General features: G+C 41.1%; 1 protein-coding gene and 1 pseudogene across 1 annotated transcript; both read right to left on the bottom strand.

Moving 5' to 3' along the window:
- Window positions 1-19,707: 19,707 nt before the first annotated feature.
- LOC136153854 (RNA-binding protein with serine-rich domain 1-like) lies at window positions 19,708-20,547 on the bottom strand. Its single transcript, XM_065916005.1, has one exon. The coding sequence runs from the start codon at window positions 20,545-20,547 to the stop codon at window positions 19,708-19,710; it is 840 nt and encodes a 279-aa protein (XP_065772077.1).
- A 3,629-nt stretch (window positions 20,548-24,176) lies between these two features.
- LOC136153780 (vomeronasal type-2 receptor 116-like) lies at window positions 24,177-53,671 on the bottom strand (annotated as a pseudogene).
- Between the last annotated feature and the right edge of the window lie 18,418 nt (window positions 53,672-72,089).

The following is a 72,089-nucleotide window of genomic DNA, read 5'->3' as shown; positions in this document are numbered from 1 at the left end:
CCCAGCCTGGAAAGTGTTAAAGGGAGATGCAATCAGGTTATAGACATGATTCATAATCAGAAGGGTCAGCTGGTTATACACTGTGGCCTATGCCAATGGGTGCCATCAAGATTACAGAGGTGACTGAATACATAGGGGATCATTACATTCTTTTTGGCAACAGGAAATCTTGGTGTGGAATCTGGTGTTTATCAGTCTGGGAGGCCAGTTCGTCCGTAGGTATGTTATCCCCATGGCTACCAGGCACATGGTCCAAAGCTCACTGAAAGTGCAAGATGGAGTTTCCTTCTTTTTCAGGATGGATTCAGCTCGGTCTGTTCCTTTCCTCCTTCAGCAGAGAGTCAGACACAACTGAGTTACTAAGCACATAGGGGTGTTTTTGAAAATAGGACTGATTAAACCTTGCAGGTCCCCATACAGCACCCCTATCATCCTGGTCAAAAAGCCGAACTTAACAGAGTATCACTTTGTCCAAGACTTGAGAACTATTAATGAAATAGTCCAAGATTTGCACCCAGTGCTACCTGATCCATGTACTCTGCTTACAACTATTTCGGGAGAATACGGCTGGTTCTGTTTTGGACTTGAAAAATGCCTTTTTCTGCATTCCTATTGCAGAAGAACCACAGCAACTTTTTGCTTTTGAATGGCAGGATCCAGAAACACAAGTAATCTAACAGTATTGTTGGACAGTCCTGCCTCAAGGATTTAAGAAGTCTCCTACCTTATTTGGGGACATGCTGGCAATGGATCTTAGAAACTTAATATAGGCTGAAGGACTCATACTCCAATATGGGGATAACTTGCTCATAGTAAGCCGTATTTATGATGTGTCTACTAAATACCATCAGAACCCTGAACTATTTGGCCAGTTGTGGATATAAGGTTTCCCAGAAAAAGGCCCACATACGTAAACAACAAGTCAAGTATCTAGGTTTTGCCATTTCCAAAGGACAATGGGGTCTTCTACCTGACAGAAAATGGGCAGTTGGAGGCCTGACAACACCCAAGCCTTGTAGATAACTGAGAGGGTTTTTGGGAACGGCAGGCTTCTGTTGGATCTGAATCTCCAACTATGAACTCATAGTAAAGCCCCTCTATGAGGCTTTAAAGGGATATGATTTTGAGCCCCTTACTTGGACTAGCAGATGCCAAACAGCCTTTGAAACCATAAAGACAGAGTTAGTTTCAACTCCTGCTTTAGTACTGCCAGACTTAAAGAAACCTTTCAATTTGTATGTTCATGAGAGACAAGGCAGAAGCCTGGGAGTGTTCATGCAAACTTTGGGAAACATCCCCCGACATGTTGCCTACTCTTGAAAACAACTGGAACAGGCCGTTAAGGGATGGCCACTTTGGCTTCTAGTTGTAGCAGCTACTTGTGACATACTTCAGGAAGCAGAGACGTTTCCCCCAAGGCAACCCACCACTGTGTGTGTCCCTCACCGTATCCTTTCTTTGCTGGAACAAAGAGGTGGCTGTGGGCTGACTTCTGGGAGAATGGGAAAATACCAAGCCGTTCTTCTGGACCATCTTAAAGTGAGACTTCAATGCTCCTCAGGCCTAAATCCAGCCACATTGCTGCCAATGGATGGTGCATGACCCCGGAGCATGCCTGCCCACACATCAGGGAGCTAGTGTGCTCCGGCAGACTGGACTTCACACATCGACCTTTGGCTAAGCCAGATGAGGACGTGCTCGCCAATGGAAGCAGCTTTGTGGACTGAGGTGGGCGATGCGCTGGGTGCGTGGTAATAACCCTTACAGAGATCATGGAAGCAAAGGCCCCCAGGAGCTCAGCTCAGAAGGCAGAGACTACTGCTCTGGCAGGAGCCCGACTGTTCAGTGAAGGCACGCGGGTGAGTATATACATAGACTCTCACCATGCGTAATGTATGCTTAAGGGGCAATGGGGAGAGAAAGGAGATCCTCACTTCAAACAACAAAAGCATCAACCATGCTTCCAAGATCCTGTTGCTGCTAGAAGCAGTCTATAAGCCCTCACAAGTCGCTGTAATGCACTGCCCAGGCCACCAACCTGGTGACTCAGAGGTAAAGAATCTGCCTATAATGCAGAAGCCCTGGGTTTGATCCCTGGGTTGGGAAGATCCCCTGGAGAAGGGAATGGCACCCCACTCCAGTATTCTTGCCTGGAGAATCCTATGGACAGAGGAGCCTGTGGGCTACAGTCCATGGGGTCACAAACAGTTGGACACGACTGAGTGACTAACACTTGATATAAAATAAAAGGCAACCAGCCAGCTGACCAATCTGCAAAGAAAGCAGCAAACGAAGGGAATTATTAAGCCACGAAAGGGTCACTACTCCCATAGATCAGCTTGCCAAGATACCAGCCAGGATATTCGGAAAAGGGCGAAGAGAGAGCCAAGGAGTGGGGATTCACTCTTGAACACACTCCACCTTGTTGGAAATGTAATGCACAAGGGAGTGTTTTGATTCCTGAGGCCTCCAGCACATTCATAATAGTACCCATTATGGGAGAGATGCTACCTTACAAAGGATTCAGAAATGTATAATGGGTCCTAGAAAAGACCCAGTGCTGGGAAAGACTGAAGGCAGGAGGACAATAGAGGATGCGCTGGTAGGATGGCATCACAGATTCAATGGACATGAGTTTGAGCAAGCCCTGGGAGATGGTGAAGGACAAGGAAGCTTGGCATGCTGCAGTCATGTATGCAGACCTCTTTGCATGGAGTTGCAAAGAGTTGGACATGACTGAGCAATGGAAAAACCACCACCACCACCTATGGAGGGCCATCCACTGAGTCACTCACAGTCATCTGATTTGTGCAAAAAAAGGTAACCCAAAGACTGAGGGACTGAACAAGACCCCAGTTAAGCAAAGATATTCTTATCAGACAGGACTTTCCAAGGACTTAGAGATTCCCTCCCAGGAACCAAATGAGGCCTGACCTGTTTTGGAGTGTGCAGGTTCTGAACATCCCAGACCTGCTGAGTCAACCTTTAACTGCACAAGTGTTTATTGTTCGGGCATAGAAACCCCAGGGGTTGAAACTTTGACTGTGTGGATCACAACAAACTGTGGAAAATTCTTCAGGAGATGGGCATACCAGACCACCTTACCTGCCTCCTGAGAAACCTGTATGCAGCTCAAGAAGCAACATTTAGACTGAACATGGAACAACAGACTAGTACAAAATTGGGAAAGGAGTATGTCAAGACTGTATATTGTCACTGCTTATTTAACTTATGTGCAGAGTACATCATGAGAAACGCTGGGGTGGATGAAGCACAGGCTGGAATCAAGATTGCCAGGAGAAGTATCAATAACCTCAGAATCACAGATGACACCACCCTTATGGCAGAAAATTAAGAGGAACTAAAGAGCCTCTTGATGAATGTGAAAGAGGAGAGTGAAAATGCTGACTTAAAATTCAACATTCAAAAAATGAAGATCATGGCATCCGGTCCCATCACTTCATGGTAAATAGATGGGAAAACAGTGACAGACTGTTTTCTCGGGCTCCAATATCACTGCAGATGGTGACTGCAGCCATGAAATGAAAAGATGTTTGCTCTTGGAAGAAAAGCTATGACAAACCTAAACAGTGTATTAAAAAGCAGAGACATCACTTTGCTGGCAAAGGTCCACGTAATCAAAACTATGGTTTTTCCAGTAGTCATGTACAGACATGAGAGTTGGAGGATACAGAAGGCTGAGCCCCAAAGACTTGATGCTTTTGAACTGTGGTGTTGGAGAAGATTCTTGAGAATCCCTTGGACTGCAAGGAGATCCAACCAATCAATCCTAAACGAAATCAACCTTCATTGGAAAGACCAATGCTGATGCAGAAGCTCCAATACTTTGACCACCTGATGCGAAGAGCCGACTCATTGGAAAAGACCCTGAAGCTGGAAAGATTGAGGGCAGGAGGAGAAGGGGAAGACAGAAGATGAGATGCCTGGATGGCATCACTGACTATCAATGAATCTGAGCAAACTCCACGAAATAGTGAAGGACGGGGAAGCCTGGTGTGCTGCAGTCCACGGGCTCACAAAGAGTAGGACACGATTGAAGAACAACAGCATATTTTTAATTTATTTATCTTTGGCTGTGCTGGGTCTTCACTGCTGCTCGGGCTTCTCTCCAGTTGTGGAGAGTGGGGTTCACGCTCTAACTGCAGTGCACCGGCTGCTTTTTGTGGTGGCTTCTCTTGTTGCAGAATGCAATCTCTGGGGCATGCGGGCTTTAGTAATCGTGGCTCCTTGTCTAGAGCACAGGCCCAGTAGTTGTGGCTCACAGGCTTAGTCGCTCTACAGCGTGTGGGATCTTCATGTATCAGGGTCAAATCTGTGTCTCTTGCATTGGCAGATGGACTCTTCACCTATTTGGGAGTGTGAAGGTTCTGAATATCCCAGATCTTTACCACTGAGCCACCCAGGAAACCGTGAATGCATTTTAAAAGACTTAAGCAAATGGAAAGATATCCCCAGTTCACGCTTTGGAACACGTAATATTGCTAAGATGACAGTACTATCCAAAGTAATACACAGATTCAATGCCATTCTATCAAAATCGCAGTGTTTTTTCTTTGTTGTTGTTGTTGTCGTTAGAAAATACCCAACATAAAATATAGAGTTTGAAGGGATCCCAAAGAACCAAAACAGCCTGGAACAAGAAGCATAATTAGAGGACTCACATTTCCAGATTTTAAAACTTAACTTCTAGGCTACAGTAATCAGAACAGCGTGCTACTGACATAAAGATAGACACACAGACAAGTGGATAGAATATGGGGACCAGAAATAAAACCCTCAGGTATACGATCAATTCATTTTCAACATGGATATCAAGACTATTCAGTGACACTATTCATTCTTGTCTAGAAATTAAGGTGGGCAAACTGGACATCCACATGAAAAAATACAATTAACTCATAAAGGAACAAGACTTAAATATAAGAGCTAAAACTATAAAAATCTTGGGAAAAAACATAGAGGGAAAATCTTCATGATCTTGGATTTGACAGTGATAAATTAGACATCATGAAAATTAAAAACTTTTATGCCTCCCTTATGTCATTTAAAAGGGATTAATATCTAACATATACCAAGATCATAACTCAACAACAAGAAGACAAAAATATCTAATTTCATAATAGGCAAATAGTTTATTTATTGAAGTATTTAATCTCCCCAACGAAAAAATCACTTGCCTTTCTGTGTGTTGCCTTTTCACTCTCTTGATAGTGTCCTTTGATACATAAAAGATTAAAATTTTTATGATGTCTAATTTATTTTTTTATTTCATCATGCCTGTGCTTTTGGTCTTTTTTTTTTTTTTTTGCAGATTTTATTTTTATTTATTTTATTTTGTTTATTTTTTTGCTTTCTACTTTTCTTTTTTTAATTAATTAATTATTTTTTTTGGAGGCTAATTACTTTACAATATTGTATTGGTTTTGCCATACGTTGACATGAATCCGCCACGGGTGTACATGTGTTCCCCATCCTGAACCCCCCCTCCCACCTCCCTCCCCAACCCATCCCTCTTGGTCATCCCAGTGCACCAGCCCCGAGCTCCCTGTATCATGCATCAAACCTGAACTGGTGATCCATTTCACATATGATAATATGCATGTTTCAATGCCATTCTCCCAAATCATCCCACCCTCATCCTCTCCTACAGAGTCCAAAAGTCTGTTCTGTACTTCTGTGTCTCTTTTGCTGTCTTGCATACAGGATCATTGTTACCATCTTTCTAAATTCCATATATATGTGTTAGTATACTGTAACGGTCTTTATCTTTCTGGCTTACTTCACTCTGTATAATAGGCTCCAGTTTCATCCACCTCATTAGAAATGATTCAAATGAATTCTTTTTAATGGCTGAGTAATATTCCACGGTGTATATGTACCACAGCTTTCTTATCCATTCGTCTGCTGATGGGCATCTAGGTTGCTTCCATGTCCTGGCTATTATAAACAGTGCTGCGATGAATATTGGGGTGCACGTGTCTCTTTCAGATCTGGTTTCCTCGGTGTGTATGCCCAGAAGTGGTATTGCTGGGTCATATGGCAGTTCTATTTCCAGTTTTTTAAGAAATCTCCACACTGTTTTCCATAGTGGCTGTACTAGTTTGCATTCCCACCAACAGTGTAAGAGGGTTCCCTTTTCTCCACACCCTCTCCAGCATTTATTGCTTGTAGACTTTTGGATAGCAGCCATCCTGACTGGCGTGTAATGGTACCTCATTGTGGTTTTGATTTGCATTTCTCTGATAATGAGTGATGTTGAGCATCTTTTCATGTGTTTGTTAGCCATCTGTATGTGTTCTTTGGAGAAATGTCTGTTTAGTTCTTTGGCCCATTTTTTGATTGGGTCATTTATTTTTCTGGAATTGAGCTTCAGGAGTTGCTTGTATATTTTTGAGATTAATCTTTTGCTGCTTCATTTGCTATTATTTTCTCCCAATCTGAGGGCTGTCTTTCCACCTTGCTTATAGTTTCCTTTGTTGTGCAAAAGCTTTTAAGTTTAATTAGGTCCCATTTATTTTTGCTTTTATTTCCAATATTCTGGGAGGTGGGTCATAGAGGATCCTGCTGTGATTTATGTTGGAGAATGTTTTGCCTATGTTCTCCTCTAGGAGTTTTATAGTTTCTGGTCTTACATTTAGATCTTTAATCCATTTTGAGTCCATTTCAATATATCATAATATTTTTTCTATTTTTTTGTTATTTCTCATTTTCCCATAATCCTTTCTGTGCATTTTAAATTTGCACAATTTCTTTATCTTCCTGCCTGCCATTTGTATGTTTCCCTCCCCCGACCTCATTCTGTTCAGCTGATTATCTGACTTGGATGGAACTGCGTTCATCCTCCTGTTCCATTTCCAGTTTCACTTATGCCTTCATATTTGTTGTCACTCTCTTTACTTTCTACTATGATTCAATGTTGTCTCCTGATTTTAATTCCCTTTCTCATTTATTTTTCTTTTGCCTCTTCAACTTGTTTTCTCATTTATTTTAAATATTTTCTCCACATGCTGCCTTGTTTTTCCTATTTCCTGGTCTTTCTCACTCCCCTTATCTAACAAATAAAAGTTTGGAAAAAAACTTGTCAGTTTCAATGTAACAAAAGGGTTTAGATTTTGTGTAAATTACATAAATATTGATGAGAATTGGCCCTTTATGATATTGAACATTCTGGCTCTACCTATTTATGTCCTTCTTAACACCTTTCAATTTCAGTTGTTCTATAATATTTTATCCAGAAGATTCTTAAAAAAATTTGAGGTTATCTCATAGTATGTGTTATTGTACATCCTATGTTTTATAAAATTACATTGTCAAAGGAAAAAACTTAAAAAAATAGTGAATTGTGTTACCTGTTATAATACTTTGCTAAAGAGTTTTAAAGTTATTTTCAATATAGAACATCTATTATTGGTGAATAATGACAATCATGTTTTCGTTTTTTGGAATGCTTCTTTTTTTGTTTTTACTCTTTACCATGTATGTTGGGAACTAAAATACATTAAAAGATATCATGATGGTTGATGGACTTCTTGTGCTCAGTTGTGCCTGACTCTTTGTGGTACCATGGGCTATAGCCCACCAGGCTCTTTTGTCCATGGAATTCTCAAGGCAAGAATACTGGAGTGCGTGCAACTTCCTTCTCCTGAGGATCTTCCTGACCCAGGGATCGAACCCACATCTTTTGCATCTCTTCCATTGGAAAGTGGATTTTTTTTTTAACCACTAGTGCCACCTGGGAAACTCCAGTACACTCCTTAAATGTCTGATTTGTAAGAGAATTATATTGGGTTTCATAATTTATTTTTTAATTCTATATTTATATTTGCTGCCTTGGATGAAATAGCAAGGAGAGATAAGAAAGCCTTCCTCAGTGATCAATGCAAAGAAATAGAGGAAAACAATAGAATGGGAAAGACTAGAGATCTCTTCAAAAAACTAGAGATACCAAGGGAACATCTCATGCAAAGATGGGGTCAATAAAGGACATAAACGGTATGGACCTGAGAGAAGCAGAAGATATTAAGAAGAGGTGGCAAGAATACATAGAAGAACTATACAAAAAAGATCTTCATGACCCAGGTAACCACGATGGTGGTATCAGTAACCTAGAGCCAGACATCCTGGAATGTGAAGTCAAGTGGGCCTTAGGATGCATCACTATGAACAAAGCTAGTGGAGGTGATAGAATTCCAGTTGAGCTATTTCAAATCCTAAAAGATGATGCTGTGAAAGTGCTGCACTCAATATGCTAGCAAATTGGGAAAACTCAGCAGTAGCCACAGGACTGGAAAAGGTCAGTTTTCATTTCAATCCCAAAGAAAGGCAATGCCAAAGAAAGTTCAAACTACTGCACAATTGACTCATCTCATCTCACACGCTAGCAAATTAATGCTCAGAATTCTCCAAGCCAGGCTTCAACAGTATGTGTACATGAACCATGAACTTCCAGATGTTCAAGCTGGATTTAGAAAAGGCAGAGGAACCAGAAATCAAATTGTCAACATCCATTGGATCATCGAAAAAGCAAGAGAGTTCCGGAAAGACATCTCAGTTCAGTTCAGTTTAGTTGCTCAGTTGTGCCCAACTCTTGGCGACCCCATGGACTGCAGCACGCCAGGCTTCCCTGTTCATCATCAACTCCTGGAGCTTATTCAAACTCATAGAGTCGGTGATGTCATCCAACCATCTCATCCTCTGTCATCCCCTTCACCTTCTGCCTTCAATCTTTCCCAGCAACAGGGTCTTTTCCAATGAGTCAGTTCGTTGCATCAGGTGGCCAAGCATCAGTTCTTCCAATGAATATTCAGGACTGATTCCTTTTAGGATTGACTGGCTTGATCGCCTTGCAGTTCAAGGGACTCTCAAGAGTCTTCTCCAACCCCATAGTTCAAAAGCATCATCTAGTAGAAAGACATCTACTTCTGCTTTAATGACTACGCCAAAGCCTTTGACTGTGTGGATCACAACAAACTGAAAAATTCTTCAAGAGATGGAAATACCAGACCACCTTACCTGCTTCCTGAGAAATCTGTATGCAGGTCAAGAAGAAACAGTTGGAGCTGGACATGGAACAACAGACTGATTCCAGATAGGGAGAGGAGTACGTCAAGGCTATATATTGTCACCCTGCTTATTTAACTTATATGCAGAGTACATCATGTGAAACACCGGGCTGGATGAAGTGCAAGCTGAAATCAAGATTGCTGGGAGAAATATCAATAACCTCAGATATGCAGATGACACCACCCTTATGGCAGAAAGCAAAGAAGAGCTAAAGAGCCTCTTGATGAAAGTGAAAGAGAGTGAAAAATCTGGCTTAAAGCTCAACATTCAGAAAACTAAGATCATGGCATCCAGTCCCATCACTTCATGGCAAATAGATGGGGAAACAAAGGAAACAGTGAGAACCTTTATTTTTTTGTGCTCCAAAATCACCGCAGATTGTGACTGCAGCCATGAAATTAAAAGGCGCTTGCTTCTTGGAAAAAAAGCTATGACCAACCTAAACAGCGTATTTAAAAGCAGAGACATTACTTTGCCAAGAAAGGTCCATCTAGTCAAGGCTATGGTTTTTCCAGTAGTCATGTATGGGTGTGAGAGTTGCATCATAAAGAAAACTGAGCACTGAAGAATTGATGCTTTTGAACTGTGGTGTTGGAGAAGATTCTTGAGAGTCCCTTGGACTGCAAGGAGATCGAACCAGTCAATCCTAAAAGAAATCAGTCCTGAATGTTCATTGGAAGAACTGATGCTGAAGCTGAAACTCCAATACTTTGGCCACCTGATGTGAAGAACTGACTCATTGGAAAAGATCCTGTTGCTGGGAAAGATTGAAGGCAGGAGGAGAAGGGGGTGACAGGATGAGATTGTTGGATGGCATCACTGACTTGATGGACATGAGTTTGAGCAAGTTCTGGGAGCTAGTGATGGGCAGGGAAGCCTGGCATGCTGCAGTTCATGGTGTCGCAAAGAGTCAGACACGACTGAGCCACTGAACTGAACTGAACTGAAACCCACAGTTATAGTATAATAAGGGTTTTTAAAAATTATAAATGAATGTTAAATGTATGTGAATGTACCTTTCTATTTCTTTTCTTAAAATAGTCTTTTCCATTATGGTTTATCCCAGGAGACTGGATATAGTTTCCTGTGCTATATGTAGCATCTTGCTTATCCATTCTAAATGTAATAGTTTGCTTCTACTAACCCCCAACTCCCAGTCCATTCCTCCCCGCCACGCTTTGGCAACCATAAATCTGTTCTCTATGTCTGTGAGCCCGTGTCTGTTTTACAGATAGGTTCATTTGTCATATTTTCGACTCCACATATAAGTGATATCATATGGTATTTGTCTTTCTCTTTCTGACTTACTTCTCTTAGTATGATCATCTCTAGGTCTATCCATGTTGCTTCAAATGGCAGTATTTCAGTCTTTTTTTTTATGACTGAGTAGTATGGAATACTACCGCTTATCCATGTATCTGTTGATAAACATTTAGGTTGTTTCCACGTTTTGCCTGTTGTGAATAGTGCTGTTATAAATATAGGGATGTGTGTATTTTTTTGCATTATAGTTTTGCCCAGGTATATGCCTAGGAGTGGAATCACTGGATTATATGGTATTTCTATTTTTAGTTTTCTGAGGAATCTCCATATTTTTTTCCATAGTGGCTATACCAACTTACATTCCCACCAACAGTGTAGGAGTGTTCCTTTTTCTCCACATCCTCTCCAGCATTTGTTGTTTGTCGATTTAAAATAAAAATAGTTATTTATTTGACTGTGCTGGGTCTTAGTTGTGGCATGTGGGCTCTTAATTGTGGCATGTGGGATCTTATTCCCTGACCAGGGATCAAACCTGGTCCCTCTGCATTGGGAGCCTGAACCTTTGGCCACCAGGGAAGTCCTTGTAACATTTTAATGATGTCCCTTCTGACTGGTGTGAGGTGGTACTTCGCTGTAATTTTGATTTGCATCTTTCTAATAATTAGTGATGTTGAGCATCTTTTCATGTGTCTACTGGCCATGTGAATGTTTTCTTTGGAGAAATTTTGTTTAGGTCTTCTTCTCATTTTTGGATTGAGGTTGTTTAGATATTGAGCTGCATGAGCTGTGTCATATGTTTTTTATTCTTCAGTTTTTAATGTGGTGTATCACATTTTAATGTGGTGTATCACATATGTGGATATTGAAAAAATTTCTCATATCCTTGGAATAAATCCCACTTGATCATGGTGTGTGACCCTTTAATGTATTTTTGGATTTGGCTTGCTAATATTTTGTTGAGGTTTTTAAATTTTTTTTTTGCATCTATGTTCATCAGTGATATTAGCTTGTAATTTTCTTTTTTGTGATATCTTTCATTTTGGTATCAGAGGGATGGTGGCCTCATACAATGAGCTTGGTAGTGTTTCTTATTCCTGTGTAATTTTTTCGAATAGCTTCTGAAGGAAACTAAATGTTTGTTAGAATTTACCAGTGAAGCTGTCTGGTCCTGGGCTTTTCCTTGTTGGGAGTTTGAAGCCCTTGTCAGTTGTATCATTTGCAAATATTTTCACCCATTCAGTAGGCTGTCTTCTTTTATTAAAAAATGGTATCCATTGCTAAACAAAAGTTTGTGAGCTTGATTATGTCCCATTGGTTTATTTTTGTTTTTGTTTCTATTGCCTTGGGAGACTGACCTAAGAAAACATTGGTATGATTTATGTCAGAGAATGTTTCCCCTATGTTTTCCTCTCAGAGTTTTGTGGTTTAAGACTTAAATATGCCCTGATGCTGGGAAAGATTGAAGGCGGGAGGAGAAAGGGATGACAGAGGATGAGATGGTTGGATGGCATCATCGACTCAATGGACATGAGTTTGAGCAAGCTCTGGGAGTTGGTGCTGGACAGGGAAGCCTGGCATGCTGCAGTCCATGAGGTCACAAAGAGTCGAACACTACTGAGTGACTGAACTGAACTGAAGTGACTTTCTAATCACTAATGCCGAAGAAGCTGAAGTTGAATGGTTCTATGAAGACCTACAAGACCTTCTAGAATGAACTCCTTTTCATCATAGGGGACTGGAATGCAAAAGTAGGAAGTCAAGTGATACCTGGAGTAACAGGCAAGTTGGGTCTTGGAGTACTTTGCTCTGCACTTGGAGTACAGAGCAAAAACTAACAGAGTTTTGCCAAGAGAATGCACTGGTCATAGAAAACAGCAAAGGACTACACATGGACATTATGAGATAGTCAGTACCAAAATCAGATTGATTACACTTTTTGCAGCTGAAGATGGAGAAACCCTATGCAGTCAGCAAAAACAAGACCTGGAGCTGACTGTGGCTCAGATCATGAGCTTTTTATTGCAAAATTCAGGCTTAAATTGAGCAGAGTAGGGAAAGCCCCTGGGCCACTGAGATGTGGTCTAAATCAAATTCCTTATTGTTATACAGTGGAGGTGATGAGTAGGTTCCATGGATTAGATCTGACTGAAAGAGTGCCTGAAGAACTATGGACGGAGGTTCATAACCCTGTATAGGAGGCAGTGACCAAAACCATCCCAAAGAAAAAGAAATGTAAGAATGCAAGGTGGTTGTCTGAGGAGACCTACAAGTAGCTGAGAAAAAAAGGGAAGCTAATCACAGAGGCAAGGGAGAAAGGGAAAGATATACCCAACTGAATGCAGAGTTCCAGAGAATAGCAAGGAGAGATATGAAGGACTTCTTCAATGAACAATGCAAAGAAATAGAGAAAATAGTAGAATGGGAAAGACTAGAGATCTCATCAAGGAAATTGGAGATATCAAGGGAACATTTCAGGCAAGGATGTCCATGATGAATCACAGAAATGGTAAGGACCTAACAGAAGCAGAAGAGATTAAGAAGATGTGGCAAGAATGCACAGAAAATCCATACAAAAAAGGTCTTGATGACCCGGATAACCATGATGGTGTGGTCACTCACATGAGTCAGACATCCTGGAGTGTGAAGTCAAGTGGGCCTTAGGAAGTATTACTACGAACAAAGCTAGAGGAGGTGATGGAATTCCAGCTGAACTGTTCCTATTCCCCAAAGATGATGCTGTAAAAGTGCTGCACTCAGTATGTCAGCAAATTTGGAAAACTCAGCAGTGGCCACAGGACTGGAAAATGTCAGTTTTCATTCCAATCCCAAAGAAAGGCAATGCCAAAGAAACTTCATACTATAGTACAATTGCGCTAATTTCACATCCTATGTTTTCCAGGCCATGCAGCTTTCAGCATCTTATTTCCTGGATCAGGGATTGAACCTAGGTCACCACAGTGGAAGCACTGAGTTCTATCCACTGGAACACCATGGAATAGTCTCATTTCTTATTTTAATAGTTGAGTCTTCTTTTTTCTTAGTCAATGTAATTAAACCTTTTTCAGTGTTGTTGATATTTTCCTAGAACCAACATTTGTTGACGTGTACATAGATTTTGTCTCTTTAATTGTTTATTCTAATCTCTAGTGTTTCAATGTGTTTGATAGATTTCAGTTTAGTTTTCCCTAGTCTTCCTAGTTCTTTAAGATGTAAAGTTCAGTTTTTGATAAGGTAGATTTGAAACAATTTTCTCTTTGAGTTAAGTAAACTGGCTTCTTGGTAACATATGCCATTATCAATAACTGATGTTTACCTTAACCTACGTGCTGAAGTATAAGTTGAAATTACTCTAAGAAGCCCTAAGCTGATTTGAAAGAAGCTTATCCTAATCCTGCCATGTCGCTCAGAGTGGTGGTGACACAACAACCATGAGCTCCTGACAGGGACATCGGTGATGGACACAGGATGGCAGAGCTCTCAGTGTCAGGATGGGAGATGTCCCACATCTTGCTCTCTGCCCCAAGCCCTGAGGACAGACTATGATGAAATCACAGAGGCAAGGGAAAAAGCATGTTTTTCCTCATTGTTTTTCACCAGGATGGAGGGAGGTAGGTGCAGAGCCTCAGGAAAAGTCCTCCATGGGACTGATCTGGAGCAGTAAAAAGGAGTGGATAAGGAAGTTGTGGTACACATATACACAATGGACTATTACTCAACTGTAAAAAAGAATGCATTTGAGTCAGTTCTAATGTGGCAGATGAAACTGGAGCCTATTATACAGAGTGAAGGAAGTCAGAAAGAGAAACACCAATACACTATATTCAGTTCTGTTCAGTTGGTCAGTCATGTCCGACTCTTTGTGACCCCATAGACTGCAGCATGCCATGCACCCCTGTCCATCACCAACTCCTGGAGTTTACTCAAACTCATGTCCACTGAGTTGGTGATGCCACCCAACAATCTCATCCTCTGTTGTCCCCTTCTCCTGCCTTCAATCTTTCCTAGCACCAGGGTCTTTTCCAATGAGTCAGTTCTTTGCATCAGGTGGCCAAAGGATTGGAGTTTCAGGTTCAACACCAGTCCTTCCAACGAATATTCAGGACTGATTTCCTTTAGAATTGACTGATTTGATCTCCAAGGGACTCTCAAGAGTCTTCTCCAACACCACAGTTCAAAAACCTCAGTTCTTCAGTGCTCAGCTTTCTTTATAGTCCAACTCTCACATCCATACATGGCTACTGGAAAACCATAGCTTTGACTGATGGACCTGTGTTGGCAAAGTAATGTCTCTGCTTTTTAATATGCTGTCTAGGTTGGTCATAACTTTTCTTTCAAGGAGCAAGCATCTTCTAATTTTATGACTGCAATCACCATCCACAGTGATTTTGGAGCCCAAGAAAATAAAGTCTGTCACTGTTTCCATTATTTCCATTGTTTCCATCTATTTGCCATGAAGTGATGGGACTGGATACCATGTTCTTAGTTTTTTGAATGCTTAAGTTTAAGCCAACTTTTTCTCTCTCCTCTTTCACTTTCATCAAGAGGCTCTTTAGTTCTTCTTCGCTTCTGCATAAGGGTGGTGTCATCTGTGTATCTGAGGTTATTGATATTTCTTCCAGCAATCTTGATTCCAGCTTGTGCTTCATCCAGCCCAGAATTTTGCATGATCTACTCTTCATATAAGTTAAATAAACAAGTTGACAATATACAACCTTGATGTATTCCTTTCCCAATTTGGAACCAGTCTGTTGTCCCACGTCTACTCATTAAGAATATCTGAAGCCAAGGAAACAGATGGTATTGCCTGGAGGAATGTGTTGAATAAATGTGAAAGCATGACTGACGTAAGAAGCATCAATCATTAAGTGAGATAAGAGAGAGGGATAGGAGGAGGGGAAGAAGGGAGAAAAATAGCTGTTTACACTGGAAAAAAGGAAACTTATGAAGGGAACATGGCTTTTCCAAGTTATGGCATAAGCAGGAGAATATTTGAGGGAAGATGGGACTTGGTTTGAAAGCAAAGTATCTGAGGGTTGAGAGGCACATGATCACACTGGAGATGAGGTACTACAGGATGGTGAAAACTAGGTGATTGTATGTTTTAAAGGAAAGTAAAAAAGGAGATATCAAAAAGATATTAATGTCTTGGTATTCAAAGAACTGTGTGACTTCTTCGTCCGGGTGATGTTGGATGCAGGGGACCAGCATGTGTATTGTTGACAGTGACAGGGATGGGAAGATATCCTCAAAGTAGAATGATGTAGGGGAAAGCCTGGAATTGCTTCTGGGCAATGACCTGGAGCTTTCTTTTTTGACTAACATCTGCTTGATGCCCCAGGATTCAGTTCTCAATGTGTGGTGCCTATATTAGCGGTGTCACCATCCAAGAAATGCTTGGAAATGCAATCTCTTGTCTCCACCCCTGACTACTGGCATTGAGGGCCAGAAATCTGAGTTCTGTCAATCCTTTGAATAAATGTGATGCACTCCACTCTCTCACTAGGGAGAGTGGAGTGTGGTTATCCAAATGTGCTGAAAACATTCTCCATGACTGGCAGTGGTTTCATCCCCTATTTTGTTCACATTTTACATTTCATTTTGCTTTCAAAGGGGAGACTCAAAAGAAATATAATGCCCAAAAAACTGGAGAAGAAAAGACAAGAGCTTTTCACCAAGGCCAAGCACAGACATCATGACAGATCTGTACTTCCTCTGAGGTTGACCGGATGCACTTTCCAGAAGCCAGTCACAAAGATAACCTCCCATCCTGATGATGTGGTCAGGCACCGCTGATGTGAGGGGACCCTGGGAGAAGCTGCAGCAAGTCTGTGCATTCAGGAGGCTGCAGGAGCTCCAGGCCTACAACCCTGAAGGAGAGCCTTTCAGGACCTTGGACAGCACAAAGGTTTCAGGGGTTATTGCCCTGGTGCTTGCTGCAGGTGAGTTCCTGGGTCGTGCTGGTTCTAGATCTCTGCACACCAGCCCTGAGCCCATCACTCTTAGTCTACAGATAAGGCAGAGATGGACCCAGGATTGGGGCTTTTCCTCCCACAGGCTGTCTGCAGATGGCCAGAAACAGATGCAGATGTTTGCTGACAATCTCAGATAGTGAAGACAGCAAGGGAGGGATTGGCTATGACCTTGAGGGCAGACAGGCTTGCCAAGGATGCAGAGAGAGTCAGGAGCCAGAAAGAATGTTCCTGAGAACTAGAGGAAAAATAGAAGACTGTCCTGTAGAAGCCAAGTGGTCCCTGGGGAGTGGTTCACAGGGAGTGGGGGTGGGGACAGTCCTCTGTTCCACTGGCCTCTTTCACTGTCAGCCCTGTTTCTGAACTAAGATTCTTTGTTATATTAACTTTGTACTCTATTAAATGCTTAGTAGACAAAAACAAGGGCATAAATGTTTTTTTTGTGGATAAGAGATTGGATTTCATATGACAAGAGAAAAGATTTTTTGTATATCTTTGTACACCTCAGTTTCTGCTTGCCAGAATTTCTATATTGGATTCTACAAAGGTAATCTAGCCTGGGGAATTATTTAGGTCCTTAGTTATAATATTTTCTTACCTTACTTACACTTAAACAAGAAACAATCTATTCTACAGAGATTATTTTTAATATTTAGTGAATGCTATAAAATCTTATTTTGTTAAGCTTGCTTTTAAGCTTATTTTTATTAAGCTTGCATTTTTAACACAAGTTGCCTCCTTTTTCTTTCTTTTTTTTTTTTTAACATTCTTGTGCCAAACGCTAAATCGGACAGAAGACATTTTACTGTAAGTCAATTAGCACTTATGCTATATGTTACGTCTTTATCTGGTATCTAAAAATTAAGTGTGTATTGTTTCTGAAGAATGTCACTTTGTGAAATGTTATTTATTTGTTTGTTTCAGTTTTGGGTGCACCGAGTCTTCCGTCACTGCCCACCAGCTTTCTTTAGCTGCAGAGAGCCGGGCTAGTCTCTAGCTGTCATGCCCAGGCGTCTCGTGTGGTGCCTTCTCTTGTTGCAGAGCGCGGGCTCTAGGTGCTCGGTTTCACTGTTTATATCACATGGACTTAGTTACTCCAGGGCATGTGAAATCAGGGATCAAACCCTCCTCTCCTGCATTGGCAGGCAGACTTTTAACCACTGAACCACCAGGGAAGTCCTACATGGGTATTCTTAAAAATTAGATTTGAATTTTGATTCTTAAGAAGGAACATGTTTTTTGGAAACAATTTCTGCTGAAAATGACTTGCCAGCAAGTTTGTTGCCCTGATCAAAAATAGGTCTGAGTCACTGAAACTTGTCCACCTCACAGTGTTGGGCCCATCATAATCGGTCATTATTCAAGAAGCACATCATTGCTTATTAAATAAACAATTCACTTCACTTATAAACACTCCATTTAGTAAACATCATAATTATTTTCACTGAACACACAGAACACATAGAAGGTGGAATAAAGGTGTCATGCTACAGAAGTCCCCGGGGGACAGTATCAGGAAGGAAAAGAATGACATTTTCTGGAACTCTTTGTACAGTTTTGATGAAATTGTTTTATCAATAGTGGAGAGAGAAGCTGACCCCAGAGGGCCAAAGAGTGACGAGAAACAGGACAGAGGGTAAGTAGGTGGGCAGCTGTTCCTTCTGTCAACAGGCTCTGCATTTAACTCTGTGCTAAGTCTGGTAAGTTCTCCCCACTGAGGTAGTACTTCCTCAGTGAAGTACTGTGATTTCAAAGGTCAAGCCACAATAAAGAATTAATAAATTCATTTGGGTTCTCAAGTTTTCTCCATCATGGACTTGGTTACTTCATCCCGATTCCCCATAGCCGAGGGAGATGAGAGAGATTTCAGGGATGGATGTGGACTGGACCTGTCCTGGCTCTGTGGTGAGAGCCTGTGCTGCTCCAGAAAACACTTCTAGGAGAACCTCCAGGGGGACCCAGCATTGCTGCTATGGCCTCTGGGCGCCTGCCACCATTGAACCAGTCCTGGGCACCTTTCTGTCTTCCTGCAAGACATCGTTTGAACAGGATGACCATTCCAGACCCAGTCATCAAAATTAAGATCGCATTTTCTCTATTAGTTTTCTAATTTTGAATTGTATGTGTATTAACATCTCTTCATTTTATGTTGATTTTCTCACTAAGTTGAATACCCTATGAAGAGAAGTGTAATATGAGTTTTAATGGTTTACATTGACAGACTCACTCACTTTGCCCTTCTAAAGAGCTCAGATATTTTGTTGAAAGAAAACATTCAAACTCCAAAAATATTTTCTAAAGTTTTCTCAGAAAGCCACTCAAGTTACACAAAGATACCACCTGTTTGGCGGTAGACTGCAATCAATTGTCAGTCACTATGATTTCACATCCTTTCTCTCTTAATTCATTTAACACTAATCACAATAATCTACTTCAAATGTAAACCTAATCAGTATGCTCTTTGTTTTAAATCAATCATTGCTGTCTTCAGAGATGTTTTTGAGTGAAAAACTAAAACTACCATTTTATTCCTGTTGTCCTGCCATAGTTATTAACACTATCCCTTTCAACACTCATTATTTCCTGGTTTTGAAGGAAAATCAATTGATCCTCCCGTTTACAGAGCACTTATTACATGCCAAGGTGTGGACTAAAATCTATGATTCAGAAATTCATTGAACAAATGCCCCAGTTTATTTGAATGTTGATGAGAGAAAAGGTGTTTTTTTCCATTTTAATCCTAGATTTATTCAACAGTTATTTTTACTGTACACAACAAAGTATAGACACATTATCTAAAATGCTACAAAGCAACAAAACAGAAATTTTATAGTACTGATTATACAATAAAAGCCGAAAAAGCAAGGACGTGTTGCCAGGGTAACCTGCCCGCCCACCATGAGCATCCGCATAATCCGCAGGGTAGCGGTGGTTCTATGGGGACCTTGTGGAGCTGGCTTTCAACTTACTCACCAGTTTCAGAGAGAAAGGGAGCTGAGTGTGTGTGTATGCATGTACACATGTGGGAAGAACCATTCTGGGCCGATCACAGGAGGTATTTGACTCTAGAGGTCAGAAAAGGACCCTAGCAGGAGAGCAGGCTAACAGGAATGGCATCACTGCTGGACTCAGGCGGACAGGTTAGGGCCGGACCAGGCCACCGGCCCGGGCCTCAGGTCATCTGTGAAATGGGAAAACGTGTTCCCGGGCTAGGGCTGTAGCACCACCTGGCCCGCGCTGCTGCTCCCTGCTGGCTTTGTCGTTAAACAGATTCTCAGGAGCTAGAACCAGAGTTTTCTAGCCAGAACAGTGGAGGGCATCTTTACAAGCACGACCCCACACCACCGCAGCGGGGACTCTGCTGCCCTGGGACAGGCCTCAGTTGCTGCCCTCACCTTCGGGAGGAGCTGGAGCTGGAGCTGGAGCGGCTCCGGGGGAGGCGGTGGCGGGGGCAGCGGGGTCGCCTGCGCTCCCGGGACCGGAGCCTGAGCCGAGCCGAAGGCGACCGTCTCCTCCTCCAGGAGGGTGACCTGCGCCACCTGGCGGGCGGTGACCGCATTCTCCTGCGAGGGCCGAGGTGCCGGGGCGGCGGCACGGCGGTGGCCCTGATCTCCTGGCCGTCGATTTGTCCTCCGTCCATGTGCTTCATCGCCATCTCAGCCTCGTCTGGAGTCTCGAACTCCACGTAAGCATCAGACAGATCGGAGTGCATCCTCTCTGCAGGCATGTCAATCACTCTGACTTTCCCGAAGGTGGAGAATATCTCCCTGATGTGGTCCTTGGTCACGTTCCTGGTGAGTCTTGCGATGTACACCTTGGTGGGTTTAGGGGAGAGGCTGTGCCTTCTCCTTTCCTTTTCGTCTCTTTCGGGTTGTTTGGAGTGAGGCCGCTGTCTCTTGCCTCTTCTATGCCGAGAAGGCCCCAAAGAGCCAGTGGAGCTGCTGGAGCTGGAGCTGGAGCTGGAGCTGGATCTGGAGCTGCTGGACGGGCTGGAACGACCCGAGCGGCTGGATGCTGAAGACGAGCTGGAGCCGCTGCTGGAGCCCGAGCCGGTGCTACAGCTGGACCGAGATCTGGAGCTGCTCCCACCACTGGAAGCGCTGCTCCACTTTCGAGTTCTGGCCCTGCCACGGTACTTCTCGCGTGACTCCTTGGGGCCGGCTTTATCTCCAGAGCCGTCCTTGGACTGCTCATCAGAGCTCCCTTTGCGTCCGCTGGGAGAAGGTGCCATCTTCTCTCTGTCGTGCTCCTCAGTATCTGGAGAGAAAGAGTTGATGGAGTGAAAAATGCTTACTAGTGTTTGGTACAATAAAGCACTATAATAATCAATAAGGCCATCACAGAGACAGAAGAGAGAAAGAGGGAGATATGAAGGAAGAGAAGTAAGGGGAAAGAAAAACGTTAATAACAACTGATGAAGACATTGGGGAAGGCCAGACTGATGACATATGGAGCAGAGAACTGAATCTTTAAAAAGAAAGAAAGAAAAACAAACAAACCAACCAAGCACTTTGTGAGTAAAACATTTTCCAGAGAGAACTATTCAAACAGCCTGAGCAAATACTGCTTCTCCTTCAGAGTGATTTTATAAAAAAAAATCTGACTTATTATCCCAAGAAAGGTTCATACACAGAACTGTACAAAATGTGGAATATTTCTTAATACTAACGTCAAAGAAATAACTTTTAATAAGGAAATTTCTTATTTTAAGGGCCACTACCTGCTAAATTAAAGAGACTGCACAAAAGGAAAAAGCATATAAATGAACACTCTCTTGCCATCCATGTGGTTTCCACACTCACCAGAAGAGGCTGCCTTGGAAATCTGGTCTATGCAGGTTCCCCCAGTTCCAAGAGCTGTCCTCTGACCACTCCTGAGATACAGACAGCTTGTGACTTGCTGAAAAGTCTACTGACTTCTGCCTCTGATTCTCCTTTTATAGGAAAAGAGACTGGACAATCCAATCAGGGAACAACCCAATCCAGAGGACACACCCTCTGTCAGATCAAAGGCATTGGAGAGGTTCCTGAATCTTTATCCACAAACACAGACATTAGGAGTTTTAAACTCATGAGCCACCCACCTCCTTGCATGGCCCTGCAGTAAATTCTCTCTGCTCCAAACTCTGATGCTGTGATATTTTTTGACTTCACAGTGTGTGAGGCACCAGAACTTACTTTCTGGTTATATTCTTTCAGGGAAAGGAAGATATATGAAGTTGCTAAGACATCTAGTGACTTGTAAAACATACCTGTAGCCTTGGTCCTTCTATACTTTGAATATATATATATATATTTATGAGAGCTATATATATTTCATGAGAGCTTCCCTGGTGGCTCAGTGATAAAGAACCCACCTGCAATGCAGGAGACCTGGGTTCGATCCCAGGGTTGGGAAGATCCCCTGGAGAAGGAAATGGCAACCCATTCCAGTATTCTTGCCTGGGAAATCCCATGGACAGAGGAGCCTGGTTGACTAGAGTCCACGCGATTGGAAAGAGTCAGAGTCAGACACGACGGAGTTACTAACACACACATATATTTCATAAAAGTTACAGGAAAAGAATTTGGGGCACTGTGTTCTTTCCTTGAAAGGAAATAGCAGTGAGTTGTATTGCTGACTTTCACCACAACTGCTTCTAAGGTTTCACTGAAGCTGGGAAAACTAGTCTTTCAAACAGGATATATTCACAACAGCCAATTTGTGCAGACAACACAAATGTCCATCAAAAGACGAATGGCCTCCTCTGTTTGCTACCCCGGGGTAGGTGGGTGGGTGGTGCCACTAACCTCACTGGGTAGGGTGCCAGGGGAAGTAAGGTGAGGCAGAGGTGAGCCCTGGGGTCTTGCCTGTTGGCATAGATGAAGCTGACGCTTTTACCCGTGTTGGAGGCAGCTGGAGGATGGAGTGCTTCATGCATATGAGCCCCCACTACCCACTACAGGCACTTTTCCCACCTGATCAGATCCCAGGTGATCTAGGCTGAGTTTTTCAGTGCAACCATATGGTTCTGGACACTTTTGGCATGACTCAGCTCCTGTGCTGGGTCACTTTCCACATATAGCTAGATCCTTCCTAGTGGATGGGTGAAGAATTAGGTAGCTTTCCTGATGAGGAAGACTGAAAATGTAGATTTGACTGTTTGCAACTGGGAGTCAGGTGAGAATCTCAAGAAATTATGGACATCATATTACAAAAGATATAAACTAAAGTGTTTTGGTCAGGGATAAGGAAGAGAGATGAATGGGTAAAGAGAATGCGGTATCTACCTAGAATGGATGAATATCTTTTAGAGGTCTCTTGTGTAGTTAACAATACTGTACTGTGGACTTCAAATACATTAAGAGGATAGATCTCATGTTAAGTGTTATTACCAGGAACATACACACACAGAACATAGAGAAAATTTTGATGGTGATGGTTATATGTAGTACCTTGGTTGTATAGGTAGTATTATGGGTGTATTATATGTCTAATCTAATCAAGATGCATATATTAAAAGTGTGCAATTAAAAAAGTTATGTCTCTATAAAACTAAACATTATGGAGAGGGAGGTGGGATGGGAGACCGGGATGGGGAATTCGTGTAACTCTATGGCTGATTCACATCAATGTATGACAAAACCCACTGAAAAAAAAAAAACAAAAAAAACTAAACATTAAACAAATATAAATAAATATACCAATTAAAAAATAGAACTTGGTGAAGTCACTAAAAGACCATGATCTAAGTTTATTCTTTATATGAGAGCTCACTTTAAAGAAATTAGAAGAGCAAATTAAACTCAAAGTAAGCAGAGGGAACAAAAAACAAAATAAAAATCATGGAGTTTAAACAAATACATAGAGAAAATAAAAATGATAAAGCAATATGAAATAAGATCTTTGATTAGATAGGGAAATGTCAAATTTATTGGTGATTACCATATTGTGACTTTTACCCAAACTATTTGATTCAGTTCAGTAAAGTTAGAACTATATTTTTTAAAAAATGGAAAGGTTGATTGTCAAATTCACACGAAATAGACATTTTTAAGGAAGAAAGAAGAACTTTTTTTTAAAAAAAAGAACCATGGTAGGAAATATGAAAAAGGTGATATGCAGCGACATTATGTAAATTTTGTTATTGAAGGAAAGAGAATTAAAAAAAATCAACCAACTGAATGACCGATACAGAGGGTGCAGAAACACTTCCTTGTATACAAGGGAGCTTACTATGTGATGAAATTAGAATTTCAATAAGTTAGAAAAATCAATGACTTAAGGAAAATACACTATCGATTTAATATACATTAACTCAAAATTTATTCTAAAAATAAAATTGAAAATTTAAAGCACTAAAAGAGTCAGAAGAAAGCACAAAGACACTACGTATGACCTATATATTTAACTCAGTACGAATCTTTACACTGTCAGTTGACTCAAACAAACAAACAAGCAAAATACCCAGGGGAGATACAACTAAGTGTGCTTTGAGAAGTTCTTAGTTATAAAATACGGCTACTAAGATGGTGGAGAGGCTGAAAAAATAGATGCTGTGCTTACTGCATATTTAATGATGGAAGAAATGATTGGATTCAATAGCAAAAGCTTTGAGGTGTGCCATTAGCCTAAAACAGAAAACCTATGAGTGAGTCTTGAGGACTGAGTGTAGTTATATACCGATAATTTTAAAAAGAGAGAGTAGGTTACCCATAAACAGAGGTACAGCAATTTTGGTTGTTTTAAAATATCTGAATGAACATATGATGTAATAGTGAATTTGACGTAATGCACTCAGGTGTTACAAATCATATATAGTATTTAAATGTTCTATTTTTCAAAATCCTAAAAATGAGATAGAGACTCATGAGGTAAAACCTAAGACTGTCTATTTCCCTGGGAACTTAAATTCTTTAAAGCGTTCAGAGAGCTCTTCTCGGGTCTCAGGAGGATACTGTAGCAGTCTGGGGCAAAGATGCAGCCTAGGAGCCCAGCCCTGGAGGCCAGCATGGAGCGGATCTCTATGGCCACCATGCCCTTGCCCTTGGTGCGTGGCAGACAGGGAGGACGGTGACCCAGCCCCTGCAGAACACCAGCATGCTGAAGGTCAGGAACTAGCTTCACTGACCGTGTCAGGCAGGTTCCTGGCCGGGAGAGCCAGGGAACATGTTCCCAGGGCTAAGGAGCCCAGGTATCCCAGGACAGAGTAGAAGGCAGTGACTGAGCCCTTGTTGTACGCGATAATAGCTCCTTGGGCTCAGAATGAGTGTCCATCTCAAGGAAAGGGGGCGAGGTTCCCGGCCAGACTTCACAGAGAGTCACTTGGATCAGGGAGCACAAGGGAGTGAATGACACAGTTAGAAGCTTCTGTTTCCAGTAACCGCCTCACGGTTCTTCCCGCTTTCCTCGACTTGAATGCCAGGATCACAGCCAGGGTTTTGGCCAAAACAGGGGCAACAGCCACAGTGAACACAGCTCCAAATGTGATTTGTCGGAGGGTGCAGGTGGCTGTGCTGGGACGACCAATGAAGAGTAAGGAGCAGAGGAAACACAGGAGGAGAAGATGAGCAGGACATGGCTGAGAGCCCGGTTATTTGCCTTGACTATGGGGTTGTCTCAGTGCTTCACAAAGACCCACAAAACCTCAGTTGTGAAGACAGATAAACAGAGAGCCATGCAGGCCAGAGACACCCCCAAAGGGTCATCAAAGCCCAGGAAGCTCAAGTCCGTAGGGAGGCAGTGATTTCTCTCACTATTTGGGTGCTCTTGAGCTGGGCACTGGATACAGTTCTCTGCATCTGGGGAAAAAGCAAAGACTCAGCATTTCATTTTCAGAAATTCTCCATATTTGGCCTGTTTTTTTCTTTTTTTAAATATGGTCACCTTTCCTCTCATTGTGCATACAAACTGCCCCTGATGTCACACTCAGGTACAAGATTCAGAGTCTACATTCATACCCTGGGAAGAATGCTTTCAGTTACAGGTAAGACAGAACCCAGGCAGTCTGGATCTTCAGCACACTGTGGGTCAATGTTGGCTCAGCGATCCCAACAAGGATATGGATTTTCCCCAAATTTTATCTCTACTGTCCCAGTGTCTTCTTCATCCTAAGATTTGTCCTGCCACAGTTTCTGCAATTTTCCTGGTGAAGTCAAAGTCAAAGATTCCTTATTCATACGTATACTAAGAAGGAAAGTGTACCTAGCCCTCCCGGTCATCCTCTTTTGTCATTACCCTGATTCCTATGGGCTGCTTTTTGTATATAACTTGATATCTGGTAGAACAAATGTCTCCACATTCTACTTTTTCATTTTTCTATGACCAGTCTTGTATAATTCTTTTATACAAAATTTGAAAATAATTTGATTGAGTAGAAATAACTTGGTGTCTGAGAGGATTTCTATTGTCTTATATATTTGTGAAGGTGATATCTTAATTATTGAGGAATTAAAAAAAATTTCCATTCAGGTACACCTCCCTTAATCAGGCTTATTTTTTTTTCTTTGTAAAATAGGAGGTAGTAAATAACTTCAGTGTTGCAGGCTATGTGGTCTTTGTGGCATTTATTCCCCTCTGCTGTTATGAAACAAGATCAGTCATAAATATGTAAATTAATGAACATGGCTCTGTTTCAATTGTATTTATTCAAATAAGCAATAGTCTGCCTACTCCTCCCCAAAAGTTCCTATTATTTTTTATGGCTGACTCTCATGCAACAGTACAAAGTCCTAACACAAGCAAGGTAATGCTCATTCACATCTCTTTTCCCCAGCTACCCGGTCTCACTTCATAGAGCCGACACCTCTCCTGGCCTCTCTCTCTGTCCTTTTGGAGAAATGCGTGGCACCCACTAACACGTGTCTGTTTATTCTAGATCTCTAGTCCCGTGTTCCTCTACATGTCTCTTGTTTTAAACACTTATTTGATGTTACAATTTCTTCAGTAAGTCCATGAACAACAGAATTATTTTTATAAATATCTTGTTCATACTTGAGAATATTTATTTGACAAGTGATAAAAACGCAATGAATTCTGCTCTTAAGGTGACTGGAATTACCCAGTATTGATGAAAGAATTCAGATCAATACAATAGACTTAATATTTTAGAAGATTGAAGCACTGTAACCCTTCTCCATTTAATATTTTATAGTAACGTGTTTTGTTTCAGTACATAAGTTTATAAATCTCTATTTCAAGCAATAGCTGCATTTAGGGTCTATAGGTTGTGATTTAAATTAGAATGATGTCTTTTTCTTTTTTACGTGATTCTTTTCTATATTATAATATTCCAAATGGTAGAGCCCTGGTGTTAGTTACGTGCACTTGATAAGTTGTGCAGTATTCAGGTCTTGGTACATAAGGTAATAAAATATTTCTGTATTAATTTATATGTACCTGCTCTGTGCTTATCATCTGGGTGTGAAAAGTACGAAGTCTCAACCTTTCAAGGTACCCACAGGCTGCCTTGCTGATCATATATGTTATATTTTATGGCAGGCTTTAGCATGGTCGCTGATGAGACTTCAGAATGAGATTTCCCCCTGGAAACAATACTTCAGTGGAGCCTAACAGGAAGACCACAGGCTGACCTGAGATTACATATAATTGGGAAACAGTAGTGATTAAAATATGAAGATGTTGAAGGAATGAGTGGAAGCATGAATTGAGAGCAATGATGCATATTGGCCCTGATGCCAATCCCCTTGGTTTTCTTCTTTTGAGAGTATTCATGGGGGGAAGTTGCCATAAAGTGCAAACTTATTTTCTACCTGTCTGATTGGAAAATTCTCTCCCTGTGCATGAAACACAAATAAAGCAGCAGATAGGCTTTCTTTCCTCTGGAATTTTCCTGAATCCTGGAACACAGGTCTGGCTGCACACTGATTGAGGGATCTGAAGGGAAGAGAGAATTATGGTCATAATTTTGCAGAAAATGAGCAGCTTTAAGAGGATGTCTGTGTTTCTGGCCTTGTAAGTGAGAATTTTGATAGAAGGTTATCACTGTGTACCCCCACCCTCCACTGTTGATACGATGTAGACATATAATTAAGCATGTCTCATGTGAAGAGTTGACTCATTCGAAAAGACCCTGATGCTGGGAGGGATTGGGGGCAGGAGGAGAAGGGGACAACAGAGGATGAGATGGCTGGATGGCATCACTGACTCGATGGGCATGAGTTTGAGTAAACTCCAGGAGTTGGTGATGGACAGGGAGACCTGGCATGCTGCGATTCATGGGGTTGCAAAGAGTCAGACACGACTGAGCGACTGAACTGAACTGAACTGATGGTTAACTTGGGCTTTCCTCGTAGCAAAGTCGGTAAAGAATCTGCCTGCAGGGCAGGAGACCTGGGTTTGATCCCTGGGTTGGGAAGATACCCTGGAGAAGGAAATGGCAACCCACTCCAGTATTTTTGCCTGAAGAATCCCATGGACAGATGAGCCTGGAAGGCTGCATACAGTCCATGGGGTCGCAAGAGTTGGACAAGACTTAGCAACTAAAGAGGGAGAGAGATGGTTAACTGTCCTTGTTTTAAAATGCTCACCAAACATCACCAAGATATCTAATCAGTTTTATTTCATAAATCAATGAAAATCTCTCTACTTTATTATGCACTTTATCCAAAATCTTTCGCATGCGTTTCTATGTAGTTATGACTTTGAGAACTTGTATGCCTGATGACATTCCTATCATCCTTTCATACTTGGTTAGAAAGAAGAGAATAGTTTCTAGATGGAAGACGCTGATGCTGTGATAATTAGGCACACTACTTGTTGTTGATCAGTCACTACTTGTGTTTGACTCTTTGCGACACCATGGACTGAGGCAAACCAGGATTCCCTGTCCTTCACCATCACCTGGAGCTTGCTCAAACTCATATCCATTGAGTCGGTGATGCCATCTAACCATCTCGTCCTCTGTCATCCCCTTCTCCTCCTGCCTTCAATCTTTCCCAGCATTAATGTCTTTTCTAATGAGTCAGCTCTTCACATCAGATGGCCAAAGGATTGGAGTTTCAGCTTCAACATCAGTCCTTCCAGTGAATATACAGAACTGATTTCCTTTAGGACTGACTGGTTTGATCTCCTTGAAGACCAAGGGACTCTCAAGAGTCTTCTCAAACACCGCAGTTCAAAAGCATCAGATTTTCAATGCTCAGGCTTTTTTATGGTCCAACTCTTACATTCATACGTGACTACTGGAAAAACCAGTTTTCACTAGACAGACCATTGTTGGCAAAGTAATGTCTCTGCTTTTAATATCCTGTCTAGGTTGGTCATAGCTTTTCTTCCTAGGAACAAGCCTCTTTTAATTTCACGGAGGCAGTCACCATCTGCAGTGATTTTGGAGCCTCAAAAAAGTCTCTCACTGTGTCCACTGTTTCCCATCTATTTGCCATGAAGTGATGGGACCAGATGTCATGAACTTTAGTTTTTTCGAATGTTGAGTTTTAAACCAGCTTTTTCAATCTCCTCTTTCACCTTCACCAAGAGGTTCTTTAGTTCCTCTTCCCTTTCTGCCATTAGAGTGGCGTCATTGGCATGTCTGAGATTATTGATATTTCTCCTATCAGTCGTGATACCAGCTTGTGCTTCATCCAGCCAGGCATTTTACATGATGTACTCTGCATAGAAGTTAAATAAGCAGGGTGACAATATACAGCCTTGACGTACTCCTTACCCAATTTTGAACCAGTCTGTTGTTGGATGTCCGTTTCTAACTGTTGCTTCTTGACCTGCATACAGGTTTCATAGGAGGCAGGTAAGGTGGTCTGGTATTCCCATTTCTTGAAGAATTTTCCACAGTTTATAGTGATCCATACAGTCAAAGGCTTGGCATAGTTAATAAAGCAGAAGTAGATGGTTTTCTGGAATTCTCTTGCTTTTTCTATGATCCAGCGGATGTTGGCAATTTGACCTCTGGTTCCTCTGCCTTTTCTAAATTCAGCTTGAACATCTGGAAGTTTTTGGATCATGTACTGTTGAAAACTAGCTTGGAGAATTTTGAGCGTTACTTTGCTAGTGTTTGAGATGAGTGTAATTGTGCGGTAGTTTGAGCTTTCTTTGGCATTGCCTTTCTTAGGGATTGGAGTGAAAACTGACCTTTTCCAGTCCTGCGGCCACTGCTGAGTTTTCCAGATTTGCTGGCATACTGAGTGCAGTATTTCCACGGCACCATCTTTTAGGATTTGAAATAGCTCAACTGGAATTCCATCACCTCCACTAGCTTTGTTCGTAGTGATGCTTCCTAAGGCCCACTTGACTTCACCTTCCAGGATGTCTGGCTCTAGGTGAGTGATCACACCATTGTGGTTTTCTGGGTCATTAAGATCTTTTTTGTACAGTTCTGTGTATTATTACCACCTCTTCTTAATATCTTCTGGCTCTGTTAGGTCCATATCATTTCTGTCCTTTATTGTGCCCATCTCTGCATGACACACTCCCGTGGTATCTCTAGTGTTTTTGAAGAGACCTCTAGTCTCATAGGGTAACTTCTCACAGGATATAGGATGTCTGTGCCCAGGAAATATTCTGGAAGGAAAAGCTCAAGGACCTCTTGCAGTGTCATTTCAGGTGGTTATTCTCTGCTTTCCTCTCCTGGTAGAACATCCACAAGCTGACAAATAAACCACACCTTTAAAAATGAGTCATTCACTGAAAAAATGATAATGGTAATAAAATTCTGTGTCTGCCTCTGCCAAAGTGTAGTTGTGCGACCTTATATAAGGTCTTAACTTTCTGGAGCTTCATTGTTTGCTTCTAGAAAGTGAACTTAATGTTTAGAAGGTGTTAGGATTAGATGAGATACATGTAATGTGTTTGCACATCCTTGACAGAAGGGGAGCATTCATTTGATTTCCATTAATAATACTATTGACTTTATTTTAGATCAGCAAACCCATAAACAAGCTGCTCTGGAAAACCAGCTACTGCATCTGTTTGAAATGCACTACAGAGGACAAATGGTTGATAAAAATCTAGCCATTTCCTCCACAATTAAGTACACAGTAAACACATCCTTGAGGCTTCCCAGGTGGCTCAGGGATAAAGAATCTGCCTGTCAAGCAGAAGATCAAACCCAAGTTTGATCCCTCGGTCAGAAAGATTCTCTGGAGAAGGGAGTGGCAACTCCCTCCAGTATTCTTGTCTGGGAAATCGCAATAACAGAAGCGCATGGCAGACTACAGTCCTTGAGGTCTTAAAGAGTTGGACATGACTTAGCGACTAAACCACCACACAACAAAGCACATCTTTATTATTCGGCCACTCCTCTAATCCACAAAAGTCAGTTTAGAACTCAGACTTCTCACCACACTTTATTGTACCCTGTCTGTTTGGTCTCTCCAACTGACACTTAGTGTAAAGGTTTATATTTGGACAAAATATCGAAGTTATACATGGTTTTCCACTTGTCTTTGTAACTCCTTAACTTTTACAATGCAAATTTAAAATAAAATACTAATTCAAATTAGATGAAGAAGTTGTGAATTACTTCTAAATGATGGTTTAGCCAATTTTTAAATATTTGTTATGTATTTTCCTCATCCTCTTAAATCATAAATTTCCAACATACTAGAAATGGCAACTTTTGAATTACTAAAGGACTTAACTTAGTATAAAGAATTATCTGTGTCTGAATTGAGTGACAGAGAAGAGAAGTATTGCTGGATTTTGTTAAAATCAGATACAAAGCCAATCTTAATAAAATAATACTTTATGGGATCAGATTTTATATTACGTTAACAGAAAATTCTCATTTGAATAGGTATCATCTCTACCTTGAGTGTAACTACAAGAAGAAACAAATGTAATTTTAAATATTAAGTAGACCCTCAGTTTCAATTAGCCTATAGATCTTCGTATAAAAATGAAGACCAAAAAAAAAAAAAAAAAAAAAAAAATGAAGACCAATCACGGGAAATACAAACTGAAGTTTCCCATGAGGCTTGAAGATCAGATGGATTGCAAGGAGAGGCTGGTGAAGGTGAAATCTGTCAGATGCACATTTCTCAAGGACCACCCCACTCTCCTTTCCTTCAGCACCAGTGAAGCCTGTCCACTCTGTTTTCAGGGTCTTTCCGTCTTTCTTGGTTTCTCTTTCTCTCTTCCTCCCTGACAATCCCACCTGCCATCGAGGCCAGAGTCAGATTCTCCTCTGCTTTCTTCACAACCTGCGTCTGACTCCTGATTTCTCCAAAAGTGACCTGTTTCCTACAGAAGGGCTGTGACAGACCCAGGCCCATTCCTGCGCTCATCCATGACTGTTACGGACACTGCTTGGGCTTTATGAGGGCTGGTATGCAGACCCTCACCCACCCTTAGGTCGGTCCAGGGATTCACCAAACTACAGGTGCAATTGCTGTTAAGGCATTCGTAGAATCCGAAGGACGCACGGGTTTTCCTTCACCCTGCAGGCTCCTGTTCTCCAAGGTCTCCTCCCATTGGCTGCCCCGAACTCGCTGTCAGCCCGAGGTCTGTTCGAGTCACTGGCCTCTAGAAGAGGCAGCTGGTCTGTCTCACAGGGTGTCTAGAGCTTATGCTGGTTTTCTGCTTGGCCTGTTTCATGTCCTCACTGTTTCCTCTGTGAAGTTGGGCATCATTTTTGAGCTTTCTTTGTAAAATTAAAATGTGAAATTAGAATAAAATGGAGGCAGAAGACTACCATGCATGGGGAAGGTCTCAACTAATTTGAATGTTCTATCCTGCTCTGTCCCTTGAAAAATGTCTCTCAAATTGTAGTCTACAAGGACAGAAAGGTGAAAGTCATTATCCAGTGCCAAATCCAGACCAATTTATGTAATACATTTTTCAAACACTAAACCTTTACCTCCTGAAAGAGTTAAAATCCATCCACTAACTACACTTACACAAGGTGTCATCTTTTGAGTGATACACAGCAATGAACTAGCAACAGCAGCTTAGGAGTCTAAATCCTTTCCTGATAAAATTCATTTGTGATTCTAGTCACATTGATCCATTTCAGACATAAACATGATCATTTCACCATAACTTTTCACACATATCTAAAAATTTATTATAGGAATTGACTCGCAGGGTTATAAGATAGAGGAGTCCTAGAGACGGCCATCTCCAAGCAGGAGAAGCAGAAAAGCTGGTGGCATAATTGAGTCCAAGTCTGAAGACCTGAGAACCAGATCTTCTGATGTTCCAGGGCAGGAAGAGATGGATGTCCTAGCTCAGAAAGTGAGGGTGGATTGACTTTCCTTCACTTTGGGTTCTATTCCGGCCTTTAGGAGACTGGAAAACACATGCTTACATGGGTGAGGGGGCGTTCTTTACTCCATCTACCAGAACCAAATGCTAGTCTCTGCCGGAAACACCCTCAAGAGTACACCCAGAAACAGTGTTTAGCCGCCCATCTGGCAAGCCTTGGCCCAGGCGCGTTGACAAGTAAGATTAACTTGTCATGCACAGTGATTGCTCCAGCTCTCTTCTTGTATCTCAAGACTGTTTTGACTATTCAGTGGCTTTTTAAAAAATTTTTCAAAATTAGTAGTCCTAGTTCTGTGAGAAGTGCCATTGGTTTTTTTAATGAATAATTTTATCTTCCTATGTTCTTTTTAAAAATCATTCTTTTACAGAGTATTATTAATTTACAATGTACTTTTAGTTTCAGCTGTACAGCAAATCGGTTATTCGTATACATATGCACACTCGTTTTTTAGATGCATCTCCTGTGTAGGTCATTAAAGAGTAATCAGTCCCCTATGCTAAAGTGTAGGTTTTTATTAGTTATCTGTTTCATAGATAGCAGTTTGTGTCAATCCATCTCCCAATGTGTCCCTCTCCTCTTTATCCACTTGGTATTTATAAGTTACTTTTCTACACCTGTGACTATGAAAATAGAGCCATGGTATTTTGATGGGGATTGCCTTGAATCTGTAGATTGCCTTGAGTAGGATGTTCATTTTAACATACTTAACAATTTAGTTAACTATATTAATTCTTCCAATCCATGAACACAAAATATCTTCCCATCTCTTTGTGTCTTCTTCAATTCCTTTACCAATGTCATACTTTTTTGAGTACAGGTTTCCCCCTTCCTTTGGTAGGATTACTCCCGGAAATTTTACATTGTCTTTTCCTGCCAGTGTTCACTTCTGGATTTCTGGACCCATGTGTTTCTGAACTCCATGAACGTGAAAGTGAAAGTCGCTGAGTCATCTCTGACTCTTTGCAACCCCATGGACTATAGAGTCCATGTAATTCTCCAGGCCAGAATACTGGAGTGGGTAGCCATTCCCTGCTCCAGAGGATTGTCCCAACGCAGGGACTGAACCCAGGTCTTCCACATTGCAGGCCTGAGGCTGTCATCTCAGACAATCACCAGTTTACACCCTCATTCATGTTACCAATGTGTCCTAAAGGAGCAGATGGGCCTGAACCCAAGAGTTTGTAGTCCTTGGGGTGGCTATGTTCTTACCACTGACTTGAGGAGTGTTTTCGTCATGGGGTGTGTGTGAAACTTTCAAAGCTTCCTGTTGGGAGGTTTGAAAGATGAGGCACGAGATGAGCAGTGTGAAGGGTGCAGAAAGAGTTGCCTCCAGATCGATAGTGGGTGGACATGCATGCACACAGTCTGATCAGTTAAAATATTGAAATGAATAGTAAACAGGCACCCCAAAATCCACCCAAAGATTGGAGCTTATGTATTTCCATCTGGCAGTTTGAACATTATCCTCTGGAAACACCTTGTAAAATCAAGTGCAAGATGGAGATCTTGACTCTTCTGAGTCAGATAAATGTTTCGCTTTCTGTAATAAGGTAATCAGAATTTTGATAGGGTTGAATGGAACCTGTAGGTCACTTTGGTTAGTATTGTCATTTAGCAGCATCAATCTTCCAATCCATGACATGAAATGTCTTTTCATTAATCATGTCTCCTTTAATTTTTTTTAGCAGTGGTTTGTAATTTTCAGAGTACAAGTCTTTTGCCTCACTGCCTATGTTTATTCCCGAGAATTTTATTCTTCTTTGTATTGTTCATTGTTGTTGTACAGAAACACAAGTGATTTTTATGCTGATTTTTATCTTGCAACTTTGCCAAATTCACTTATTATTGTCTCTGAAAGTGAATGCATGTGTGTTTGTGTATTCTGTGTGGGTATGTTAACATGTGTGTGTAATCTTTAGGAATTTCTATGTACAAGTTCATGTCACGTTTGAACAGAGATAACTTTATTTCTTCCTTCCCTATGTGGATGCCTTGGTATTTCTTTTTCTTGCCTAATTGCTCTGGCTAGGAATTCCTGTCCTATTTGATTAGAAACAGCAAAAGCCAATGTCTTTCTCTTGCTCACAGTCTTACAGAAAATATTTTCAGACTTTATTGAGTGAGATGTCACCTGTGGGTTTTTCATGGCCTGTATCATATTAAAGTTTCCTTGTATTCTTACTCTTTCTACTTGGTAGTATTTTGCTGAAGATATTTTTATTGGCCTTCATGAAGATCTGAGGTTTATTTTTTGTCATGTCTTTGTCTCCCTTTGGTAAAAGGATATACTACAGTCCTCATGGAATGAGTTAGAAAGTGTTCCCTTTTCTTCATTTTTGGGAAGCATTTGTAAATGATTATCCTTAACTAATATTTTATGTTTGGTAGAATTCAACACTGAATTCATATGGTCTAGGGTTGATCTTTGTTGGAATTTTTGGGTTGCTGATTTAATCTTCTTACTAGTCTATTCAGATTTTCTATTTCTTCATGATTCAGTTTGGTGGGAGCATCTCCATGGATTATTCATACCATCTGGGTTATCTAATCTGTTCGTGTGCAGCTGGACTTAGTATTTTTCTATACTTATTTCTATTTCTGTCTATTCAGGAGTAATGTCTGCACATTCATTTCTTATTTTATCTTTTGATCAGCCCACACAGCTTGCAGGATCTAACTTTCTGAACCAGGATTGAACTTGGGTCACCACAGTGAGAGCACTGAATCCTGGCCAGTGAACCGTCAGAGATATCCTCATTTATTATTATTATTATTATTTTTTATTTATTTATTTTTTTTTTTTAAATATTATTTTATTAGTTGGAGGCCAATCACTTTACAACATTTCAGTGGGTTTTGTCATACATTGACATGAATCAGCCATATAGTTACACGTATTCCCCATCCCGATCCCCCCTCCCACCTCCCTCCCCACCCGACTCCTCAGGGTCCTCCCAGTGCACCAGGCAAGAGCACCTGATTCATGCATCCCACCTGGGCTGGTGGTCCGTTTCACCATAGATAGTATACATGCTGTTCTTTCAAAACATCCCACCCTCACGTTCTCCCCCAGAGTTCAAAAGTCTGTTCTGTACTTCTGTGTCTCTTTTTCTGTTTTGCATATAGGGTTATCGCTCATTTATTATTTTAATAGTTTGAGTCTTCTCTGTTCTTTCTCAGTCAATGTGATTAAAGCTTTGTCAATGTTGCTGATCTTTTCCAAGAACCAACTTTTATGGCATTGAACATTGTTTTTCTCTCCTGGATTGTTTATCTATAATCTCTAGTGTTTCATTCTGTTTGATAGATTTTAGTTTTCCCTGTGTGTGTGTGTGAGCACTCGGTTGCTCAGTCATGTCTGACTCTTTGGGACCCCATGGACTGTAGCCCACCAGACTCCACTGTCCATGGAATTTTCCAAGCAAGAATACTGGAGGGGGTTGCCATTTCCTGCTCCAGGGGGTCTTCCTGACCCATGATTCTTGCATGTCCTGCATTGGCAGATATTTTAACACAGCACCACATGGAAGGGCTAGTTTTCCTACTTTTCCTAATTCTTTAAGATGTAAAGTTAGGTTCTTGCTAAGATAAATTTGAAATAACTTTTTGAGTTAAAAAACTGACATCTTGATTACATATGCCACTATCAATAACTGATGTTTATTTTTTGCCTAAGTGCTAAAGCATCATTTGACATCATGCTGAAGAGTCCTGAGATGATTTGAAACCTGCCAAGTCGATCAGAGCAGTGGTGACAACAGCCATGAGCTCTGGGCAGGGACATCAGTCATGGACGCAGGGGACAGGTTTCTCAGTGCCATGATAGGCTTGTCCCCCCACACCTCCCTTTCTGCCCCCAAGCGCTGAAGTTTGACTAACTACTGTGAAACCAAAGAGGCAAGGGGGAAAGCATGCTTTTCCTCATTGTTTTTCACCAGGATGGAAGGGAATAGGTGCAGAGCCCCAGGACAAGAGCCTCCCCAGAGGTCCCCCACGGGACTGATCTGAAGCAGTGAAAAGGAGGGGAAGCCAGGCTGCTCCTGTCACAGCTACACTGAGAGTGAGGTCTCAGCACTGTGACTCCCGCATACACACCAACCTTCTGGTTCTAACTGTGCCCTTGTCTGGCATGCCAGCCTGGCACAAGCCCTGCAGGGCTTCCACAGGCGGAGCGGCAGTGGTAGCGGGCATATGCCGTGCTGTACATGAGGGGACATTTTCCTCTCTGAGAGCAGAGCAGGGGTCAGATGCTGACATAGTATCTACTCTCCGTATATACGCGTTAATATATGCATTAATAATATCCTGTATTGGTGTTTTTCTTTCTGACTTACTTCACCCTGTATAATAGGCTCCAGTTTCATCCATCTCATTTAGGTCGATGGATTCTGAATATTCTATCCCTTCTTTGCCTCTCTAATATCTACTTTCCCCCCTCCAAGACAGAGGAGAGAATTATGCATCTTTCCTGTTGTATCACCAGCAGGATACACAAGCTCTGTTCCAGAGCATCTTAGAGTTAATGAGCTTGTTGAGGCCCAGCCCCTCCTGCTGCCAAGGTCCTTGACTGAGAAAGACAATCCCTTTGAGACACTGATCCCCTGGCCAAAGGCCACTCTTAGGACGAAGTGGCTCAGCCTGAATGTTCACTGCTGACAAAGATAGTGCTGAAATTTGCCCCCATGGAAAGACTCTAAGGGACATGTATTCTCCACCCTAAAAAAAGAAGTCCCACCAAATAGTAATATTATTAATTTGCTCCCATCAAATGTGGGGTGTTCAGCCTAATATTCTGGAAGCAAAAGATAGAAAAGTAGATACTATGTCAGAAGACAGTGAAACCCTTCATTTTTATCCTTATCATTAATTTCTCCGGGAAAAGTGATGAATTTTGCCCCCAAATGTGGACTTTATCTAATCGTGTGACATGCATGTCTTTGAGTTAGCATAGCAGTGCTTATCTAGGGGTTTGCATCAAGCAGTCTGTGTTCTGTTCATGCTTTGTTGGTTCATAGAATTCCTAACAGTGTTGCAACATTTATCAACATGCCCTTGTCCTCAGAGCAGAAGATGTGTTTAGAACGTGTGCACCTTGTCTTTTTGCTAGTTGTATTTAGAATTTTCTTAAACACTAGTTCTATTGGCAGCTGCTATGCTACTGGAGAGCTGCTAATTTGAGGGGAGAACTTTAATTTTGTTTTTACTCTTCTGTGTGAGGACTTTTGACGATCTTTGTCCTGTTCCGCTTTCCCATTTCATGTTTTTTCTCCCCATGGTTTGCTTCTGAATATTTTACCAAAATATGAAATGGAATGCTTGGTGGAAATTATTTCAGGTGTGAACATTTTCCAGTTTGCTGGAAGCTGCTAATTATTTGAACTCTATTGGGGTTAGGATGGCAGGAAGCGACTATCGGGAAAGGAGGAAACTCTCTGTCTCACTGTCTAGGGAAAGACAGAACCTGTTTTGTCTAGGTGGTTAGCATAAGAGAGAGGTGAATCTTTAGTGATGTCCCAAGGTTGGAGGCGAAACTTTGTACCCTCCCCCCTGTCCTTCAGCCAGAAAAATATATAGACATCTCTATTCTAGGCAGAGGAGCAGCAGGCATCACTTAACTGAGGAGCTCAGGAATGTTATTTTAAACTCTGTGGGTTGTTATGTGGGTATACACTATCAACTTCTTTTGTGAACCACTTCCCATAATAGAAATTTATCATGGACATAATTTAATATAAGGAAATATACATTTACCTTGTGATTTGCTGCCTAGAAATGTTGTTTCATATAGATATGGGATATTATTTAGCCTTTGGCATTAATTTAATGTAACATTAAATAAGTGACAATTATTTTTTCTTAACAAACTTGGAACATTTCTCTGATTTTGATAATTGTATATTGTAGGATCAAGACGCATGCGCTTTCAGACAGCCTTTGCTCTGTGCAGACAGTAGTCACAGCTGGGAAACTAGCATTTCACAATGAAGCCAGCAGAGGGCAGAGTTTCCTTTTTCTTGTTGAACTAGAGATACTTTTTGCATCACTTCAAGGTAGGAAATACCTGGCCCTCATTTTAATGTGTATTTCTTGGCTAATTAGAGTCTAAATAACGTTGTCTATATTTTTATACCTTGTATGGATTTGTCAAAGAGTGTGCTTGTTCATACTCTACCTGTAATGATACTTCTACTGGGGTGCTGGTCTTTTGCTTATTTATTCATAATATTATTTGCATGTTCAGAGCCCTCAGAAACTTATTCACACCATCTCCATATGACAAGACGGGAAAGCCTCTGAATATAAACCCCGAGTTTAAAGCCCTTCTCTTCCCTTGGACAGCTTAGGATATAGCCCTGTATTATATGACCATTCTGTCCGATGCTGTCCCCTCTGTTTAGGTGCTTCCTCAAGAATTAGCAATATGTTCTGGTTTTTATCTTTGCCATTGAGGAGATCAACAAGAGCCCTCACCTCCTCCCCAACCTGACCTTGGGTTATAATCTCTAAAATGCCTTTGAAAGTGATCACAGCAGTCTGGAAAATGCCCTGCTTTGGCTCTCTGGAGGGAATCAGACTGTCCCTAACTACAGCTACCAGAGACAGACAAAATCTCTGGCCATAGTTACAGGAACTATGTCATCATTTTCAGCCCAGATTGAACCACTTCTGGAGCTGAACAGAATCCCACAGGTGAGAGTCTGACTTCTGGTGAGACACTCTGCTCTTCCCCTATGCCTTTCTCTCTCATCCCATCAAAAGACAAGGTGGAAGCTGTGTGTATGCGTGGCACAGAGTTTTAAGCACATTCCAGAGACTTCCTCAGATTGTGAGATTATTTCTTTGGTTGGGAAGTAGGAAGAAAGTGACAAGCATAAGCAGTCAGCACTTTGAAACCCAAGTTCATGCTCAGGGTCAAGGCATGAATCTCACAGTTAAGGGGACATTGAGTGACGATGGCTCACAGCTCTTTACATCCTAGGACATGCCTCAAGCACAGAGAACTCCCTCACCCAAGGACAGGAAGCTCACAGGTAACAGCCAGAAGCCGGTGTCTTGGAGACATGGTGATACGAAGCCTGGTTCCCTCCTCTCAATTTTGACAATACTGAAGAATCATCCCAGCTCCAGAGGATTGACAGTCAGTTGTAACTGTTTCGTTGTTCAGTTGTTCTGAACCACAGTTCAGAAGGTCAGTTTTCTCTCCCCATTTCTGCCTTGGTACATCACACTGGCATATATGGAGGATGCCTCCATAAATTTTCTACACGGGTCTCTCCATCTCAGATCTCTTTCCAAGGATCAATCTGACCAGCCCCAAGCAAGAGACATTACTTATGAACACAACAGCATAATGTAGGAGATTTCTGTTCTGAAATGTTTTTTCAAGAAAATCTGAGAGGATAGGGCATTGTAATCTCCAGAATAACAGATAATGCTGTGGTGATACATTGAATCCATCATGAAGATATTAATGAGACAAGATTTATTTATTCTCAGTATTTACATGAAACACTGATTGCTAAGTAGAAGGAATTTCTTCTTCACACACAGGGCGACTTTGATGGAGACACTGCAGTCTCCTGGGCACACGATCTGAAAATCATGCTTTCTTCAAATACCATCAAAGGAGAGTAAAAGCACACAGAGATCTTAACATTCTCTTTTATTTTTTGTAACCTAGTGATAGGAATTGTCTGAAGAAACCACTTGTCCTTTCTAAAAGTGAGGAGTCTAGAAAACATAGTCTTCTGTGGGCCCAGAATGAAATGAAAACTGTGAAATGTCCACTGAGATCTTTCTTTTCTCCCTGTCACAGAGAGAATCAGCTCACTCTCTGCCCAAGAAACATAGCCCCAAGCCCACGAAACTCAGAATCATGTTTTTCTTTTCTTATTCAGGTGGCATATGGTCCTTTTGATTCTTCACTGAGTGATAAAGACCAGTTTCCATCTCTTTATCAGATGGCCACAGAGGACAGCTATCTTGTTCATGGAATGATTAGGCTGTTGCTGCATTTTGACTGGACATGGGTGGCACTATTTTTGTCTGAAGATGGGGAAAAGGAGCAGTTTGTCTTGGAACTTAAAGCAGAGATGGAAAAGAATGGTATATGTGTGGTCTTTACTCCAAATAATCTTCCTAGCACTAGGGAATTGTATTTATTAAGTAAGTTACATTCAGTGATCATACCCATAATTTCATCTTCAAATGTGTATATAATACATGATGATGCGGATGCTTCATTTCTGTGGACAGAATAGCAGTGTACTAGTTAACCTTGGGCAAGGTATGGATTATGGTAGCAAGGGGAGATTTTCTTTGAACGAGGCATACCACACACATTTTTTTAATGGAAGTCTCTCCTTTTCACACCGGAAGAGGGAAATCCCAGATTTTAAATATTTTCTCAAGACAGTTAATCCTTCCCAATACCCAGAAAACTTTTACTTCAGGAGTGTGCGGGATCAAATTTCTGTTTGGTTTAAAAATTTTTTTTCCATTTATTTTTATTAGTTGGAGGCTAATTACTTTACAATATTGTAGTGGTTTTTGTTATACATTGACATGAATCAGCCATGGATTTACATGTATTCCCCATCCCGATCCCTCCTCCCGCCTCCCTCTCCACCTGATTCCTCTGGGTCTTCCCAGTGCACCAGCCCCAAGCACTTGTCTCATGCATCCAACCTGGGCTGGTGATCTGTTTCACCCTTGATAATATACATGTTTCGATGCTGTTCTCTTGAAACATCCCACCCTCACCTTCTCCCACAGAGTCCAGAAGTCTGTTCTGTACATCTGTGTCTCTTTTTCTGTTTTGCATATAGGGTTATTGTTACCATCTTTCTAAATTCCATATATATGCATTAGTATACTGTATTGGTCTTTATCTTTCTGGCTTACTTCACTCTGTATAATGGGCTCCAGTTTCATCCATCTCATTAGAACTGATTCAAATGAATTCTTTTTAATGGCTGAGTAATATTCCATGGTGTATATGTACCACAGCTTCCTTATCCATTCGTCTGCTGATGGGCATCTAGGTTGCTTCCATGTCCTGGCTATTATAAACAGTGCTATGATGAACATTGGGGTGCACATGTCTCTTTCAGATCTGGTTTCCTCGGTGTGTATGCCCAGAAGTGGGATTGCTGGGTCATATGGCAGTTCTATTTCCAGTTTTTAAAGGAATCTCCACACTGTTTTCCATAGTGGCTGTACTAGTTTGCATTCCCACCAACAGTGTAAGAGGGTTCCCTTTTCTCCACACCCTCTCCAGCATTTATTGCTTGTAGACTTTTGGATAGCAGCCATCCTGACTGGCGTGTAATGGTACCTCATTGAGGTTTTGATTTGCATTTCTCTGGTAATGAGTGATGTTGAGCATCTCTTCATGTGTTTGTTAGCCATCTGTATGTGTTCTTTGGAGAAATGTCTGTTTAGTTCTTTGGCCCATTTTTTGATTGGGTCATTTATTTTTCTGGAATTGAGCTGCAGGAGCTGCTTGTATATTTTTGAGATTAATCCTTTGTCTGTTGCTTCATTTGCTATTATTTTCTCCCAATCTGAGGGCTGTCTTTCCACCTTGCTTATAGTTTCCTTTGCTGTGCAAAAGCTTTTAAGTTTCATTAGGTCCCATTTGTTTATTTTTGCTTTTATTTCCAATATTCTGGGAGGTGGGTCATAGAGGATCCTGCTGTGATTTATGTCAAAGAGTGTTTTGCCTATGTTCTCGTCTAGGAGTTTCATAGTTTCTGGCCTTACGTTTAGATCTTTAATCCATTTTGAGTTTATTTTTGTATATGGTGTTAGAAAGTGTTCTAGTTTCATTCTTTTATAAGTGGTTGGCCAGTTTTCCCAGCACCACTTGTTAAAGAGGTTGTCTTTTTTCCGTTGTATATTCTTGCCTCCTTTGTTGAAGATAAGGTGGCCATAGGTTCATGGATTTATCTCTGGGCTTTCTATTCTGCTCCATTGATCTATATTTCTGTCTTTGTGTCAGTACCATACTGTCTTGATGACTGTGGCTTTGTAGTATAGTCTGAAGTCAGGCAGGTTGATTCTTCCAGTTCCATTCTTCTTTCTCAAGATTACTTTGGCTATTCGAGGTTTTTTGTATTTCCATACAAATTGTGAAATTATTTGTTCTAGTTCTGTGAAAAATACCGTTGGTAGCTTGATAGGGATATATATGCACCCAACATAGGAGCACCGCAATATGTAAGGCAAATGCTAACGAGTATGAAAGAGGAAATTAATAGAAACACAATAATAGTGGGAAACTTTAATATCCCACTCACAACTATGGATAGATCAACTAAACAGAAAATTAACAAGGAAACACAAACTTTAAATGACACAATGGACCAGCTAGACCTAATTTATATCTATAGGACATTTCACCCCAAAACAATCAATTTCACCTTTTTCTCAAGCGCACATGGAACCTTCTCCAGAATAGATCACATCCTGGGCCATAAATCTAGCCTTGGGAAATTAAAAAAATTGAAATCATTCCAGTCATCTCTTCTGACCACAATGAGGTAAGATTAGATCTCAATTACAGGAAAAAAATTATTAAAAATTCAAATATATGGAGGCAAAATAACACGCTTCTGAATCACCAACGAATCATAGAAGAAATAAAAAAAGAAATCAAAATATGCATAGAAACAAATGAAAATCAAAACACAACAACCCAAAACCTATGGGACACTGTAAAAGCAGTGCTAAGGGGAAGGTTCATAGCATTACAGGCTTACCTCAAGAAACAAGAAAAAAAGTCAAATAAACAACCTAACTCTACACCTAATGCAACTAGAGAAGGAAGAAATGAAGAACCCCAGGGTTAGTAGAAGGAAAGAAATCTTAAAAATTAGGGCAGAAATAAATGCAAAAGAAACTAAAGAGGCCATAGCAAAAATCAACAAAGCTAAAAGCTGGTTTTTTGAAAAAAATAAACAAAATTGACAAACCGTTAGCAAGACTCATTAAGAAACAAAGAGAGAAGAACCAAATCAACAAAATTAGAAATGAAAATGGAGAGATCACAACAGACAACACTGAAATACAAAGGATCATAAGAGACTACTATCAGCAGCTCTATGCCAATAAAATGGACAACTTGGAAGAAATGGACAAATTCTCAGAAAAGTATAACTTTCCAAAACTGAACCAGGAAGAAATAGAAGATCTTAACAGACCCATCACAAGCAAGGAAATCGAAACTGTAATCAGTAATCTTTCAGCAAACAAAAGCCCAGGACCAGATGGCTTCACAGCTGAATTCTACCAAAAATTTAGAGAAGAGCTAACACCTGTCTTACTCAAACTATTCCAGAAAATTGCAGAAGGTAAACTTCCAAACTCATTCTATGAGGCCACCATCACCCTAATTCCAAAACCAGAGAAAGATGCCACAAAAAAAAGAAAACTACAGGCCAATATCACTGATGAACATAGATGCAAAAATCCTTAACAAAATTCTAGCAAACAGAATCCAACAACATACTAAAAAAATCATTCACCATGACCAAGTGGGCTTTATCCCAGGAATGCAAGGATTCTTTAATATCTGCAAATCAATCAATGTAATACACCACATTAACAAATTGAAAGATAAAAACCATATGATTATCTCAATAGATGCAGAAAAAGCCTTTGACAAAACTCAACATCCATTTATGATTAAAACTCTCCAGAAAACAGGAATAGAAGGAACATACCTCAACATAATAAAAGCTATATATGACAAACCCACAACAAGCATTACCCTCAATGGTGAAAAATTGAAAGCATTTCCCCTAAAATCAGGAACAAGACAAGGATGCCCACTCTCACCACTACTATTCAACATAGTGTTGGAAGTTTTGGCCACAGCAATCAGAGCAGAAAAAGAAGTAAAAGGAATCCAGATAGGAAAAGAAGAAATGAAACTCTCTCTGTTTGCAGATGACATGATCCTCTACATAGAAAACCCTAAAGACTCTTCCAGAAAATTACTAGAGCTAATCAACGAATATAGTAAAGTTGCAGGATATAAGATTAACACACAGAAATCCCTTGCATTCCTATACACTAACAATGAGAAAACAGAAAGAGAAATTAAGGAAACAATATCATTCACCATTGCAACAAAAAGAATAAAATGCTTAGGAGTATATCCACCTAAAGAAACAAAAGACCTATACATAGAAAACTATAAAACACTGAAGAAAGCAATCAAAGAGGACACAAATAGATGGAGAAATATACTGTGTTCATGGATTGGAAGAATCAATATTGTGAAAATGGCTATACTACTCAAAGCAATCTATAGATTCAAAGCATCAAATTTTTGGATGTTCACTTACTGGATCACACTGTGAAAAAATTGGAGACTTCCCACTCAATTCTTCTTTAGAGTTTATGCATGATATTACTGATATGACGAGGTTGTCTCAATCCACTTATTTCACCTACAGTGCTATGTATGCAGTGGCCCAAATCCTCCATGCAATGCTTTTGGTGAAAACAGAAATGGAATCTTCAGGAGATGCATGCTTCTTCCCTGGAAGGTAAATGTCCTTCAGATGCAGGTCATGAATGGACAAGCAAAGGATATCTGGTTGTATTTTATTGAGATGCAGCATTATGACCATATTTCTGTCTCAACTCCACAGGATTCAGCAAGTTGGATGCAGAGTTCTTTCACACTGGTTATATATGTATCTATAATTTCTGGAGAAGGAAATGGCAACCCACTCCAGTATTCTTGCCTGGAGAATCCCATGGACAGAGGAGCCTGGTGGGCTACAGTCCATGGGGTCACAAAGAGTCTGATACTACTGAGTGACTAGGTCTATTTAAAGAATTCCACCATGGAGTGGTCTTTACTTTACTTTAGAATGCATGCTGGAAAAAATTCCTTGTTTAGGATGTAATATAGTAAAATATCCAAAGGAGACTTAACAAAACATGTGAAAACCATAGAACTGTGAAATTCTATACACTTCCTTAAAGTGTACTTAATTTCACAAAGTATTGACACAATTACCATAATAGAATCCAACACTTTCATCTATGGTGGTATATATGCTGTGGCTCAAATATTCCTTGAAATGATTGCTGTGACAAAGAGAAATGAAGGCTCCCTGATATTCTACAGACTCTGGGAAATGAATTATTTTTAGATAAAACTGTTTCAATGAAAGCTGCAAACAATTTAAAATGTGAGAACACTGATGTTTATAAACTTAAGTTACATAGTTTAGTAGTGAATTCACTGGATTTTAATGCAGGCTTTTATGAATCTATAAATCCATTTCAGAATATATTTAGAAATTTCTGTTCTCATATACAAGAGACAAATACATATTTTCAAGTTGTTGATAAAATAATCAGATCCAATAAAGTACCTATCCTTTTAATAGCCTTTAATATATATTTACAGGAAACATGCCACAATTTGGTATCCACAGTACGGTTTCCAACAGGCAGAATTCTTAATAAAGAGTAAAAAGGTGGAGAAGGAAATGGCAAACCACTCCAGTATTCTTGCCTGGGAAATCTCATGGACAGAGAAGCCTGGCAGGCTGCAGTCCACAGGGTCGCAAAAGGTTCAGACACGAATCCGTGACTAAACAACAATTCACCAGGAAAGGGGCACAATTCTTGAGGCACTATCCCTCTGTGTTCCCCCTTTGCCTGGCAAAGAAATAAAGCCACTCTTTCCTTGTCCTTCAAAAAAAAAAAAAAAAAAAAAAAAAAAAGAGTAAAAAGGCACAGCTCAATTTTGGTATAAACCTTCATGATATTTTAATTTACACTGGTATCATTTGTTAGTTTTCTGCTCAAAAGTGATCTATTAAATAATATCCCACGTTCTTCATATAGGTTACTGTACCAGAAGGAGTTCTAGGAAACTTATTCTAAAAAAAATTTGTAATTGTTTGTTTTGACCTACCTGGTAGTTCTCTGATGGACTAATATAAGATTTCCTTTATTTCCTGTATCTTTGAAACTTCCTAGGGCTGAGGTGGTAATCTGAAGTGTGCTTATTGAACATATAAAGGTAAATGAATTAGCTTTACCTAGGGCCAGAGATGATGCTTGAGAAACACTATATAAAACCTCTATAGCATTGGAGGATGGGCTGGGGAAAGAGATACTTTGGATAATAAAGACTTTAAAAAGCTCCCGAATAACTGACACTTGGTTCATAATCAGAAAGAAACTCTTGAGAACACCCTGAGCCCCACTTCTGACTGACGTTCAGGTCTCAGTCAAGTGTAAGTGGAGGCTAAGGTAGAGTTGTAAACTGCTCTAAAACACAAGAGAGCCAGAACCTACAGAGACAGAGAAATAGTTCTTTGGTTTTCTATTTTATCTTTGTTTTTGATATAAAAATAAGTCAATGCGTCATCACTAGCTGGCCACTAGGCGACTGGAACAAAGACTTCAGTGACCATATATGAGAAAGAATGTGGAATATACAAGATTGACTCAGACAACACCATAAACAAAATAATAACAAGTGTTAGAATCAGCAGTAACTATAATTGCTGGGTAGTGGCGAGAACATGATTTCTGTAGCTTTTCCATTAGAATTTGGACAAATACTCTGAATATCAAGTTTTTATCAAAAATACGAAGAGACATGGGAGAGTGGCTTATACTTGTTGTTCAGTCGCTCAGTTGTGTCCGACTCTTTGCAACCCCATGGACTGCAGCACACCAGGCTTCCATATCCTTCACTATCTCCCAGAGTTTGCTCAAACTCATGTCCATTGAGTCCACAATGCCATCCAACCATCTCATCCTCTGTCACCATCTTCTCCTCCCACCTTCAATCTTTCCCAGCATCAGGGTCTTTTCCAGAGAGCCAGCTCTTTGTGTTGGGTGGCCAAAGTTTTGGTGCTTCAGCTTCAGCATCAGTCCTTCCAATGAATATCCAGGGTTGATTTCCTTTAGGATTGACTGATTTAATATCCTTTCTGTCCAAGGGACTCTCAAGAGTCTTCTCCAACACCACAGTTAGAAAGCATCAATTCTTTGACACTCAACCTTCGTTATGGTCCAACTCTCACATCTGAACATTACTAGAAAAACCATAGCTTTGAATAGATGGACCTTTGTTGGCAAAGTAATGTCTCTGCTTTGTAATATGTTGTCTAGGTTGCTCATAACTTTTCTCCCAAGGATAAGCATCTTTTAATTTTATGGCTGTAGTCACCATCTGCAGTGATTTTGGAGTCCAAGAAAATGAAGTCTGTCATTGTTTCCATTTTTTCCTCTTCCATTTGACATGAAGTGATGGGACCAGATGCCATGATCTTAGTTTTTTGAACGTTGAGTTTTAAGCCAGCTATTTCACTCTCTTTTACCTTCATCAAGAGGTCCTTAGTTCCTCTTCATTTTTTTCCATTAGAGAGGTGTCATATAGGAAAAATAAATTAATGGAAATGGTGCCTGAGACACCCCTCAGGAATTATTGCTCAAGCATTCTATCTGGGAGTTGCTATGTATGCTCCTTTGTTGAGCCTACATCTTCGTAAGTTTTTGAGCAGTCATACTGAATACATCTATTTAATGGTTGAGGAAAAATCAGTGGTAATGAATATTTATAATTTAATTGTACATTTTCTTGTGAGTTTCCACATGACTGTATTTACCACCTCATCAAAATTTAAATGCATACCTGGAGAACTTATAAAAATAAGTATTTTGTGGTCTATCTAGGAATAAAATAGACATTTGCTGTTATATTTATGAAAGAAAATAAATCTTGTGTGGATTATTTCAAACTTAAAAACATGAACTAAACAACAATCATATTATTTTCTAATGACACTGCACTTGCATTCCAACAGATGTAGTCCCCCAAGTGGGACACAAATATTCAACTCAAATTTTATAATGAATATTCATATCAGTGTGCATAATAGCAAAAGTGGAGACAACCCCAGGGTCAATCAACTGATGAATGACAAAATGTGACTAATGCATGCAGTGGAGTAAGATTCACCCATCAACAGAAATAAGTTTCTGATACACTCACAAACTTAGAAAATAGTATGCTAAGTGAAAGAAGCCAGACAGTGAAGGACTCCATTTGCATGAAATGTGCAGAATAGGTTTATCAATAAACAAAAAGTAAATTATGTGTTCTAAGATGCTGATTTAGGGGAAATGAGTGATTCCTTAATTCATGTGGGATTTCCTTTCAGATGAGGAAACTGTTTTGACATCAAACAGTGGTGATGATTGCACAATATGTGAATTTACTAAAACTCACTGAATTATACTGCTTAAAATGGTGAATTATACTTTATGCAAATTTTACCTAAATCTAAAGCAAACAATATAGATTTAGTACCTCCTAAAAGACAGTGTCAAAAGCTCTGGGTTTCAAGGATTAAAGGCTAAATCCATTTTCAGTAACACTCTACAAGCTGTAAATTTTAGTTTCCTTTCATAGGGAAAGTTTCCCCTCTGTTTTCACCAATCATATTGTGGGGTAAAAGGTAAGAGGAAAAATCCCATGTTATACTGATGTACAGTACAGACTCTTCTTTCTAGAAACCCCAAGAAAAATTTGTCTGGGATTGGGATGCACCAAAAACCATGACTGAAGCATCCTTTGATTGTGTCATGAATGTGTTGACACATTCATTGAATGTGTCATTGAGTTAAATTCCTTCTCTCTTTGTTTTCAGAATGAGAGGTAAATTCCAAGTCACTAGAGTCCTGGAGATGGTAAACACACACACACAACTACCAACAAGAACTTGAAGCTGGGGAGGTGGAAAGAGATGGTTCCTTTGTAAGAATGGGCCGTCCATCTTTAATTTGAATACACTATTTATTTTAAAGTTTCTTCTTTCCTAGCTTCACCCATTCCTAAGAAAGTCCCAGTTTAGAAACAGTAGCAGGGAGCACATATCGTTAGATGAGAAAGGAAGCCATGTGATGCAGTATGATATCCTGAACGCTGTGAGTTTTCCAGCTGGTCTTTGGCTCAGGTTAAAGTGGGAGAGTTTGGCTTCAGTGGTCTATATGATCAAGGCTTGGTGATCAATGATGAGATGGTAGAATGGCCTATTGGATTCAAAGAGATATGACATTGTTTCAAGATTAGATATATAGACTAAAGATACTAGAGCTGATTCTTCATATGAAATGATGAGTATACACATATCCCTGAGCACTAAATTTACTCTTTGAATTCAACATCTTCACTCATATTGTAGAATCTTACATACCTTCTGAGGCAGTGTCTAGAAGGAGTAGTTGTATAGGTGAATATTTTTAGTTTGGGTGTATCTATTTTTGCTACAGTTGGGTGGATGCAAAAAATAATGTTAATGGATATATTGAACACTCTGACAGTCAGTTCTTCCCATCAGGTGGCCAAAGTATTGGAGTTTCAGCTTCAGCGTCAGTCCTTCCAATGAATATTTAGGGCTGATTTCCTTTAGGATGGATTGGTTGGATCTCCTTGCAGTCCAAGGGACTCTCAAAAGTCTTCTCCAACACCAATTCAAAAGCATCAATTCTTCAGTGTTCATCTTTCTTTATGGTCCAACTCTCACATCCATACATGACTACTGGAAAAACCATAGCCTTGACTAGACAGACCTTTGTCAGCAAAGTAATGTCTTAGCTTTTTAAAATGCTGTCTAGGTTGGTCATAGCTTTTCTTCCAAGGAGCAAGTATCTTTTGATTTCATGGCTGCAGTCACTATCTGCAGTAATTTTGGAACCCAAGAAAATAGTCTTTCACTGTTTCCTTTTTTTCCCCATCCATTTGCATGAAGTGATGGGACCAGATGCCATGATCTTAGTTTTCTGAATGTTGAATTTTAAACCAGCCATTTCACTCTCTTTTGTCTTCATTAAGAGGCTCTTTAGTTCTTCACCTTCTGCCATAAGGGTGGCGCCGTTTGCGTATCTGATGTTTCTCCTGGCAATCTTGATTCCAGCTTGTGCTTTAACCGGCCCAGCATTTTGCATGATGCATTCTGCATATAAGTTAAATAAGCAGGGTGGCAATATACAGCCTTGACGTACTCCTTTCCTGATTTGAAACAAGTCTGTTGTTCCATGTCCAGTTCTAACTGTTGCTTCTTGACCTGAATACAGAGCATATGAGACATATGCTCATAGTAAAATACATACAGAACATTTTACTATGCTCTCATATTTTACATAAACTAAATGCTCTCATATTTTACATATGAGAGCATAGTAAAATAATTTTTTGCAGATAAAACTTCGGTATCATGACCCTATGGATATTTGTACTGACAAGATTTTTGGATTATGTGGTTAAACAAGAGAAACACAAGGTTCATTGTCAGGAATATATGATATAGAAGTCATGAAATACTTCTGTAAAATTTAGTTTGTCTTTGTAAATATTTCAGTGTAAAGAATGTGGAAATGTCATTTAGTATCTCATACTTAGGTTTCTAGAGAATATGACAAGGCTGGGATTGGGGAGGAGACCTGGTGATGTAACAGAAGATGAAATGTTTTTCTTCTGTGAGAAAGATAGATATTCTCTGATAGCAGCTAATCATATGCCAAATTTGACCAAAGATTGTCTATTTTTCCTTTCAGACACTAAAATCTGTGTGTAGCCAGAGATGTATTTCAGGGTTCAGGAAAATTCACAAGAACGAAGGCCTATTTGCTGCTTTATTGTGCTCTGTGTCCAGAGAGAGACGTTTCCAACCACACAGGTATAAAAATTTATACTCACCTGTGGTCACCCTACCAGGGCCTCCCTGGTCGCTCAGCTGGTAGAAAATCCACCTGCAATGCAGGAGACCCCGGCTCAATTCCTGGATTGGGAAGATCCTCTGGGGAAGGGGTAGGCTACCCTCTCTGGGATTCTTGGGCCTCCCTGGTCACTCAGAAGGCAAAGAATCCACCTGCAATGTGGGACACCTGGGTTCACCCTGGGTCGGGAAGATCCCCTGGAGGAGGGCGTGGCAACCCCCTCCAGTATTCTTGCCTGGAGAATCCCATGGACCGAGGAGCCTGGAGGGCCACACACAGTCCATGGGGTCGCAAGGAGTCGGACACGACAGACTGACTGAGCACAGTATGGTCATCCTGCCCCTCACCTGTTTCGTGATGAGAAGGAAACGGAGGGCTATGTGAAAGGGGTTATGGGGGACTCGTTTCTCAATTCATGTACTTATTTATTTTTTGACCTTTCCACTTTTATTGTGGTTAAGTTGAGTAAGCTCCTGGAGTTTGTGATGGACAGGGAGGCCTGGCATGCTGCGATTCATGGAGTCACAAAGAGTCGGACACGACTGAGCGACTGAAATGACTGACTGATACATCATTTAAAATTTACCATTTTATCCTTATGAGTACAATTCAGGGACATTAACAAATTTCTATTGCTGTGCAGTCTTCTCCACTGTCCCTCTGCAGAATGATCACCCCTAACTTCATCTCTTAACATGAAACTTACTTTCTCTTAGTCTCAACTCCCCTGTGAACCTCATTCCACTTTCTGTGTCTATGAATTTGCCTATTCTAAGCATTAATACATCTATAAATAAGGGCTTCACAGGTGGTGCTAGAGGTAAAGAACCCTCCTGCCAATGTAGGAGATATAAGACATGCCAAGTTTGATCCCCGAGATGGGAAGATCCCCTGGAGTAGGAAATGGTAACCCACTCCTGTATTCTTACCTGGAGAATCCTATGGGCTGAGGCACCTGAAGGACTATAGTCCATAGTGTCTCAAAGAGTCGGACATGACTGAAATCACTTAGCCCTTATGACCTTCTATAAATAAAACCATATTTGTCCTTTGGAGTATGATTTTTTTCAAAAGGATAAGACTTGCAAGATTCATGCACATTGTAGCCTGTGTCAGACAAATTCCTTTCTTTTTAAGGCAGAGTACTCTTGCATTGTATATATGTACTTTATTTTGTTTAGCCAATTATCTTTCAATGGACATTTGGGTTGTTTCCATTTTTTGCCTATTGTAAGTAATGCTGGAGAGATATTATTTATTCAAATCATTGCTTCAGATTTGAAGAGAATATACCTAGATAAAAATTGCTCACTGAGGCTAATTCTATGTTTGATTTTTAGAGAAATTGCCACACTTATTTCTGCAGCAGTTGTACCATTCTTCATTCTTATCAAGAACATACAAAGGTTTCAAACTTTACATCCTCTCCAACACTTCTAAATATTATATCAGAAGGGATTAGCATGTACAATGACAGGAAATGTCTCTGTTTGCCACATATTGAAATGTGGTACAAACAAAGAAATGCTGAGTCTAATTTCTCCCCAGATGCAGAGCTGTGTGTCCAGTGCCCAGACCAAGAGTATCCAAACTGGGAGAGAAATCATTCCCACCCCAAAATTGTGACTTTCCTGGGCTTCAAGGATTCTCTGGCAATGTCTCTGGCTTGCATGGCTCTCTGTTTATCTGCCATCACAGCCGTGGTTTTGTGGGTCTTTGTGAAGCACTGAGACACCCCCATAGTCAAAGCAAATAACCAGGCTCTCAGCCATGTCCTGCTCATCTCCTCCTCCTGTGTTTCCTCTGCTCCTTACTCTTCATTGGTTGTCCCAGCACAGCCACTTGCATCCTCCGACAAATCACATTTGGAACTGTGTTCAGTGTGGCTGTTGCCCCTGTTTTGGCCAAAACCCTGGCTGTGATCCTGGCATTCAAGTCCAGGAAACCGGGAAGAACCGTGCAGCAGTTGCTGGTAACAGGAGTTTCTAACTGTGTCATTCACTCCCTTGTGCTCCCTGATCCAAGTGACTCTCTGTGGAGTCTGGCTGGGAACCTCGCCCCCTTTCCTTGAGATGGACACTCATTCTGAGCCCAAGGAGCTATTATCGCGTACTACAAGGGCTCAGTCACTGCCTTCTACTCTGTCCTGGGATACCTGGGCTCCTTAGCCCTGGGAACATGTTCCCTGGCTCTCCCGGCCGGGAACCTGCCTGACACCTTCAGTGAAGCTAGTTCCTGACCTTCAGCATGCTGGTGTTCTGCAGGGGCTGGGTCACCGTCCTCCCTGTCTGCCACGCACCGAGGGCGAGGTCGTGGTGGCCATAGAGATCCGCTCCATGCTGGCCTCCAGGGCTGGGCTCCTAGGCTGCATCTTTGCCCCAGACTGCTACAGTATCCTCCTGAGACCCGAGAAGAGCTCTCTGAACGTTTTGAGGAACAAAATAGATTCTAAGGGAGATAGACATTGATGTTTTATCCCATAAGTCTCAATCACAATTTTGGCCTTGAGCAAAGAATGACTCAGAGAAATAATATTCTGTTTATTCATTCAAATGTTAGAAGCCATCAAAAACTATTTCAAGCCTATGTATCAAGTATTCGGCTCCATCTCTTAAGAGTCTGTACAGCTACCCTCAGTCCTCATGCTCACGGATAGATGCTCTATCTCAGGTTAATGACTTTCCCAAAGCTTTTGGTATTAATCTAGCCATTTCCCCTATTGTTGTGTGTATAGTAAGCACATCTTTATTCCCTCAACTGGTCTCCAGCCTGTGACTGTTCTTAGATAACTAAATGGTATTCAGAATACTTTTACTGTACCTTCTGTTTTGGTTCTTCAGTGGTCAGTTAGTGTAAAGAGTCACATTTAGATAAAATATTCAACTTCCACATGATTTGCCCATGTGCTATTGCAACTTTTTTAGAGTTTCAAAATTCTAAATTAATGTAATATACTAATTTAAAATTAAATAGGAATAAAAGATATATTTCTCAATGAAGGTTTAGCCAATTTTCAATCTTGTAATATATTTTCCCCATTATTTTAAATTATAATTTTCCCACTTACTTGACATGAAAACCATGTCAAATACTAAAGAAGCCAATTTCTTATATAAAAATTACCTATATATGAATTAAGATGTGACAAGGGAAAGATTGATGGATCTTATGTGAAAATTAGAAGCAAATCCAATAAATATTTGTTGTTTTTGTTCAGTCAGCAATTTGTGTCCACCTCTTTGCTGCCCCATGGACAACAGCATGCCAGGCTCCTCTGTCATCCACTATCTCCCAGAGATGGCTCAAATTCATGTTCATTGAGTCAACCATCTCATCCTTTGCTGCTCCCTTCTCTTTTCCCTTCAATCTTTCTCAAACTCATGGTCTTTTCCAATGATTCATCTCTTCACATCAGGTGGCCATTGGAATTCAGCATCAGTCCTGCACATAAATATTCAGGGATTATTTCCTTTAGGATTGACTGGTTGGACGTCTGTGCTATCCAAGAGTCTCAACATTCTTCATGATACAACTTTCATATCAGTACAGTTCAGTTCAGTCGCTCAGTCGTGTCCGACTCCCTGCACCCCCATGAACCACAGTATGCCAGACCTTCCTGTCCATCACCAACTCCTGGAGTCCATCCAAACCCATGTCCATTGAGTCAGTGATGCTATCCAACCACCTCATCCTCTGTCGTCCCCTTCTCCTCCTGCCCTCAACCTTTCCCAGCATCAGGGTCTTTTCAAATGAGTCAGCTCTTCACATCAGGTGGCCAAAGTATTGGAGTTTCAGCTTCAACATCAGTCTTTCCAGTGAACACCCAGGACTGATCTCCTTTAAGATAGACTGGTTGACTCTCCTTGCAGTCCAAGGGACTCTCAAGAGTCTTCTCCAACACCACAGTTCAAAAGCATCAATTCTTCAGCGCTCAGCTTTCATTACAGTCCAACTCTCACATCCATACATGACCACTGGAAAAACCATAGCCTTGACTAGATGGACCTTTGTTGACAAAGTAATGTCTCTGCTTTTTAATATGCTGTCTAGGTTCGTCATGACAAAATGGTATGGACCTAACGGAAGCAGAAGATATTTAGAAGAGGTGGCAAGCATACACAGAAGAACTATACAAAAAGATCTTCATGACCCCAGATAACCATGATGGTGTGATCACTCTCCTAGAGCCAGACATCCTGGAATGCAAAGTCAAGTGGGCCTTAGGAAGCATCACTATGAACAAAGCTAGTGGAGATGATGGAATTCCACTTGAACTACTTCAAATCCTAAAAGATGATGCTGTGAAAGTGATGCAGTCAATGTGCCAGCAAATATGGAAAATGCAGCAGTGGCCACAGGACTGGAAAATGTCAGTTTTCATTCCAATCCCAGGAAAAGGCAATGCCAAAGAATGCTCAAACTACCACACAATTGCACTCATCTCACATGCTAGTAAAGTAATGCTCAAAATTCTCCAAGCCAGGCTTCAACAATACATGATCTATGAACTTCCAGATGTTCAAGCTGGTTTTAGAAAAGACAGGGGAATGAGAGATCAAATTGCCAGCATCTGCTGGATCATCAAAAAAGCAAGAGAGTTCCAGAAAAACATCTACTTCTGCTTTATTGACTATGCCAATAGTCAATTGACTATGTGGATCACAACAAACTGTGGAAAATTCTAAAAGAGATGGGAATACCAGACCACCTGACTTGCCTCTTGAAAAATCTGTATGCAAGTCAGGAAGCAATAGTTAGAACTGGACATGGGACAACAAACTGGTTCCAAATCAGGAAAGGAGTATGTCAAGGCTGTATATTGTCACCCTGCTTATTTAACTTATATGCAGAGTACATCTTGAGAAACGCTGGGCTGGTTGAAGCACAAGTTAGAATCAAGATTGCTGGGAGAAATATCAATAACCTCAGATATGCAGATAATACCACCCTTATGGCAGAAAGCAAAGAAGAACTAAAGAGCCTCTTGATGAAAATGAAAGAAGAGAGTGAAAAAAAGTTGGCTTAAAACTCAACATACAGAAAACTAAGATCATGGCATCCAGTACCATCACTTCTCACAAATAGATGGGGAGACAGTGAGAAACTTTATTTTAGGGGGGTTCCAAAATCACTGTGGATGGTGACTGCTGCCATGAAATTAAAAGACACTTGCTCCTTGGAAGAAAAGTTATGACCAACCTAGACAGCATGTTAAAAATCAGAGACATTGCTTTGCCAACAAAGGTCCATCTAATCAAAGCTATGGTTTTTCCAGTAGTCATGTATGGATGTGAGAGTTGGGCCATAAAGAAAGCTGAGTGCTGAAGAATTGATGCTTTTGAACTGTAGTGTTGGAGAAGACTCTTGAGAGTCCCTTGGACTGCAAGGAGATCCAACCAGTTTATCCTGAAGGAAATCAGTCCTGAATATTCATTGGAGGGACTGATGCTGAAGCTGAATCTCCAATATTTTAGCCTCCTGTTGTGAAGAACTGACTCCTTGGGAAAGACCCTGATGCTGGGAAAGATTGAAGGCAGAAGAAGAGGAGGACAGAAGGTGAGATGGTTGCATGGAAACACCGACTCAAAGGACATGGGTTTGAGCAAGCTGTGGGAGTTGGTGATGGACAGGGAAGCCTGGCGTGCTGCAGTCCATGGGTTCACAAAGAGTCAGACATGACTGAGTGACTGAATTGACTGACTGACTGGACCAACTGATTGACTGGACCAAGAAATGTAAATTCAAATGAGCAAGTTAACTAGCCGCCTCAATTATCTTATTGATTTCAATATAAAAGTGAAGACCAATCATGGATAATATAAACTGAGGTTTACAAGAAATGTGAAGATTATGATGGACATTGCAAGTAGGTGCTGCTGCTAAGTCACTTCAGTCGTGTCTGACTCTGTGCGACCCCATAGATGGCAGCCCACCAGGCTCCCCCGTCCCTGGGATTCTCCAGGCAAGAACACTGGAGTGGGTTGCCATTTCCTTCTCCAATGTGCAAAAGTGAAAAGTGAAAGTGAAATCGCCCAGTAATGTCCGACTCTTAGTGACCCCATGGACCGCAGCCTACCAGGCTCCTCCATCCATGGGATTCTCCAGGCAAGAGTACTGGAGTGGGGTGCCATCACCTTCTCCTAAGTAGGTGCTAGTGAATGCCAGATCACAACATGAATTTCTCAAGGTCTGCACCCCTCCTTTTCTTCAGCAAGAATGTTGCCTTTCCCACTGTGTTTTCAGGGATCTTTCTTGGTTCCTCATGCTCTTTGCCTTGTTGGCCATTCCATGTGTTCTCACAGAAGAGGCAGCCCCTCCCCTGGTTTCTTCACAATCAGCTCCTCTCTGTTGCTGTCTCCAGAAGTTACCTGTTTCCTGCAGGAGGACTGTGAGGGAGCCAGGCCCGTTCCTGGGCTTATCTCTGCCCAGTATGCACATTGCCTAGGGTGGGTTAGGGCTGGTATACACACCCCTACCCTCTCCCACACTGAGGAATTTGCCTGAACTACTTGGTGGGATTGCTTTTAAGTTATTTATGCCATTCAAAAGACATGCAATTTCTTCTTCAGGGCTGCAACCTGGAGTCCCTTCAGTCTCTTTTCCCCACAGACTAGCTGGGGCTCCTCCAAAGCCTCTTCCTCTAGTTGCCTCTGAACTCATCGTCAGGCTGGGAGATTGTTCTTATAGCTTAGTTCTGCAATATGCTGCTGGTTAGCCTTATAAAGTGTCTAGAGTTTTAGTCAAATTTCTGCCTGGCCTGTTTCTCGGTCTCTTTGTTTCCTCTGTGACATTGGGGCGTGGTTTCCTGAGTTTTCATTGTTTTAAAATTTTTTTGGAGTACAGTTGATTTACAAAGCTGTGTTAGTTTTAGGTGTACAACAAAGTAAATCAGTTATGCATATACATATATGCACTCTTTTTTTTGTTTGTTTTAGATTCTTTTGCAGTATAGGTACGAGTTCCCTGTGATATACAGTAGGCCCTTATTAGTTATCGATTTTATAAATAATAGTGGGTTTATGTCAATCCGGATCTCCCAATTTATTCTTCCCTTTTTATCCACTGGTATCCATTAATTTGTCTTCTGCATTCTGTTTTGTAAATAAGTTGACTTACACCTATTTTTAGATTTCACATATAAGTGATAGGGCCCACATGGGGACTCACTGATAAGATGGCTCGCTATGCTGACTTCACAAAGGAAGGAAAAATCACAGTGATCTGTGAGACTGACCAAATTGCCCAAATGGCATCTCACTGGCGCTTGTCTTCTCAAAGCTCCAGACCACCAGATTCCAGACCTCCGGCTATGTGACCATCCCTTCAGAGAACTTTTCATTGGTGGGGTATAAGAAGGACTCCGTCAGGAAGGGAGGACGCTGGTTCTCCTTAAGAGCCAGTCACCCTCTCTTTTCCCTCTAATAAATTTCCTTTTCTTGCCTGACTGCAGGCTCGCTCTCTTTTTCTCGGCACTCGCCTTCCATTCTGGTGCTGAAACCCGGGAGGGAGGATCCACTGCCACTGGGTGGGCTCCTCTCAGAAGCCCGCCTCTGGTGGTCCCCTCCCTGGGACCCTGCCGAGAACTTGAGACAAGCTCCAGGACGGACTCTGCACTTGCCTTGCTGGACTGACATCCACGCACCGGCCCACATCTCATCCATCGGTCACAAGGGTGAGTGAAATCCCATCCTCTCAGATCCTCTCGCGCGCGCCTCCTTTCCAAGCCCTAGAGCTTGGCGGGAGGATCCCCACGGCCCTGGGGCCCTCAGCCTTGCACCCCGTCCCACTTTGAAATAGGGGACGCCCATCAAAGCAGACTGTTACTACTCTCAGAGAAAGTCCTCAGAACGGGGATGCCTTTTGTCTCCGACCTTTCTCTTCATTTTCACTCGCCCTTGTCTAACCTCCCTATTCGGCCGCAATGGGAAATTCTCAATCCCAGCCCTCCAAATCTACTCCTCTAGGACGCTTTCTCTGAAACCTAAAAGACTTGGGCTTCCAGAGGGAGATAAGACCAAAAAGAATTATTTACTATTCCAACACTGTCTGGCTGCAATATATATTTGATAACAGGTACCAATGGCCAGAAAACGGAACTCTCGATTATAATACTCTACGGGGCCTCAGTAACTTCTGCTGCTGCAATGGCCAGTGGTTAGAAATCCCTTCTGTTCAGGCTTTATTTGCTCTTCACTCTTGACCCTCTCTCTGTGGATCCTGTTACACTTCTCAGATACTCTTAGCCCACTCTGGGCCACGTCCTCCTAATACAATGTCTCCGATCCCTGTTGAGACTTTTCTTCTTCTTCCTTCGACCATTCCGACCACAGCCCACCCCCTATCGCTCCCAATCCCCTTGCAGCCGCTCCAGGTCCAGTTCCACAACCTCCACCTCACGTCCCCTCCTCCCTCCCCCCTTCTCAAGTGCAGCTCCCAACTCCCCTCCCCAGCCTGTGCCTGAGATAAACTCTGAGCCCCACCCTCTACCCCAAGGGTCCCGAGGCTTCACCCCGACCTCCCTACATCCCCTCCTTTTACTTGGTCCCGAAAAGCTTTAAAACAGGACTCTTCACCGCAGGGCCCCGCTCCCTCCCCTGCCCCACCCCTCCTGACACTCGCCTGACGTGGTTAGTACTCTTCGTTGTGGCCGCAGCAACGTCGGTTCGAATCAGTCAGGGCACCATAGATGTCAGGCGAGTGTATGCTCCTCGGTTCTGTCTCGTCACAACAAAAATTTGGAGTGGCGGACATTGAAGCCCCCTCGGCGGGTCACAGCTCTTGGGTCTTGGACAGACCAGTGTTATAGCTCTTAAATAAATCAGTGTTACAGCTCTATTTTATTTAGATGATAGCAGGAAAATCCATCTTCGAGGTGTGAGGGCACGTCGATCCAAAGACGGCAAGAGAAGAGCACCCCATCATGCAGGAGAGAGAGAGAAAAGGGCTTTGGCTCCTCTTTTTATATGTTTTTTGTTCCCCCTGGGCCTGTCCTATGCAAATTGGGCTTAGGCAGGAGCGTTGTTTGTTTTACCTGAGATTCTAACTCTGGTCCTCGGACCTTCCTTTGTTCTATTTTCACGGGCTTTTCCCTTCCAGGTCTTTTAGCCACCGCCATTCTGGACTCCTTTTCCCTATTCTAACTACCTAACAAAGGTTGACTGCCCAAATCCCCTCCAGGGATCCGGACATCCCCTCCTGGTCCTGAGCAGGAGTCCTCTGACCCAGCTCTGCCCAGCTTCCTCAGACTCGCTGCTGAAGACTGAAGGTGCCCAGGGCCTGAGGCCCCAACTCTCATCACCTCTATGGAGCCCAGGGTAACTCTTTTATTTTTTTTATTTTTATTAGTTGGAAACTAATTACTTTACAATATTGTAGTGGTTTTTGCCATATATTGACATGAATCAGCCCTGGATTTACATGTGTTCCCCATCCTGATCCCCCCTCCCACCTCCCTCCCCATCCCATCCCTCTGGGTCATCCCAGTGCACCAGCCCTGAGCACTTGTCTCATGCATCCATCCTGGGCTGGCGATCTGTTTCACACTTGATAATATACACGTTTCAGTGCTGTTCTCTCAGATCATCCCACCCTCGCCTGGAGCCCAGGGTAACTCTTTCATTGGCGGGTAAGCTGATTTCCTTTCTCATTGACACGGGGGCCACTTACTCTGCTGTGCCTGCCTGCTCCAGGAAAACCAAGGCCTCTTGGGTCTCTGTTAGCGGGGTTGAAGTTTTAATATCTACACCAAGAATAACTGAGCCTCTACCTTGCACACTTCAAGACATCCCATTTTCCCATTCTTTTCTCCTACTCCCAAAATGCCCCCCTCCTATTATTGTTGGAAGAGACCTTCTCTCAAAATTCAAAGCCTCTATACTATCCCAAGCCCACCCTCTGATCTAGCCTGGTTACTGCACTTTAACACCCACCACTTCTGACGTTTGTCTACAACAGGCTCCTTTTTATTTTTCCAGACAAAACCCTATAAACAATTCTTACCCCCAACTAGGAACCATACCGCCACACCTCTGTAATCACACTTCAGATCTCTCCTTCCCTTCAGGCCGATCTGTCTGTCATGTCTCAGGAACTGCGTGACATTTTCTTACTTCCTCAGGGAGACTCCCTTCTGCATATGGTATAAATACTCCTCTTGTAGGGGCTACACTGGCAAGTTCACTATCAGTTTCAGAGACTACTGACAAGTTCCCAGAAAGACTCCTATTTGCTATTGATTTCAGCGTTGTCTTCTTACTGCTGGAATGCTTTCCTTGTGTGGAACCACTATTTATTTATGTCTTCCCACTAACTGGACAGGAACATGCACCCTGGTACACCTGGCCCCAGATATTTCTATTGCTCCTAACAATCAGACCCTCCTTATCCCACTAACTCATAACCGACCCAGACGGGTAATTTAGTTCATTCCTCTATTAATCAGTTTAGGAATAGATGCTAGGATTGGGACAGGGACTGCAGGACTCACAACCTCTTTAAATTACTATCAAAGCCTTTCTGAAGACCTCACTGACAGTCTAGAAGAAATAGCTAACAGCCTTATCCCTATCCAAAACCAGTTAGATTCCTTGGCAGCTGTGTTCCTCCAAAACAGAAGAGGATTAAACCTCCTCACAGCAGAAAAAGGAGGCCTATGCCTATTTTTGGAGGAAGCCTGCTGTTTCTACATCAATAAATCAGCCATTGTAAAGGAAGCGGCAAGAAATCTGACAAACAGGGCCTGTAGAATATGCCAACACCTCAGTAATTCATAGAAAAACTGGTTAAGCAATTGGAATTGGATGCCCTGGGTCCTACTTTTTCTAGGCCCTCTCCTTCTACTTACCCTTATTCTAACTTTCGGCCCATGTTTAATGCGTCTTTTTTCAAAATTTCTTCAGGACCACTTACAAGCCTTCACTAACTGAACTATCCATGAGCTGCTTCTGACTCACTCAGATTATCAAAAACTTTGATCCCACACAAATCCCCTTGACCCGCATCCTAGTCTTTTCTTATTTTACTCCCGCAACATCCCTGCCCCACAGGAAGCTGTTACAGATTGACCTTCGGCCCTTATCCTAAATCAAAAGGCTGGAATGATAGGGCCCACATGGGGACTCATTGATATAAGATGGCTCGTTATGCTGACCTCACAAACAAAGAATAAATCACAGTGATCTGTGAGACTGACCAAATTGCCCAAATGGCATCCTGTTATCTCATTGGCGCTTATCTTCTCAAAGCTGTGAGACCACCAGATTCCAGACTCCCGGCTATGTGACCATCCCTTCAGAGAATTTTTCATTGGTGGGGTATAAGAAGGACTCCGTCAGAAAGGGAGGACCCTGGTTCTCCTTAAGAACCAGTCACCCTCTCTTTTCTCTCTAATAAATTTCCTTTTCTTGCTCTCTTTTTCTCTGCACTCGCCTTACAATAAGCAGTATCATATGATATTGTCTTTCTATGTCTGACTATCTTCACTCAATGTGGCAATCTCTAAGCCCATCCATGGTGCTGCAAACGGCAATATTTCATTCTTTTATATGGCTAACTTTCCATTGTGTATATGTACCATACGTTCTTTATCCATTCCTCTATTGACAGACATTTAGATTGCTTCTGTGTCCTGTGTATTATAAATAGTGCTGCAACGGACATTGGTGTGTATATATCTTTTTGAATTATGTTTTTCTTTTTTTTTTTGGTATATGGTTGACCCTTGGTTTTAATAATAAAGTGTGAATTTAGTAAAATGAAGATAAAGACTGTCATCCATGGTAAATGTTTCAGCTCATTTGGATATTCTGTTTTCCTGCTATCCCTGGAGAAATGCATTTCAAATTGTAGTCTGCATCACAATCATCTAGACAGTTTTGAAATCTCAGATTGCTGGACATCAACACCAGTAAGTCTGGGGTGGGGATGGAGAATTTTCATTTCTAATAGATTCTCAGGTATTGTAAATCCTTCTGGCTCAGGGAACAATGGTAAGAATGAGATCCTGGGTCACCAAGAAATCAATGTGAGACAATGACAGAAATCTCAAGGTCATAATCCAGTGCCAAATCCAGACCAATTTATAAATAAATGATTCAAACACTCAAATTGACCCCCTGAAAGATTTAAAGTCCATTCACTAACTACACTTGCACAAGATGTCATTTTGAGTGACATACTGCAATTTTGTTGTTCAGTTGCTAAGTTACGTCTGACTCTTGGCAGCATCATGGACTGCAGCATGCCAGGCTCTTCTGTCCTCTACTGTCTCCTGAAGTTTGGTCAGATTCATGTCCATCAAGTTGATGATGCTATCTACACATCTCATTCTCTGCCGTCTCCTTCTCCTTTTGCCTTCAACCTTTCCCAGCATCAGGGGAGTGAGTCAGCTCTGATTTGAAGAGCTGACAATGACTCAGCTCTTCGCATCAGGTGGCCAAGGTATTGGCGCTTCACATCAGGCCTTTTAATGAATATTCAGAGTTGATTTCCTTTAGGATTGACTGGTGTAATCTTCTTGCTGTCCAAGAGACTCAAGAGTCTCCTTCAGCACCACAATTCAAAAGCATCAATTCATCGGCTTTCAGTCTTTATGGTTGAACTCGCACATCTGTACCTGACTACTGGAAAAATCATAGCTTTGACTTTGTCAGCAAAGTGATGTATCTGCTTTTTAATATGCTATCTAGTTTTGTCACATCTTTCCTCCCAAGGAGCAAGCATCTTTTAATTTCAAGGCTGCATTAACTGTCCACAGTGATTTTGGTGCATGCTACATAGAGCGATAAATCTGCAATAACAGTTTATGATTGCAATTCCTTTCTTCATTAAATCAATTACTAGATTCTAGATAGAATCATCCATTTAAAACATAAGCCTGATGATTTCACCATAACTTCTCATGTATATCTGAAAATTTATTGTAGGAATTGGCTCACAGGGTTAAGTGATGAAGTCCCAGGGATTGCCGTTTCAAAGCTGGAGGATCAGAAAAGCTGGTGAATGTATGACAAAACCCACTGAAAAATAAATAAATAAAAAAGAAAAGAAAAGCTGGTGATACAATTGAGTCCAAGTCCGAAGGCCTGAGAAGCAGAAGTTCCGATGTCCAAAGGCAGGAAAAGATGGATGTCCTACCTCAGGAAGAGAGGGTGGATTCACCCTTTCTTCATTTTGAATTCTACTTGGCCCTTCAGGAGATTGGAAAACACCTCCCCACATTGGTGAAGGGGGATTCTTTACTCAGTTTACCAGAATCAAATGCTAATCTCTTCCAGAAATGCCTAAGCCCCCTCCCCATCCCTGCCTAGAAACAGTGCTTAGCCACCTATCTGGCATGCCCTTACCCCAGTCATGTTGACAAAGAAGATTAACTGTCACATGTGCAGAATCCCTCCATCTCCATTCTTCTTTCTCAGGATTGTTTAGGCAATTCATCATCTTCTGTGTCTTCATACAATTTTAAAAGTTATTAGCTCTAGTTCTGTGAAAAATGTCATTAGTATTTTGACAGATATTGACTTGAATCTGCAGATAATCTTGAGTAGGATGGTCATTTTAACATACTTAATGATTTAATTAATTATATTAATTCTTTCAATCCATGAGCACAAGTTATCTTCCCACCTGTTTGTGCCATCTTCAATTTCTTTCATCAGTATCTTCTACTTTTCCGAGTATGGGTTTTTTTAACCTCCTTTGGTAGGACTATTCCTCAGAAATTTACACTATTTTTTACTGTCCCTGGTGACTTTTGGGCCTTTGTGGTTTTGAGGTCCATGATCTCACAATCACCAGTTTACATCCAGGTTCACGCTATTACCGACGTGTCCTAAAGGAGCAGCTGGGCCTGACCCCAGAGCTTGTAGCCCCTGGGTTGGCTGTGTTCTTTACCACTGCCTTGAGATGTGTTTTGTGATGGTGATGTGTGTGAAAATTCCCTGTTACGCGCTTTGATGGATGAAGCTTGTGAAGGGCAGTTTGAGGGGAACAAGAGGAGATGCTCCAAGACTGATGGTAGGTGGACATGCATGGACATAGCCTCACCAGTTAAAGTATGGAAATGCCTCCAATCTGAGTGGTTAACAGCCACACCAAGCATCCACCCTATTACTAGCAGATAAAGGGTTTCCATGTTATATGCCCTTTACCCCCAGCAAACACCTCAGCTGGTCCTGGTATGCCTGACTGCCTGGGAGAGCCATTCTTCCTGAAGAGTCTAGGTTATTAGTAGTCTTGCGTGGATGGGTTCTTTGTAATTCTCCATTGATTTTAATCATGGGATATCTTGATACTAAGAAAGCCCTTAGGAGCCTCTTCATTTCCAGACTAAGCCTTCCTCACCTTCACTGCAGAGTCAAGAGTTCAAGATCTACCACCTGACCCAGTATAAAAATTTCTTTCTTTGCTCATTGATTTATAGGCATGATTGGACCAAAGGGTGAGTCTTAATCTTAAAATCAGTTTATTAAAATCAGTAGATGTTGTCAAAACCCAACTCCCTTAGGGACTAAGACCTCCAGACCAGCAGAGCACAAAGTCCTATTGACAAGCCGTCAAAGTTCTGTTAGCAGATCCTGGGTAGTAGCAGGAATCACAGTGGAGTCACTCCCATTTCAACCTTTATTCCATGGACCTTGTGGTCCTAGATATGAGAATATCAATTCCCTATAATTGATGATGATTTAGAGCTTATATAGACTCCCAAAGAGCATCTCCCTTGCTTTGCAATATATTGTCACCTAGGGACATTGACTCTCAGTCTTCAAAAGCCCATTGCACTGTAGCATCAGGTAAGATGCTTCAGGGTGACTGGGAAAAGGGAAGGGTCAGTGAATTCCAGGAGCAGTTGCTCACTGCCACACTTCATTTCCTGTGTAATGCAGTCCTTCTTCAGAAGCAGTGTGTATGGGACACCATGATGATGGATAAGAGATCTGTGGGTCCAGGCATGCTAGTTTTGATAGAAACATTGCTTGAAAGTAAGGGAAATCAGTTTCTAAGATTAGTGTCTATCTCAGAAAGAACTAAATGCTGTCTTCTACTGCTCAGATCTGTCCAAATTAACCCTGCCTTAAGATGCTGATGATACTGGGGCTTGGACCCATTATAGAGTCTCTGCCCTACCCTCAAGAACAATGAAAAACACTTGCCCTTCATCTGGTTTGCCACTTTGCTTAATATCATTTGCTGAAAAAATTGTCCTTTCCTCATTGAAAGGAAAGGCACTTTTGTTGAAAATCGGTTGACCATGTATTGGAGGGTTTTCACCCTGGGCTCTGGATTCTACTTCAATGTTCTATATCCCATAACACATTGTTTTAATTACTTTGTAGTAGCTTTGTAGTCTGGAGAAGGCAATGGCACCCCACTCCAGTACTCTTGCCTGGAAGTTGGGGATCAGGAGGTTTGATATCTCCAGCTTTGGTCTGCTTTTTCAAGATTGTTTTGGCCAAGTCTCTTGGGATTTCAAATGAATTTTAGGATAGATTTTCCTATTTGTGTAAAAATGTTACCAGAATTTCTTAGGATTGAATAGAATCTGTATGTTACTTTGGTTAGTATCATCATTTAGCAATGTCAGTCTTCCAACTCATGACATGGATTGTCTTTCCATTTTTATGTCTCCTTTAATATTGTTCAGTAAGTGTTTGTAGTTTTCAGAGTACAGGTCTTTTGCCTCATTGGTTATATTTTTTCAAAAGAATTTTTTTCCTTTTTGTGTTGTTAGTCTTATGCTATAGAAACACAAATGGTTTTTATGTTAATTTTTATCTTGCAACTTTGCTGAATTCACTTATAATTGTTTCTGAAACTGCATACGTGTGTTTGTGTCTGTCTTTTGTGAATGGTTAATGTGAATGTGTAATCTTTAGGGATTCTATGTACAAGTTCATGTCATGTTCTAGTAGAAATAATTTTACATCTTCCTTATGTGGATGCCTTGGTATGTTTTATTTTTCTTGCCTAGTTCCTCTGGGCAGGAATTCCTTTCCTATGGTGACTAGAAGTGACAAAAGCAGTCATCTTTCTCTTGAGTTCATGATCTTACAGAAAATGTTTTCAGATTTTATTAAGAAGGATGTCACCTATGGGTTTTTCATGACCTCTATTTATATATAAGACGTTAATATAATATATTATTATAAATTAATATACTAATTGCTGTTAATACATATTAATATATTATATTAATTTTGATTATATTTGGATCTGGAATGGTAATTCTGTTCAAATGATGTTTTGTAGGAAGACAGAAAGGTGCCCAGGACTGGTTCAATGGTGGCAGGTGCCCAGAGGCCATAGCAGCAATGCTGGGTCCCCCTGGAGGTGCTCCTAGAAGTGTCTTCTGGAGCAGCACAGGCTCTCACCACAGAGCCAAGACAGGTTCAGTGCATCCATCCCTGAAATCTCTCTCATCTCCATCAGCTTCAGGGAATCGGGCTGAAGTAACCAAGTCCATGATGGAGAAAACTCGAGAACACGAACAAATTTATTGGTGGCTTGAACTTTGAAATCACAGAAGAAAATCTAAGTACTACCCGCAGTGGGGAGAACTTATCAGACTTATGACAGAGTTAAATCCAGAGCCTGTTGACAGAAGGAACAGCTGCCCACCTCTACTCACTCTCTGTCCTTCTATTTATCAGCCACTCTTTAGTGAAAGTGAAGTTGCTCAGTCGTGTCTGACTCTTTGCAACTCCATGGACTGTAGCCTAACAGGCTCCTCCATCCATGGGATTTTCCAGGCAAGTATACTGGAGTGGGTTGCCATTTCTTTCTCCAGGAGATCTTCCCAACCCAGGGATTGAACCTGGGTCTCACGTGTTGTAGGCAGACGCTTTACCATCTGAGGCACCAGGGAAGTCCTCTTTCGCCCTCTGGAATCAGCCTTCCCTCTTCACTACTGATAAAACAACTTTATCAAAATTGTACAAAGAATTTCAGAAAATGTCATTATTTTCCTTCCTGATACTGTCCCCCTGGGACTTCCATAGCATGACACCTTTATTCCATCTTCTATGTGTTCAATGGAAACAATTATGGTGTTTATTAAATGGAGTGTTTATAAGTAAAATGAATTATTTATTGAATAAGCAATGATGTGTTTCTTGAAAAATTACCAAATATGATGGGCCCAACACTGTGAGGTGAACAAATTTCAGTGACTCAGACTTACCTTTGGTCAGGGCAGTAAGATTGCTGGCAAGTCATTTTCAGCAGAAAATGTTTCCAAAAAACATGTTCCTTCTTAAGAATCAAAATTCAAATCTAATTTTTAAGAATACTCACTTAGGACTTCCCTGATGGTTCAGTGGTTAAAAGTCTGCCTGCCAATGCAGGGCATGAGGGTTTGATCCCTGATTTCACATGCCCTGGAGTAACTAAGTCCATGTGATAGAAACAGTGAAACTGAGCACCTAGCGCCCACGCTCTGCAACAAGAGAAGGCACCACACGAGACGCCTGGGCATGATCGCTAGAGGCTAGCCTGGCTCTCCGCAGCTAGAGAAAGCTGGTGGGCAGCAATGGAAGACTCAATGCAGCCAAAACTGAAATAAACAAATAAATAACATTTCACGAAATGACATTCTTCAGAAACAATACACACTTAATTTTTAGGTACCAGATAAAGACGTAACACATAGCATAAGTGCTAATTGACTTACAGTAAAATGTTGTCTGTCTGATTTACCATTTGACACAGGAATGATAAAAAGAAAGGAAGTAACTCATGTTAAAAAGGAGAATTAAAAGCAAGCTTAAAATAATCTATTTAGAACAGATTGTTTCTTGCTTAAGTATAAGTAATGTAAGAAAAAATAATAACTAAAAACACTAAATAATTCCCCAAGCTAGACTGCCTTTGTAGAATTCAATAAAGAAATTCTGACAAGCAGAAATTGAGGTGTACAAAGATATGCAAAAATCTTTACTCTTGTCCCATGAAACCCAATCTCTTATCCATAGAAACATTTATGCCTCTTGTTTTTGTCCCAATCCTGGGTCAAAAGTCCCAGTCCTGGGTCTTCTGCCTTGTCTGAAGACAGCAGTGATGGGTTCAGGACTAGTGTGCAGAGCAGGCAATTACCCACAAAACATTTGTGCTGTCCAAGGTCCTGAAAGGCTCTCCTTCTGGGCTGTAGGCCTGGAGCTCCTGCAGACTCCTGAATGCACAGGCTTGCTGCAGCTTCTCCTAGGGTCCCCTCGCATGAGCATTGCCTGACCACATCTTCACGATGGGAGAGTATCTTTGTGACTGGCTTTTGGAAAGTGCATCTGGTCAGCCTCAGAGGAAGTACAGATCTGTCATGATGTCTCTGCTTGGCCTCGGTGAAAAGCTCTTGTTTTTTCTTCTCCAATTTTTTTGGCATCATATTTCTTTTGAACCCCCCTTTTGAAAACAAAATTAAATGTAAAAATGTGAACAAAATGGGGATGAAACCATTGCCAGTCAGAGACAATGTTTTCAGCACATTTGGATAACCACACTGCACTCTTCCCACAAGAGAAATGAATCTCAAATTTCTCTGTGCATCACATTTATTCAATGCATTGACAGAACTCAGACTTCGGGCTATCAATGCCAACAGTCTTGGGTGGAGACAAAAGCATTCCCATTGGATGGTGATGTTGCTAGTATAGGCACCACACATTGAGAACTGAATCCTGGGGCATCAAGCGGATATTCAAAGAACAGAAAGCTCCACGTCATCATCCAGTATTAATTCCAGACTTTCCCCCTACTCATCCTCCTTTGAGGATGTTTTCCTTTTCCCATCCTTGTCACTGTCAAGCACAAACATGCTGGTCCCCTGAATCCAACATCACCTGGACAAAGAGATAACAGGGTTCTTTGAATATCAAAACATTAAACTTTCTGATATCTTTTCTTTTACTTTCCTTTAAGACTCACAATTATCTAATTTTCATCATCCTTTAGTACCTCATCTCCAGTGTGATCATGTACCTCTCAACTCTCAGATACTTTGCTTTCAAACTCAAGTCCCATCTTCCCTCAAATATTCTCCTGTTTATTACATAACTTAGAAAAACCATATTCTCTTCATAAAGTTCTTTTTTCCACTGTAAACAACTATTTTTCTCCCTTCTTCCCCTCCTCCTACTCCTCTCTTTCATCTCACTTAATGATTCTTGCTTCTTATAAGTCAGTCCTGCTTTCACATCTGTTCTACATCTATACATTCTTCCAGGCAATCCCATCTGTTTCCCTGGCTTCAAATATTCTTAATGAACAAGAAATGCTGTTTCCTTGATCTGAGTTCAACTCTAAAAGGCAAATATCCATCTTTCTACCCACCACGTCAGTGATAATATTCATGACCCAACTCACAGTGACCAGGTCACAAGCTGAACCAACCAGTTCCCCCAAATAATTCATCTTTATCTCAATGTCCCCATAAACTCACTTGTTGGAACTAATATCCCATCTAACCCTTAATGGCAGTCTGGACACCCTACCACTTCACACTCTTATGCCAATTAGCCAACCATTTGACCTGAATCCACCTGAAGCTTCCCAATTTTTCAATAATTCTTGGGCACCTTTCATTTGATCTACAAAGTACCATTTCCACAGAATGACCTTTCCTGATGCCATATCAAAATAAATCTTATATTGTCTCTTTGTTAATTTTTAAATTTTATGTGTAATATTATCTACTTATCTTTGATTGCTTTTCTCCATAAGTTGACTACTGAATGAAGACAGAGAAATTTAATATTTTCTTGGATATAATCACTTATTGCTTTCACTTTCCAAGGTGCACAAGTATCTTTTTTTAGAGAAACTATGCACACTCCAAAAAGCACTTTCCAAGTTTTTCTAACAAATTCACACAACTACAATTATAAAACGAGTTTATCTCTTTTGTGCTAAATTGCAATCAGTTGCCACTAAAATTTCAATCCCTTCTCTCTGAGATCCATTATGAGACTCATCACACTAATCTATTTAAATTGTAAAGCTCCTGATGAGGCTCCTATCCTTGAAATCTCACATTTCTGTCTCCTGAAGATATTTTTTAAGGGAAACCATAAACCTCATTTTATTCCTGTTTTCCTGACATTATTATTAGACCAACTCTTGCATTAGTCAAGATATAATGGAATGTTTGATAGAAAAATGACTTGATCTGCCTATATACCCATCAACCCTTATATGCTGAGTTGTTTACTAAAACCCAAGACTCGGAATTTAACTTAACCAATTCAGTACTCTGATTATTTTCATCTTGGGGAGAGAAAAGGGTCATAAACTAAGAAATGTTTAATAACAGTGTTAAATAAAATTAAGTGTTATGATAAACAGTAACATCAACATAGAAACAGAGGGAATAAGAGGGAGATGTAAAGAGAAGTAAGGAGGGGGAATAGGAAGATAAATTATCTACAATGATGGGTGACAAGAGATTGAAGAAGGCCTATTTGAAGCACAGAACAGAATTTTAAAATACAAGAAGAAAAAAAAAAAAAAAAAAACAACCAAACACTCTGTGGGCAAAGAATTGTCAATAGAGGAGAATGATTTAACTACTCTAGGGCCAAAAACTACTTCCACTACCTAAGGATTTTTTTTCTTTTTTTAAAAAGCAGGCTGCTCTGTCCATGGGATTTTCCAGGCAAGAATACTGGATTGGGTTGCTATTTCCTTCTCCAGGGATCTTCCTGAGCCAGGGATAAAACCAGAGTCTCTGTCCTCTCTTGTTGGCAGGCAAATTCTTTACCACTGAGCTACCAGATATCTTCTTATTTCAAGAGCTAAATTCTGCT

This window comes from Muntiacus reevesi, chromosome 1 (assembly GCF_963930625.1).
Source record: "Muntiacus reevesi chromosome 1, mMunRee1.1, whole genome shotgun sequence".
Lineage (NCBI taxonomy): Eukaryota > Metazoa > Chordata > Mammalia > Artiodactyla > Cervidae > Muntiacus > Muntiacus reevesi.
The sequence above is the reverse complement of the archived record's forward strand: the minus strand, read 5'-3'. Positions and strand labels throughout refer to the sequence as shown.

Bases quoted from the DNA above. Each gene is read 5' to 3' on its own strand.
- LOC136153854 (XM_065916005.1), bottom strand. From the start codon at position 20,547: ATGGCACCTTCTCCCAGCGGACGCAAAGGGAGCTCTGATGAGCAGTCC.